The 72,089-nt window shown below is 36.9% G+C and overlaps 2 protein-coding genes across 2 annotated transcripts; one reads left to right on the top strand and one right to left on the bottom strand.

Annotated features, from left to right (window-relative positions):
- Positions 1 to 20,596: 20,596 nt before the first annotated feature.
- LOC113098285 (uncharacterized) lies at positions 20,597 to 28,011 on the bottom strand. The gene is made up of 2 exons (XM_026263301.1): positions 21,730 to 28,011; positions 20,597 to 21,582 (listed from the first exon to the last, which is right to left on the bottom strand). Exon 1 carries the CDS (start codon positions 27,781 to 27,783, stop codon positions 21,982 to 21,984), a length of 5,802 nt encoding a protein of 1,933 aa, XP_026119086.1. The 5' UTR covers positions 27,784 to 28,011; the 3' UTR covers positions 20,597 to 21,582; positions 21,730 to 21,981.
- A 2,223-nt stretch (positions 28,012 to 30,234) lies between these two features.
- LOC113098286 (cadherin-10-like) lies at positions 30,235 to 48,783 on the top strand. Its single transcript, XM_026263302.1, has 12 exons — positions 30,235 to 30,411; positions 36,456 to 36,816; positions 40,015 to 40,309; positions 42,745 to 42,864; positions 43,332 to 43,499; positions 43,927 to 44,114; positions 44,199 to 44,452; positions 46,282 to 46,418; positions 46,533 to 46,654; positions 46,810 to 46,918; positions 47,103 to 47,354; positions 48,145 to 48,783. The coding sequence occupies exons 2-12, from the start codon at positions 36,598 to 36,600 to the stop codon at positions 48,633 to 48,635; spliced, it is 2,355 nt and encodes a 784-aa protein (XP_026119087.1). The 5' UTR covers positions 30,235 to 30,411; positions 36,456 to 36,597; the 3' UTR covers positions 48,636 to 48,783.
- Positions 48,784 to 72,089: the final 23,306 nt, after the last annotated feature.

Genomic DNA, 72,089 nt, shown 5'->3' with positions numbered 1-72,089 from the left:
CATAATCCCTCTCTATGTCTTTTATATTTATATCATTAGTTAATATTTATCACACAATGAGTGTCGTTTTTTTTTCTCTCCAGATATCAGCCTGATAACAAATGTATTGTTTTAACGTTTAATAAAGTTTTTGTTGAATATATCTTTGTAAGAATCAATGGTTTCTAGAGCCCACTCTATTTACAAAAGTAGTCCTCAATTAAATAAAACAACAGAAAAAATAAAGGGATTCCACATTGGAATATGAAATGCTCTGAGCATCCAGTGAGTTTTCGCTTGATGCTCTGGAGAACCTAATCACACACTTACAGCACCAAGGTTACTTAGCAACCAGTGGAAAGAAACAATCTGCTGCTCATGGCATTTATACATGCCATTAATGTTGTCTTGGATAAATACGTGATCTGAATATTAATTTGGATGGGTCATTTAAATTGCTGTCACATCTTCAATGCTTATCAGGCAAATCTATATGTTAAGGTCAAGGCTCATGTACACAAACAATCAAATCTCGGAGGAAACTAAACAAAAGCACATTATGTCGGTAGCTTCAGCAAAGGACTGAGCAGTTGGCTCCACTGTCCTGTAAACAATGTAACTACTGTCAGTCTCAATGAACATGCATGGTATCCAGTGGCCGCAGCTGGTGGGCAGCTTTTCATCTCAGTGCGGCAATTGTGCTTCCCAATTTTCACCTGCCACTCTCTGCCAGTCATGACTCTGGATTAGAATTACAGCGGCTTTTGACAAGTTTGTCAGATGTCAGTCTAGAGCAGCGGTTCTCAACTCCAGTCATCGCACTCCCCCAGCTTTGCATACCGTATTTTGCAAGTCTCTCTTTGTTAATACACCTGATTCAGATAATTAGCTTGTTAGAAGTGAGCTCTGTGCATGAACTGTGTTCCAACTGACATGGTCCCTACACAGTGTTCATTGCTTCCTACTCCCTGAGCAGGGGAAATCTGTTTAAGTTTACCTCACTTCAGAACATTCATTTATGGATTTTGGAATTGAGAACCACTGGTCTAGAGAAACAGAAATAATTACAAAACATGCAGATTAATCAGTCAAATTAATTGTATATATATCTAATCTTTGAAGACAATTGAAAGAATCATGTTTATCACAATGTGACGCAATGCATAATCATACACATGAAGCTGAGGAAGTGACATGTACAGATCTCTCTCCACCTTCAATACCATGACTTAGGTGTCCTTGAGCAAGGCATCGAACCCCCAACTGCTCCCCGGGCGCCACAGCATAAATGGCTGCCCACTGCTCCGGGTGTGGTTCAGAGTGTGTGTGTGTGTGTACACTGCTCTGTGTGTGTGTACTTCGGATGGGTTAAATGCAGAGCACAAATTCTGAGTATGGGTCACCATACTTGGCTGAATGTCACGTAACTTTGTTTGGTATTCCAAAAGAGGACACAACTAGAAATCAGTTCAACCCAAATATTCAGATGTGTGCAATGCAATTTAGGGTTGGATGAGGACTGTTTCCTGTGAGAGTAGCCTACCTACAATGCAGTGTCTGTTTCTATAAAGTGGGCAGTTCCAAACTTTGCAAGGACAGTCTGGTGCTTCTGACCCACATCCTGTAAGTACGTTTTTATATGTAAAGGATTTGCCACTGATAATTTAAACACTTGAGCAGTGTAGAGTGGAGCTTGTTTTTTTGTTGTTTCTCCGATCACAAATGCTGACATGAATTTTATGTTTATGAAGCATGATACGCAATGTGTTAAAAATTGTTTAAGTCATTATAATCAGTAATTATGTCCCCACTGGATGCAACACATGCCTCGTTTGTAATGGGTTTTATTGTTTTTGTCTTGTCGCGCTGGGATACGACAACACAGTACGAGGGGCGTAACATTTCCTTCACATGCTTGAGGCATTCTGCCAATCACAACACACTGGATAGCTGGCCAATCAGTGCACACCTCGCTTTTCAGAACAGTGTGCTTTGTAAAAATGGATGTGTTTCTGTTGGTTGTTTAAAGTGCCCCATCATGGGTTTTTGAAAATTACATTTCATGCAGTGTGTAATGTAGCTGTAAGTGAATGTAAAGCATATCAAATTAAAGTTATTGTATATCTGAAAGAGTCAGCCCAAGCCACTGAAGCTAGTCATTTTAAATGCAAATACCATTCCATGGTACCACAGCAGTATAATCACAACTTTTTGCTTCGTTCCCATTATTTCACTGATGACTATATCTCCAGCCTCTGCAAGTTCAATGAAGGATTTGTAAACCGGTTGTCTTTAAAAGATTAGTCTGTGCTCAGTTTGTTTGGACCAGCTTTTGCTCCTCCAAATCACAACCTGTAAGTATGATTAATAACTGTTGCTTTGATGTTCTGTTGAGCATGCAGAATATATGGTTACTCAATCAGTGCAGCTATAGTTCTCCAGCTAACTCGTGTAATAGTTCTCCTAATCAGCAGTGGGCCTGCTATTGTCTAGAAATGTGTCGATTAATTTAGAATGTCAGTTGTGCAAATTGCTTTTGGTGTTTGCAAATTGCAGTGCTTTATCACTACTCTTTGTCTATATTCGGCTAACGCATATGCTGTACCATTATTGTTTGGGCCTTTGATACCAAGCCGTGGGTCCGATTCGCTAACATAAGTGTAAAACACAACTGCACCAACAAGTGGCAATATAAAACTAAATATATATATATATATATATAACTGATGGGATTGTTGTATATTATGGCATATCCACTTTACGATATGCGTTTGGGACAGAATAAGAACCTTCTTCATTTTAAAATATTAAGTCGTGATCACGAGAAAACAACTTTCGTTATGTCATGATCACAAGAAAATTAAGTCTTGATCATGAGAAAACAAGAAAGAAAAATATAAATAATACATGGCCTTTTAGGACTTCCATATTTTAGAAACACAGTGGATCAATATTATTATTATAATAGGATGCACTATTGATAAGCCACATTCCAGTACGGGTGACGGTTGTTCCTTTTCCGACATGCTCTGTACAAAATAGATCAATCACAACAACTTCAATTTTCTGTTATTTATCTAGTTATCTAAACTAGGCTGCTAGACAAACAAAAGCATTTACATAACATTTTAAAAAGACAAATAATTGTTTTAGTCTGACTTTAAGTTTTAAAATGCATTTGATCATACTGACTGAGACGTTAAAATTTATCAGATTTATAAATTATACATTTTTATTTGCAATTATTAATCAGGCTAACTTTGTACACAATACTTTCTACATGCATAAAAAAAATGATGACAGTGTGTCTGTGAAATTTTGATGAAGTTGTCATCCTGTTTTGGTTACTGTGCACTCAAATCTTTACAAAGCCTGTGATTTTGCACTTTTGCTCAGCAGAAATATCTGCATTTAATGCCAAGATGTCCCAGTTATGCTCTCCTTTGAAGAAATGAAAGTTGAATGTTGTATTTGAGAGTGATATAAAAAAAAAATTCAAGACATTAAATTCCTCTGGCAAGCTTCTTGAGCAGACCTCATTGGTCTGAAAGCACTCTATTTAGCCAAGCACTCTGCCTCTCTCTTGCTCCCTTTCCCCCTTTCTCTCCATTCCTCCCCCTGAACACGCTGCTGAAAAAAAAAATGCCAGTAAGTGCCTCTAATCAAATTGAGGATATTGTGATTTCTAATCATTTCAGACCATTGATTGGCTACCTCAATTATAGTCTCACATTAAACAGAAAATTCCTGGCCAAACCTTGTTTATAGATACATTTTTCTTTCCGTTTTACGCAAAAACAAAATCAAATGCATGTTGTTTAAATCAATCATCGGCAGTTTCACTGAGGGAAAGAAATCCAAGAGAATGAAAACAACCAATAATATGGTATCCATTATATGATCTGATGATGGTGGCCTGGAGGCTAATAATGTCAATGCCAATGCTTTTGTTGTTGTTGGGCAAGACTTTGCAAAAAAAAAAAAAAAAAAAAAAAAAAAAAGTATTTATATATATATATATATATATATATATATTATATATATATATATATATATATATATATATATATATATAATAATAATAATATATATATATATATATATATATATATATATATATATATATATATATATATATATATATATATATATATATATATATATATATTATTAATTATAAATTGATAAAACATTTAAAAATCTAAAATATAATAATAACAAGACATTTATACTTCTATTCAGCAAGGATGTGTTAAATGGTAATGCTTTAGATCACAGCCTGCAATTTACATTGCAAGTAAACCAAATTTAAAGCATACCCATTCATAATGTTGATGTGGATGGCCGATTTGCTGCTAGAGCTACTGCTGCCCTAAAAAGAAGAAACATAAAGGCAGACACCTTTATTTAACCTATTTGACCTAAATTTTTAATTACAGTCATTTAATTTTAGTTATGCAATTCATATTTGTATAACACAATTTGAGGCAAAAACTGAATTGTGAGAAGACACAGGTGAATTATTCAAATATATAATTCAATCATCAATGGGCATATACAGAAACTAAAGGCATTTAACAGCAGACAAAGAAAGCTCAGGGAAACATGGTTTAAATGGACTGAAACTAATGAGATACACCTGGGAACATTACAAGCTAATAATCAAACACAACTGTAGACATATTCACATGACGAGGACAGGAACAGGAAGAACCAAATAAGGAAAACGGGATCATACATGTGACAAGAATGGTCTGACTTTTCTTTGTAAAACTATATAAAAGCTCTGAATGAGATGCAGATTCACTCTCTGACAGTAGGAGGCACATAAGGAACAGCAGATACAGTGTTTCCTTTGTTACCGCTGTAAACAAAGCTGCACTGCACTGAAACACTGCTTTAATTTGAATTATACAGAGACGTGATAAAAATAAAATACCATCTAAACTGTTCTGAAGACAGTCAGTTCCCCTCAGAAACAGATTAATATAAACACCCAAATCAATATTTAGTATTTTATTCCAATAGTTCGTACATCATGAACAGTGAGTGATCTGCCTGCTATACAGTATTCTTTTCTGGCCTCTTTTGGAAAATGAATTCATTGATACAGCGTTTGTGCAAGTCCATAACAGAGACTAATAAAAAATAAAAATAAAAATAAAAATAAATAAAAAATAAAACTGAAAAAAAAAAAAATGTTACACAAAAGTACACCCTTGTGTACCTCACCATAACATATAACTGATCTGTATGTCTGAAAGAAGCAGATGACTTAACATAGCACCTCAAAGCTTATACAGGACACAGAAGATGAGACCTCCATCGGACACAAGCAGAAGAATCAACAATCATGCAATTGCAATGTCTTGTTGAGTCTAACCTGAGGTGAAGCAACCCTAAGGGAATCATGGATGTGGCAGCAGCTAACATCCCCATTAGTTGAGGATAGACACCTTAAGGTATCCCCCAGATGGAAACGAGTCAGTAACTGAAGAATACTGTTTCTCCGAATGTGAGACAGCATGGCAGACATCTGTGACAGAATTTATTATTATTATTATGGATGTTATGGTCTGCTCTAGAACCAAATAACTTTTGTGTTGTTCAAAGTAAGGCCCAGCTTCTGTATATGCTCCAGAATAATCTTGGTGTCATGTAAAGCACTCTTGTTGGGACACAGAGCAGCCAAATCGTCTTAATAGGGCAGAATATTTATGTCCATGAATCAAAGAGGAGAAAAGGCCGCACTCATGTACTGTACCTCGTGAAGACACAAGGAGCCATAGATAGCCCAAATGGCTGGACTTGGGCTCAGATAAATTAATTATCTTTTCTAATAGCTCAAAAAGGGCATGATAACCTCCAGCAATTAATTGTATTGATTTTTACATACCCTAAGCCTCTATAATGCCTAACCTTCAGGGTGTAGTTAAAATAATGCATAAATAAATAAAAATAAACATTTAAAAAATGATAAAGGTAAGTAACTTAAGAAAATCCTGACTGAATATCTGAACTGCATGCCGGAAAATATAAAGTAATCAGTACTCAAAAAAAAAAAAAAAAAAAAAAAAAAAAAAAAAAAAAAAATCGAGTAAGAAGACATTTGCTCCTATAGGAAAAAAACATAGTCTCCAAATAATGTTTTTAGGTGCCACAGTATAAATGTATTTTATTTATTTTATTATTATTATTAGTGTGTGTATATATATCTATGGGGTGGTGTTGGTGCAGTGCATAAGACACATGCCCTTGGTGTGAGAGACCTGGGTTTGAATCCACTGTGAGACACCAATATATCCCTGAGCAAGACACTTAACCGCTAGTTGCTCCAGAGGCGTGCGACCTGAAATATTTATATAGCAATTGTAAGTCGCTTTGGATAAAAGAATCAGCTAAATTAATTAATGTAAATGTAATGTATTATATTTTAACATTTTAATCATACTGTCATGTGTTTACATCTCATCTTTTCTTGATTTTATCAGCATTTTAATCCATCTTGTAGATGACCTGTGAACTAAGGCTCACTTAAAGGGAACTAAATGTCTGTTCCAAATTGAAATATACAGTCTCAAAGAATTGTTCATTATCTGTACCAATATCATGGACCATAAGCATCATTTGGCCACTTAGTGTAGTTTGGACTCCTCCTTAATACATCCTGTAAATGTTGTCATACACTCTTAAAAATAAAGGTACTTCACAATACCCTAGAATTATATATATATATATATATATATATATATATATATATATATATATATATATATATATATATATATATATATATATATATATTGTCTAAATTGTTTCATAAAGAACCTTCAACATCTGAAGAACCTTTACGTTTCACAAAAGGTTATTTAAAGTTCTTCAGATTATAAAAAGTTGAGAAAGGGATGGTTCTACTATAACCTTTGACTGAATGCTTCTTTATCTTTTAAAGTCTGTTTTTCCTAATTATAAAATGTAATTTTATAGGAGGAGTTGAATTATGTAATATTTCATATTTAATATGTAATATTTGATATAATTACAGGTTAAATAAAAATATTAAAATCCAATAGCGCATAAATATAGCAAAATGCTCCTCTTTATAGTTAATTTTCTAGCTGAATAATGAGCTTATAGACACCGAATGGTTTTACATTGCAATAAGTAAGTTGTATTGTAGGCTCTCTTATAAAATGGCCTACCTTTTTGATGTTAATTCATGTTCATTATGTACTAGTAAAGAGAAAAAATATAATCGGTTCACTTGCCGCTTGAATTAATGCACCTAAACTGTATTCATTGTTTGTATCTCGTTACAAATTTTGAAAAATTTTAAAGGTGATACTTTGTTAATTAAAAAGTAAGAAGGCACAAATCTTTTTGCCCAGCCTTACATCGCATGTGATCTACTCCTACAGTGTGAGTTGGTACCTTGCCGAAATCGCACGGAAATCGCACAGTGTATGCCCAGCTTAATTCGTACTAATTTGTACGACCTCACTCGTACAATTTGTCTAAACCCCTGTGTCGGTTAGGTTATGGGCTGGGTAAGGTGTAGGTCATTCGTACGAATTCGTACAAATTCGTACACAATTCGTACGAATTGTGCAACTCCTAAAATACATTTAATACGATTTGGCAAACATTTTATGAATTTGTATGAGTGCGGTCATACAAATTTGTACGAATTAGACACCTCCTAAAATATGTAAGAATTCTGCTCTTTCATCTCCATCATTTCTCTCTCTCGCACACTGCACAAATGAGCTGCGTTTAGCAGGTGTGCGTCAACGCTGCTGCGCGGCAGAGATGAGGACTTTTTGAAACTCTTTTTTTTTTCACAAAAACTTTGATGTGCATCATCTCACTTTAATTTGTGAACATAACAATCAGGAAAAAAGGCATTATAATGTTTAATGCAAATACATAGGCCTAGTCGCCAGTGTCTACCTGAGAATAGTGAATTGCTTCACTTGCAATTTCATATTTTTAGTCACAGTTTGGAGCCCTGAGAATGCTAGGAAAGAATAAGATGGAAACTAATAAAATGCAAGATTACGCAATACATAAAAATGCAATCCAAGTTAAAAACAAATAAATGATGCAGTTGTACAGCATGTTACAAACTGCAACTTGCACCATTTTTAAATAAACTTTGCCAGCCCTCTTCTACTCTATATCTATAATAAGGACTCTACTTAGTACCACTTTTGGATGTTAAAGTTCGGCTTATTACTGGCCTCATACAGTATTCAGATTTTAAATTAATACTACCACTTTAAAGCTAAAAGTAAAAAGTAAAACTGGTTGGCTATGCAAAAGGATAAAAGCTGTTTTTTTAATGCATGTAATTTGTAAATTGACAGGTGTAAATGCTCCTGAGTAGTTGACTATTTGTATGAGTTTCTAATTGATTCAACACAAGAAATTCAAGCAATTGGTCCAGAATTTTGGACTCCAGCCATTGTTTGAGGTCCAATCTGGGCTCAGTAAATTATGTTGCACTCATTATCTTATTTAATTAAGATTCATTATGAAGGAATTCCAGTAGTGTTATTTGTTGGTTCTATTACAATAATCTGTATAAATATGATAACCTTGACAGATGTGAAGGGTTTTGAGGAAGCAACCCATTTGCAAGTTTATTGTAAAGCCTTTGAGGTTTTAGTTGATTTATCATGATGTCTGACCTTTTGCCTCCATAAGGAAAGAAGACTGTACATTTCAGTAATGAGTAATTTAGAAGTGCAAGCAATTTCATTCTCAGCTGGACTGGAATGGTGTGATTATTGCTAGGGTCATTATGTGAATCTCACTATTTAATATGGCATGCATTGTGTGAAATATTGGTGCAGTTACAGGCATTAACTGGTCTGGATACAGCAGAAGAAACAAAAGCAATTGGTACAGAATCTTGGACCTCTGTTCTAGTCATTGTTTAAGGTCCAATCTGGGCTCAATTAATTATGTGGCACTCATTCTCTTATCTAATTAAATCATGACAAACCATGACATAATAGACCTTTTCCATGATAAAAATGCTATTTTTTTTCATAAATTAATGCTTGCTATATACATATTGCAATATTACATCTGGATAATATTACACAAGTGTTCAGCATGTGATTACCTATGGCCAAATCACAGCCATGCTGATATAGAGCTGAATGAACAGTATGATGGCACAGGTGTTTGAATAAGAAACAACCATGGAGCGTCTTTAAAACCCCTTTTGTGTTTAGAACTACTTTCTTCCTCCATGGATTCACATTTCAAGTTGATAGCCCAAGCCTCCATTACTAAATTGAAAATGTCACTTTAGAACTAGTAACAGAGGAACATTGAGTTGCTTCATTGAAAGTCTATTGTATCACTGTAGAGCAGGGGTCGGCAAGTAAGTTTGGCATCAGCAAAAAAAAAAAATAATTGTAAAAAAAATTGTAAAAAAAATAATAATAATTTGCCACTAGTGACATGTAACCTAGCAAGTAATTCACCAACTTGCAACACTGCCTTGCTAAAACACACATGTGGGATGTATGGTGATAAAAATAACTAAAAATATATACTTGAATAAGCCCATTAATGTTTGAGTCGTGCTCAATGAACTGTTTTATTTCCTCTTTCCATATTATGAATATAAAATGTGTATCATTTCAATTAGCATGTTACAAAATTGAGCCTAACTGTAATGATATACAAATCTCCATATTCATCGGGAAGAAGGAGGCGGGAACCGGCGCACAATCAAAACATGACTTTAATATTCAAAATAAATACAAAACGGCGCACCAGCCCCTCACGGCCGACTGGTGCGCATAAATAAAACGCAAACACATAAAATAATGTCCCAGGCCTGGTCCTCTCTCGTCCTTCACGGTCGTCGCTCCAGTTTTAAATCCTTCCATCTCCTACGTGGGACTCGATACTGGCGGTGGGGCGCAGGTGCAGCTCATCTCCAATCACTACACCTGGCCTCACTCCTCGTTCCCACGCCTCTCGGCCCCGCCCCACTCGCCACACTAACTTACTGTAATGATTATTTTACGTAGACTACGCTCTGAATTATTCCTCGACACCCTCACGTACTAAACTGAAATTTTCTTTTTTTTTCTTCTTTTTTTTTTTGTTAGAGTTGTTTGCATGATGGAGGTATGCTTTTATGTCGTGTGCAGAGTGGTGTTAAAATTTAAGCTAGCTGGTGAGAGAAAATAGCACTATAAAAGAGTTTAAAGAGAAACGTTGACAGTGAAACCAGGGCATATGAAGAAGAATAAAATAGAGCCATAGAGCTGGGTGCAGGCAGTCTGACCCTCCCGTCCTGGCCCCGTCAATCCTGGCGGTGAGCAGAAGAGCAAAAGGCCCTGGGACGGGCGACCCAGAGAGAGGTAGCTGACTCTATCCCCTGATGGTCCAGCTGATTTGGAGATGATTCGGAGCCGCTCAGGTAGACCTGTTTGCGTCCCTACCTTTCAATAACAGTTGTTCTACTCCCTGACAGAAGGAATTCTCAGCACAGTCACTGTGCAGAGTCTGGGAGGACGAGGAGCAAGTGGCGCCTTATTGGCCCACTCGGACCTGGTTCCCCGAACTAGCGCTCCTCGCCTGCCGGGTCTCCGGCTCGGCTCCTCAGCGAAAACCTGGTATGCATTGCACCTGCTGCCTTCTTATACTTATGCTGTGATCAGCGGCAGCTGGATGCAATAATTGCATGCCAATGTGCATTGGCTCGTTTAGTTTGCACTCGAAGAAGATTGGTCTATCGAATCGATATCCCATTTTGTGTCCCTCCTTCAGGGAACGGGGGTTACCATATGTAACCGAGATGTTATCAAAATAATCTGGTTGATGGCAGATGTAGATGTGGAATAAAATAAACTGTGAGCCATGTGTTAATGGAGTGTTTCATTCATGTGTTCAAAGTTATTTGAATGTAGAGTCACAAATGTTTCTGTAAAATCTATTCTTAGCACAAAAGATTATGAGTCTACAAAAAAAAAAATTTTGCACATGACTGGACTTTACGCAAGGATTTAACGATTAAGTGGATTATCCAGATGACCTGAGGAGGGCAGTAATACACTGGTGATGCATCTAGTCTGTGGCAAATTCTTTAAGAAGAAGAAAAAAATCTGGCTCGGGGGCGGCCAGATATTATTGCTGGAGGGCCAGTTCTCCAAAAACATTGAAGCTAATTTTCAAACAGGTGCTATCTTTATAAACAAGCCACACATTTAAATTCTAAACAACTACATTCTCACCTAAAAACTATGTTCTGTGACATAACAACATTAATCAAATCTATTGTGGCATCCGCCATGACACTCGCTGTGAGAAATGTTGCAAGCAGGGTGATACAAACGGTGAAACTTTACCCATGGCAATTCTGGCGAAATATCTCATGGTTGGAAAGACCTCTCAGCCAATCAGATTCAAGGATTACACTGAACTGTTGTATACTATGTACTGTTGTAACGGTTGTATAACTATATTAAATTAATTTATATAAATGTCAGGGCAATATAATTGTCCTAAAAAGATAATGAAGAAAAAAGTTTCATGAAAGGAATAACAACTTCTATTTTCCTTTATAAATTATTTATTAAACAGATAAATACAGAACATTCAGAATAAAGAAAAAAAGGATAAAACAGGAAATACTTAGAAAAAAAAATATAAAAAGTTTTAGGCTTACATATATTCAAGATTTAACAAAAATATACTACTAGGTTTTAGGTGGTTAAAACATTACTTTTTTTAAATTGAAACTTATCTTTCAAATGGTTTAAAAATAAAATCTAAACCAAATTAAATCTAAATTAACACAAAGACTAAATTTCTAAGAACTTGCCATTTGTGTTTTAAATTACTTTTTTGTCTCTCTCTCTTATTGACCCCATGTCACTTTGATCAGAAATTATGATAACAAGCACAATAACCAAGCAGACATTATCTCTCATCTAGTCTTCTGTAGCTCTCCATGATAACTATATGTAAATGAGGTTTATATATTGCTAAGGACAATTTAACATAAATTACAGTCTTGGAGAAGATAACGTGGCTTTCCATCCTGACCTCAGCTTACCCAGAGAGCATATGACGCGCCTTCAAAAAAAACATCAAAACACAGTGAACACCATATAACATTCTGAGACTGAAAAGGTCAATAACAAAAGATGTAATTCTATCTCTGAGGAATCTCTCATAATAATGGGGGTAAGAATTGCTGGCATAGCCCGTGGTTCACTCTAAGTGATGATAGGCTTTTTTATCATCCTACGCAATAACTGACAGAATAACCTTGTCTTAGAAAGCTGAGAATGCTGAGGAACAGATGACTACAATACCCTCTACAAAACCATTGGTTTGTGCATTTGGGTGTGTCTGACCTTGCTGTAATTGCACTAGAGTAGGTACATGCACCTCTTCAGAACTCCAAGATGTATCTTCCAAAGTGGACAACCTCCGCATTCTACATGAGCCACCATCAAAGCAAGCAGTAAAGGACGCTTAGGGCCAAGGCAAGCTACAGTATACTGAACAGCAGATATGCACTACAGTATATCCCTAGAGCACCTGGTGCTATGTTGTGATTGTCAAGCTGCACCACCCTGCCTCCAACTGGTATAACAGGAAAACTCCAAATGATTCCCTGAAAGACTGAAAGATTTTTCATGGTTCTGAGAACCAGCGGAGAAACCACAGAGGGCTTACCTGCCTTAGCGCCCTTAGAGCTCTCACAAATTCACACATGCAGCCTTTTCTTCACTCCTGTGTGTAACAGACCTTAACCTTAAGCTGGACACATACTTTAATCTCTGACCGTGTGACTATGACCACAATTCTCTGAGCTCTCACATCAGCCGCAGCATCAGAAATGAATGTATTCTGGATTCAAAACAAAGGCGTTTGAGATACCATGGCAAATCTCTGTTAACATAATTCCAACTCCACACAGATGAACTGATGAAAATGATTGCATTATTTGTGTGCTTTGTTGACTCAGTGTGATTTCTAATTATAATTGCAGCAACAAAATAAATAAATAAAAGAATAAAACAACAATTGCTATTAAGTTATAGATATGATTAACAAGTATGAATTTTGAAATGACAATAAATAACAGTAACTGAAAAATAAATATTTTAGGTCATTTTTACTTATTCTCATCTGTAGCATTTACTATATTTCACACATTAACTGTCATGAGCAAAGGTGTTCCATATTAGAAAAACTACTGTAATAACTACTGTTATTACTACTGTAATAACAAACCAGGCTCATTTAAACAATGTTCCTATGGCATCATTTCTGCAAAATTTTAAGTAGTTTCTTGCACTTTTTACTGCATTATCAAAGTGAGTGGCACAAAAAGCAAGTTGTTTTCTTTAAAACTGATGAAAGTGAACGTGGTGATTCATACAGTATGTACTGTAACAGTTTAAAACAAACAAATAAAATGAAACCCTACCCTAAACGTAACCAATAGTGGTGCAAAACAGAAGTTGTGCTTTCCTCCTTCCCTACTGTAACATAAATCAGAGTGAAACTACTTCTCAAATGAGAAGTAAAAAAAAAAAAAATATATATATATATATATATATATATATATATATATATATATATATATATATATATATATATATATATATATATATATATATATATATTTTGTGGGACAGGACTTCACTTTTTATATCAGAATTTATTGGATCAAAATTTATTGGATTTTTGTGATTTGTTATTCACTTAAGTCGTGAGATAATACTATCTCATCTGCAATTTATGAGCATTATTTGTTCAATTACACATTTAAGCTAAGTTTTAAAAATGCACATTGTATACTACAGTCCCCATAGTCACATAATCTCAGACACCAATATTTTAACAATTCATAAAAGATGAATCACTGTCTGGCCAAGTGGCCACCTGAAATTTCAGTAGGAATATATATTGATGAGTTTTCATCATACCATAATTGTATATTAGCATAGTTTGTTGTTTACCTGCACATCTTATCGAGCTCCTGAAAATGGTCATGCATGACGTTGGACTTTGGATATCATATGAGTTTGCTGGGGTGTAGAAGTTTTTTGTCCTGTCTTCGCGACAGTGAACACATCAGAGAAGAGATGTTGTTGCAAGGGAGAGGGTAAGTTATTTTGAATACAAATTGAGGACACATTTATAATAAAAAAATAATAATAATAATCATGTACACATTGTGGCAGGAGGAGCAAATGACAGACACAGTGGGGGTGGCGTCAGGCCTCAGAGAGTCTTTTATTAACAGAAAATAACAAAACACAGGGAAATGAAAGTGTCCAAAGGGGAAGTGTGGCCAAAATAACAGGGAATCTGGTGTACTCGTCATGCTGTGGGGTACGTGAAGGGCAGGTAGTGTTTAGGAAGGAAGGGTCCAGGTAAGGGGCAGAGTCCGGCAGCCACACTTGCTCCCTTCTTCGGTCCGAGGCGTGAGGGGCGGTGGCTTCTTCCAGCAGCTGCATCCATCTCGCTGGCCAAGGTGCTTTAATGGATTAGACAGCCCGACATCCTGGCCTGACAGCGCATGTAACGGATGTGGTTCTCACCTGGGCCGCTGTCCGCAGCTCACATCACTGCCGGCGCAGGAATCCCTCTACACACCCTTCTTGGACCCACGAGGACATCAGCGTGCATGCAAAGAGACCGGTCTCCCGAGGAGAAGTGCACTCGGCATTTAAACAGCGGCGGTGATGTGGCTCCATTTATGTCAGGTGTGCCTCATCACATGCCACCAGCCCAGCCTCTTCCAGCGCCCCTCCTCTCCCACACACCCAGTCCTGTTGGGAGCCTAGTGAAGGGTGGCGATTAAGGCACATGGTGATGATGATAATAGGGGGGACGCAGCCAACTTGTCACAACATGTGTGGATAAATCATTTATAGTAAATACTGCAATACAGCATAACAAATAAGAATTGCCCATTTTGATTTCATGGTGACAAAAGCAAACGTGTGATAAAAAATGCATTTTTTAAAGCAACCATGTCATATACTACCAAACGAATGGTATTTCCAGGGAGATGCTGACATGCACTCAAGATCCTTGTCACTCTCCAGAAGACAAGAGAAAGAATAGGGGTGGGTGGGGAGTAACACATGACAGACCCGTGCATCCTGACCACATATTTGATAGTCCGTCCGTGTTTCATTTTGTGGTTCCGACCCATTGTTGCACCTGGAAATAGAAGTGGAGTGTGAGGAACTAACACATCACCATGGAATTGGTTTCTTTGGCTCAGGCCATCTACTGTAAATTGGGCATGGTCTGTTATAAGGATAAAGCTCAGCCCCAGCAGGTAGTACTGCAACTCCAGGACTTCCAATTCCTTCCTTTTCGATGGCAGCATATTTGGTCTATGTTGGAGCGTGTTTTTAACTGATTTAGACTACCAGGTTTTACTCTCCTTCCTAGATCTGGGACAGGACTGACCCTAACTGTAACGACTGGAAGGAGGGGAGGAAGCAAGTGCGAGTTAATGAAGATATTTATTGATAAGTCAGACAAACAAATAACAAGAAGACAGGAGGCTGGGTGAGTTCTGTAGGTCTGGTAGCGATCCGGGGAGTGACAGTGTTCAATGGTGATCCAGGGGGTGATGGTGAGTAGAGGCAGGAGGAGAGTGTGACACAGGAACTGAGGTGAGCGAGCCATGAAGGTGATGCGTGAAGTACGTGGAAGGTGAGGAGTCGATGGGGTTCAGAGGATGAAGACAATCCAGAGACGAGAAGAACACAGGAAACGGGAACGAGAGATCAGGACACAACACTGGGACTGCATACAATGCTCTGACAAACACAAGACGAAAGACAGGGCAATAAGTAGGGATCGGGTAATGAGTACTAGCTGGTGATGATGAACAATGACACTTTTGATTGAAGTATCAGATTGCAGGATGAAGGGACAGCCAAAATCCAGGGCATGCTGCATTTGTGCAGATGTCCATCTCACATTCTCCAGGTGCCCCTTCTTGGCAGGTCTGTCAGGGGACTGGCTATTGAGGAGAAGTTAGGGGTAAAACATCTATAGTAGCCCGCCAACTCCAGAAAAGCAGATACCTGGGTCTTGTTGGGAGTAGTTCCGGATGGCTTCCACTTTTTTCTCTTCTTGGGACATAATTAGGCAATGCCCAATCTGGTTACCCAGGTGCTTGGCTTCTGCTATTCCTAGGTAGTATTTCTTGAGGTTGGTTGTTCAGTTCAGTTGTAGTTCAGACAGCAGCCTCTGGAGAGGGTACAGATGTTCCTCCCACTGCTCCAAGTGGATGACTACACCATGCAAGTATGAGCTGCTAGTTGCCACTGGAGGAGTTAAAGGCAGTTTTGTCCTTCAATTCTTGCATAAGGTGCACCTGCCAATCGTTTACGATGATGTCAGACACTGAAATTAACTGCACCCTACCCAGCTCATCAAAGAGCCCATCCACAAGGGGCATGGGGTAGCCATCAAAACTGGAGAACTCGTTCAGATTTCTGAAGTCATTGCCGAACCAAATGGTGCCAACACTTTGGGACCATCATGACTGGGCAAGATCAGGGGCTATGAGACAACTCAATGATAGGGACTCTGTAATCCAGGTGGACTGCAGATCTCATGATGGATCACATAGGTCTGCCCAGAGAATTCTGCAAACACATCTGCAAACTGACTGACCAGGGCTTCCATCTCTGTCTTCTGAATGCTGGAGAGCTGGGTTCCCATATCAACCACTGCATGCTCACACTGGGTAAAGTTGGCCAGCGGTTCCTGTGGAGCTGTCCACTTTATCAGAAGGTTGATATGGTAAAGTTGTTCTTCTCTTCTTCATCCAGGTTGGCGGATTCTATATGTGACCAGAGCCACCTTCTCTACTATGATGTATGGCCCCTGCCAAGAAGCAAATAATTTGGACTTTGGAGTCGGAACAAGCCCTCTGTCTCCTAGCTGGAACTTTCGTCGGTCGGGTCAGTTATATAAGTGTTGCTGAGCATGCTGGCTGGCACTGGGTCAGTTCCATCATGGTCTCTTGGGTCACCTTAGTCCTGGGTTCCAACAGTTTTCCTCCCCCCGCTGCTGCACCATGCAATTCAAGCTTTCATTCTTCTTCCTCAACCACTCGGACATGTGACCAGCATTACTGCAGGTGTTCGTCGTGTGTGACATCACTAGCGAACAGCCAATCACAAGCCTTACAACACAAAGCAAGTTTGATTTACTTCTCTCTAGAGACCCAGCAAAATCTGAAGGTTAAAGGTTTTTCTAAAGGTTAAGAGATTGAAGAATATGACAAATTTAAACGTCATGAAAAATGGAGGAAAAACAAAATAAATAATTTTGCTCTATCAGTGCAGTCACAAGTGAAACTTGTTAACTTGGTTTATACATTTGAAAATATATAGTGATAGAGACTAGAACATTTTTTTTTTTTTACATAGAGCAATCTTTTGATACTACAGTTATATAACATGATATGTATACATTAATATTCAAAAGATATTGTGTAAAAGATGAATAATAATAACCTGAATCACAATAATTATATAAATAAAAAAATGACTCCCTAATTATCATTATAGCCTGACCTCTATTTTTTTTTTTTGGCATTAGTGACCTTTAATTTGGAGCAAGATAAACTGGAGAGACATTGTGTCAGACCTTTGTCACTTCTCTCACATCTGATTGGTCCAACTTCAGTTTGATCTTTTAGCTGACATCACCAATCCTTCTCAAACCATCCGCTCCAACCGCCTGGTTCCATTCTGGTAAGTAAGACTACTTTTCATGATTCAATCAATAGCAGACAGTTCCGCTCTATATTTATTCTTTTTCTGGATGAGTATCCTGTGTCACTCAGAAATGTATCAAATTACAGGAGTAAAATGAGTCTGCCAGGCCCATTCATCTCTTGTAAACATTTTCCAGTAGTTTCAGGGAAAATACATAATATATGTCCAATGTCTACTGTGGAATACAACTGAAAAGCAACACTTTTTATTTTAGCATATTACTGATGAAGAGTAGCATTATTCCACCATATCTTCAACAACATCAATTAGATGTCTTATCAAATTACTGTACCCCTCACTGATGAAATTGTAACCACAGTCTATGTTAGAAAGCCAACGCTGGCGGCAACTGTGAATTCCTCCAATACCCTCCCAAATGGAGCATCCATGATGGCCACTCAGACTGTGTGGGGGCCAAAGCCATCTGTTGCTTAAGTGTTAGTAATTTCCTTACCAGGTCTGTCAGCTGGAACACTGCCTTGATTGGGCAATTGTGATGCTCATGGTAAAATAGCAGAATGTCACTGCACCTGGGCTCTTTCTGAAAACAGACAATTATCATTTCAATCAATGGGGTATTGGGAGCTTAGTGGGGATCCTCTATGGTGAAAGGATTGACTCAGATTCTTATATAATTAAGCATGAAATGTCAATTTAAGCGTCAAATGTAATTCAGCCCAATGCTCATCAGTCTCATTTGTGAATTTACATCTGGAATTGGCTGTTCATACTAAATAATGAAATACCTTTCAGACGGCAAGCATTATGGCATGGATATGGTAATTGGGTAGAAGTAATCTGGCAGCAGCATTTATTCAGTCTGTTCGCCTCACATAAAGACCTGCAGGAGGGACAGGGTTAGTCAAATGGAGGTCCAGATCCACCGCTAATGCTGTGTTTCTAGAGAGGAAGAGGTCCTGTCAGCAGGATGCTACAGCAGTGCTGATAAATCGTGCCGTGTGACTGAAATTCACTAATAATATCAATCAGTCAAAATCTTCGACAGCTATTGCCAGGCGCCAAACCTGCCTTTGTCTCTGCATACATAACCGAGCACCTCTTAATTTGCTAATCAATTGGCCATGTCTGCTAAGCCTTGAAATTTATTATGCAAAGCCGCCACAACTTGTTGACAAGAAAAGCTCTGTATCACATGATAGCATACATTTCCTTTATGGCTCAAATATATATATATATATATATATATATATATATATATATATATATATATATATATATATAATGTTGAGTTGTTCAAATTATTACAGTAGGGTTTAAACGGTATCATAAGGGGAATGCAAAGAGAATGAAGTGTACCTCTGGCAACACTGTTTATTTGCATGTGCTTCCTGTGTTGTTTTAACATCCAATTCAATAAAGGTTAATCAGTTAATAGTGTAAACACAACTATAAAATATGTTTTGAATGCAGTTTGCATACTGAAAGTCCAGATCTTGTACAGACTGTCAGTTTTGAGATCCTGGATGCAGCAGGCTACTATCAAGTCATGTCAAGTCACCTTTATTTGTATACCGCTTTAAACAAAATACATAGCGTCAAAGCAACTGAACAACATTCATTAGGAAAACAGTGTGTCAATAATGCAAAATGTTAGTTAAAGTCAGTTCATCATTGAATTCAGTGATGTCATCTCTGTTCAGTTAAATCGTGTCTGTGCATTTGTTTGCAATCAAGTCAACGATATCGCTGTAGATGAAGTGACCCCAACTAAGCAAGCCAGAGGCGACATCGGCAAGGAACCGAAACTCCATCGGTGACAGAATGGAGAAAAAAACCTTGGGAGAAACCAGGCTCAGTTAGGGGGCCAGTTCTCCTCTGACCAGACGAAACCAGTAGTTCAATTCCAGGCTGCAGCAAAGTCAGATTGTGCAGAAGAATCATCTGTTTTCTGTGGTCTTGTCCTGGTGGTCCTCTGAGACAAGGTCTTTACAGGGGATCTGTATCTGGGGCTTTAGTTGTCCTGGTCTCCGCTGTCTTTCAGGGCTGTAGAGGTCCTTTCTAGGTGCCGATCCACCATCTGGTCTGGATACGTACTTGATCCAGGCGACTGCAGTGACCCTCTGATCTGGATACAGACTGGATCTGGTGGCTACGGTGACCTCGAAATAAGAGAGAAACAGACAAATATTAGCGTAGATGCCATTCTTCTAATGATGTAGCAAGTACATAGGGTGTTATGGGAAGTGTTTCCGGTTCCGGTTTACCTAATTAATGCATCCTAAAAATCCTTTAAAGGTCCCGTTTTACGCGCTTTTTTGAAGCTTTGATTGTGTTTACAATGTGCAATATAACATGTGCTCATGTTTCGCGTGTAAAAAAACACATTATTTTTCACAAAATTCACCTATCTGTATACTGCTGTTTTCACTGTCACAAAAACGGGCTGATGACTTCCTTGTTCTATGAAGCCTCTTCTTCAGAAATACGTAACAGTTTCAAATTGGGCCAGCGGTAACTGTGTTGTGATTCGACAGCAGCTGAGAGCAGGCTGCCCTCCTGGTAACGTGATTGGACTAGAACGCACGTGCTGGAGATGTATTTATAGTCAGAGGAGCGTTTTTACTGACGAGATGCGCATGAAAATCGCATTTGTTTTTTTCCACAGCCCTAATATCTAGTTAACAAAGCTAAAAGGTGTTGCCCTTTGTGTAATAAGTTACAGAAACTGTTAAACGCACCAACTTAAAAAATAAAATACACTTACCAGTTGTGGTCCATAAACAATGCCTTCTCCAAACAAAGAGGGAACTGCTCCATCATTCAAGAATAATCTTTGTGCGAATCCGGCATTAAACTGATTGAGATTGAGAAAGTTGTCCTCAGCAAGCTATCCTCAGCTAAATGAGCTGCACATAGTTTTACATGTGGATTATAATTGAAATTTTGGATGGATTTTGATATCCATTGCCAGTTCATGTTATACGGCACATTCAATGAAACACTGACCGACTCAGTGATTAGTCATAAAACAGTGAATTCTGTCCAAATTCCCTTTAAAATATTTAAATGATTCCCTTTTGAGCTAAATTGATCTGTTTCCCTTACAATAATTGCATTGCAAAACTCTACAAAAGCTGAAATGAACATGACATAGAATGCTAATATGGTGAAAGTACTGTATATTTATGCTTTGCCGAAAATGCTAACAGGTCCATGGGTGTGAAAAAAAGTTGTCCATGTGCAATCATTAGTCTTGGCAGGAATACTGGCCAAGAGTAATGTAAGGAAAGGCATGCAGGAAGAAAGACTAGGAGGTGGAGGCATGGTACTCTCAGGAGGAAAAGGAGGAGGCGTTGTATAAAATAACATGCATTGTTGCAATATGCCAAATGCCAAACTAAGAAGGGAAATATAATTTGGCTTTTGTTTTATATACACATTTTGTCTTTACTTTGACTTTTAACTGTGGCATTCAATTATTTTTCCAGCTGATGTTCTCAGATTGCCATCACTTTAACGGTGCCCAGGCATGGAGTAAGGAGTTTGAATCCATTAACATTTCATTCACCATCCATCTGTTGTCAGTTCTTGAGTGTTTCTGCTGTAACAGCACTTCTAAGAGAAAATGAGCTGGTTACATCAATCCAGTGTTAAGAATTACCTGAAAGTGCTTAACTAACATTACCTTTAGAAAAATGTCCAGTAACATTACAGTAGTTCTGTACTGGCCTTATTAGACTTCTGGCATCTAACTATCCAGTAAGTTAAACAGTCACTCAAAAAACCTCGATGGAGACGTCAAGTCGTTTATGAAGTTTATGAATCAACTGTGAAACTGTAAAATACACAAAGGATACAATTACTAAGTATGAAATTATTAACAATGATTATGTAAAGATAATTAAGCTAAGAAAATATCCATCTTAATGTCAAAATAACCTTCTTAAAGAATCACACAATAACTTTAACACTATGTACTTACAGACGTTGCGTCTAACAGATGCAAAGAAGGATGATGTTTAAGGATTAGCCAAACAGCTACCACATTTTGATGAACTACTGCAGTACTACTCACATTTCCTGTTTCCTGAACTAAGAGAGTATAAGTGACTACTTTTCAAAATAAAAGTCCTCACTAAACAGACACATACAAAATAATAAACATTTCTAATAAATCAAAATCAATTCAGTCCAGCACACTCCCCGCCTGGGATTTTAAGAATCCCAAATCAGTTTATCCATCTGGAGACAGAAGAAGGATAAGTTCGGAGACAGGACGTGACAATATTTTTTGAATGCCATCCTTAGTCACTTTAATATCAGCTTTCCTCACCAGTCCATCTTTGCTTGGTGAAGTTTTCTCAACAATTGCCATTGGCCACTCATTTCTGTTAACTTGAATGTTCTTTACCAAGACAATATCACCCTCTTTCAAATTAGATTTTTTGTCTTGCCACTTTTGTCGGGATTGCAAAGTACTTAGGTATTCCTTTTTCCACCTTGTCCAGAAGATGTCTGCTAACCTTTGTACTTGTTTCCATTCTTCCCTGAGCAACTCGTTATTCCCAAAGTCTCCGGGAGGGGGAGGTGTTGCACCAGTCTTTTGTGTCAAAAGAGTAGCGGGGGTGAGAATAAAGGGAAATTCAGGGTCGGAAGAAACTGGGATTAAAGGCCGTGAATTCATCACTGCAGTAATTTCCGCCATGAATGTCGTCAAGACCTCATGTGTGAGACGGGAATTTCTCTCATCAAGTAACATGCAATCAAGGATGCGACGAGCAATCCCAATCATTCGCTCCCAGTGGCCGCCCATATGAGAGGCGTGAGGGGGATTGAATATCCAGGTGCAATGCTGTTCTTTTAAATATTTCTGCACATTCTCCGAATTGACACAAGATGTATCCATTCTGAGTTCTCGAGAAGCTCCAACGAAATTTGTGCCACGATCTGAATATAGATGCTTAACTGGCCCTCTGATTGCGAAAAATCTTCTTAAGGCATTAATGAAACTACTAGAGCTCATTGCCTCTATCACTTCGATGTGAACTGCTCTTGTACACATACATGAAAACATAACTGCCCACCTCTTGGAATTAGCTTGACCTCCTCTGGTCTTACGAGCAGTCACTTCCCATGGTCCGAAAACATCAACACCCACATAGGTAAAGGGTGGAGCTATTGTCAACCGTTCCACAGGCAGATCAGACATCTGCTGATGTCCTGTCTTCCCTCGCAGTCTTTTACAGGTTACACACTTGAAAAGCAGACTACGTATGCACCTTTTACCTCCTACTAGCCAATATCCAGCAGCTCTGACAGCACCCTCCGTGAAGTGTCTGCCCTGATGTTTCACAGCCTCATGGTAATGCCGTACAATCAGTGTTGCCACATGATGTGTACCTTGGATGATGATAGGGTTGACTTCACAAGTTCCCAGATCTGACCTCACGATACGCCCACCTACTCGAAGTAAGCCGTTGTTGTCAAGGACAGGAGATAGTTTCCTCAACACACTCTTACGAGGAAGGTTATGAGTGGCAACGATTCTCTGAATCTCTGTTGGATAACTCTCATATTGAGCACTTTTCAACACGAGAATTCTCGCTTTTTCCAGCTCTTCTTCAGTAGGACCTTTACAGCAGATATGCCATCCTCTACAACTATCATCTTTTGAGTGTTTGGAGAAAGAACTGGCAATGTGAATCAGACGTGCTATTGCTCTAATGAGAGTGTTAAAATTAGAGAATCTGCTGAATCTCTCAGAGTTCCATGTGGACTTGGGAACTTCAGTTAGGTTTGTACACACTTGTGGACGTATCTCAGAATCTAAGGCTGGATCCACAAGCTCAAATGATTCCTGTGATTCAGACTGAAACTGGGAATTATGCAAGAAGCGTGGGCCTGTGAGCCACGAAGTGGAACCTAAGAAAGCTGCAGGTACAGATCTAGATCCGTGATCTGCTGGGTTAAGTTCTGTGGGAACATATTGCCATTGTGCTGGTGAACTGGATTTTAGGATTCGTTGAACTCGGTTGTTCACGTAGACATAGAACCTCCGAGTTTGATTACAAATGTAGCCTAGTACTACTTTACTGTCAGTGTAATACCAGATATGATCGAAGGTTATGTCCATCTCTTCCACAATCAACTCTGCAATCTCCACTGCTAATACAGCAGCACACAACTCCAGTCTTGGAACAGTAATATCTGGCTGTGGTGCTAATTTGGATTTTCCAAACAAGAAGTTAACATCTGTGTGACCATGATGATCTGTCACCTTCAGGTATCCTACAGCAGCAATAGCCTTGACTGATGCGTCCGCAAAAACACAAAGTTCTTTACTCTGGACATCAGACAAAGGGATGGATGTGCAAACACGTGGTATTTGAAGCTCTTTTAAATCTTGAAGAGAATTTTTCCATTTTCTCCACTCAGCCTCCATGTCCTCTGGCAAAGGTGAATCCCAGCTCTTGCCTTGTTTGGTAAGTTCCCTCAACAGTAACCTCCCTTGTATGGTAACAGGCGCAAGGAATCCAAGAGGGTCATACAAGCCATTCACAGTAGATAGAACTCCTCTCCGAGTGAAAGGCTTGTCATCATCTGAAACATGAAACACAAAAGTGTCTGTTGCAACATTCCAGGACACACCAAGGCTACGTAGGATAGGAAGACCATTTGAGAAAAGTTGCAGATCCTTAATTCCATCAGCACGATCTTCCGAAGGAAAAGCTTCAATCACGCTTGGACAGTTGGAGATAATCTTGTGCAGTCTAAGATTAGACACTGCAAGCATCTCTTGTGTACGTTTGAGAAGATCGATCGCCTCTGCCTCTGTAGCACACGATTTCAGCATGTCATCAACATAAAACTCCTTCTCCACCAGCTTTCTGGTGTCACTGCCGAAACTCTCTTCATATTCTTTGGCTGCTCTCCGTAGGCCATAGATAGCCACTGCTGGTGATGGGCTATTCCCGAAAACATGCACACGCATTCGGTGATCCACAATCTCACTGTTAAGGTCATTGTTTCTGTACCACAGGAACCTAAGATAATCCTTATGATCCTCCCTTACCAGAAAACAATGAAACATGTGCTGTATGTCAGCAGTAATAGCCACAGGCTCTTTACGGAATCTCATCAGGACTCCTAGCAAGCTGTTATTCAAATCAGGGCCTGTGAGAAGCACACTGTTTAGTGAAACTCCCTCAAAGGGCGCACTTGAATCGAAAACAACTCGTATTTTATTAGGCTTCTTAGGATGATACACTCCAAACAGCGGCAAGTACCACACTTCATGACCATGCTTGAGAGGCGGTGCAATCTCTGCATGCTCATTTTTTAGCAAGTTGTCCATAAATTCCAGGAAATGTGCTTTCATTTGTGGTCGCTTGTTAAGAGTATGTCTCAGTGCAAGAAGACGTTTCAATGCATTGTCTTTGTTGTTAGGTAGACTTTGTCTGGGCTCTCGAAAAGGTAACGGAGCAACCCAACTATTACAGCTGTCTTGGAAGACCTCTTTGTCCATGATCTGGAGAAACCTAGTGTCTTCCACAGATGGAGCAATCTTATGATCATTCGCTGTATAGGAGAAAACTGAACAACCTATGTTTTCACCATCAGACACGAACAGAAAGGGGTCCTTGAGTGAGGCTTCTAGAGATTGTTGCCGTTGTGGATTAACATCCAACTTCTCTTTTACCTTGATTTGACTGTAGCATGGACTCAGAAAGCTGTGACGGCCACTTTCCAAGATAAAAGTCTTGAAAGTAAGAACTGAAGGTGGCCTATGAGCTCCTTTGAGACACACATCCCCGACGACAACCCAGCCAAAATCCAGTTTTTGAGCGAAGGGGGCATTATTTGGGCCATTAATTTGTTGGCGCACTTTGTGCACTTGAAGGATGTCTCTGCCCAGTAATAGAAGAATCTCTGCATCAGAGTCAAGAGGTGGTATTTCCTGTGCTATGTGTCTCAGGTGGCTGTGATGGAACGCTGCATCAGGAGTCGGAATCTCTGTACGATTGTTTGGAATCTGATTGCATTCTAAAAGAGAAGGTAGAGGTAGACTTATCTTTCCATCAATGGATTCCACAATGAAATCAGAAATTCTTCTACCTGCTGTCTCTAGAAGGCCTGCACAGGTTTTTAATGTATAGGGCAATGGACTTGTTTTGATGTTGAAGATGTCAAAGAAATCTTTTCTAACCAAAGACCGATTACTTTGCTCATCTAGGATAGCGTACATCCTCTTTGCTTTCTCTTGATGTCCAGCTGGATAAACAGAAACTAGACAAATTTTTGAACAAGACCGCGCACTCAGACCTTCTCCGCAGACTTCTGTGCATTCAGATGTAACTTCATGACTATCTGATTGGTCTCTCTCCCCGCCATGCTCTGAGGTAGGGGTAAATGCCTGCGATTTCCATGGTGCAGGACCTGGATGAAGAGCTGAAAGGTGATGGTCACTACCGCATTCTTTGCACTGAATTTCCACAGTGCAGTTTTTGGCGATATGGCCTGTAGAAGAACAGCAACGGTAACACACAGACTGCTCTTTCAGGAACTGCATCCTCTCTTGTAGAGATTTCTCTCTAAACCCTCTGCATCTTCTTAAAGGATGAGGTTTTCCATGCATTGGGCAAATCTGATTTGGACTAACTGATCTCTTTTTCTGTTCAGATTGTACTTTAGTTGAGGTACTAACTTGAGTCTTGTGAACGGATATTGGAATTTGTCTTTGTTTCTCGAATCTTTCTCCTTTCTCATATTTTGCATGAGGAAACGTACTAAAACTGGGATCTGTGCGTGCTTTTGCTTCTGAGCGGACAAAATTTGCAAACACTGAGAAAGGTGGGAAAGCAACACGATGCTCTTGTTTATATTTAGATCCAAACAACATCCATTTTTCTTGAATATTATAGGGAAGTTTCTCAACAATAGGGTTCACTCCCTTAGAAGTGTCCAAATATGCCAGACCTGGTAAGTATCCCTCAAGCTTTGCAGCTTCTAGTTCAGAGAGGATGTCTCCTAAATCTCGAAGCTTTTGTGGGTCTTTGTTTGTTACTCTTGGGAAGTTTTCCAGTTTAGCAAAAAGAGCAAGTTCAATTGCTTCTGGAGAACCGTATATTTCCTCAAGTCTCTGCCATGTCATTATCAGTGCAGCTGCCGGGCTTCTGATATTAACAGCTTTCAGTCTCCGTGCATGCTCAGAAGATTCTTTACCCAGGTATTTAATCAAGAGATCTAGTTCTTCTGCTGGTGAAAGACCCAGACCAGAAATTGCACCCTGGAAAGATGATTTCCATGCCCAGTAATTAATGGGCTTATCATCAAAATAAGTAAGCCCCGCTGACACAAGCTGTGTACGAGCTAGATACTTTGCAAGGTCATAGGTAATGGACAAGGAATCTCCTTTATCAGAAGGTCCACTCTGTATTTGGTAGCGACGAGGAGAAGCCTGCGTTTGGGTGGCATCTTGAAACATGTCTACACTAAAGTCCATGTTTTGTGAACTAATTGGTAAGTCCTTGAAATCAGTTTCACTTTTAATTGGACTAACAAATTGAGAAGATTGAAGTTTTGGTTGCGTTTCTTTCTCTCCACTAGAGGGCAGTGTACCACTACTAATCTCAGATTGTATTTTTACATAATTTGCTGTACGATTTCGGCTGTCCTCGATGGGAACAGGCACCGATACTCTACTGGCTGCACTACGTTCTGTTTCCAGAAATGCTTCTTCCAGTACCTGGGCTTCTGCCAAAGCAGCATCCTTTTCCTTCTCTTCTTGCAAAGCTTCCAGTGTTGCTTGAAGACGTGCCTGTTCAACTTTCAATTCTATTTCTTTTTTTGCGTATGCTGCTCTGGCCTGTGCGGCTTCTGCTTTTGCTCGTGCCTTGAAAACAGCTATGCTGGCACTTGAGTGACAACTGGATGCTCTTGAAGAACGTCTGGATGTTTTTGAGGAACGTGTGCTGACAGAGTGCACATCTTCAGCTGTGCCTTTAAGATCCACTAAATCTGTCTGACCTTCTGCCATACTTATATGAGACTTGATCACATGCAAAAAATCAGGTTGATGTGGTAGAATCTTTGGAATATTTAAACCTTGATTCCATGTGATTCATGAACGTCCTTCTCAGTCTGATGTATTAACGTCTTTTCACTGTACTGGCCTTATTAGACTTCTGGCATCTAACTATCCAGTAAGTTAAACAGTCACTCAAAAAACCTCGATGGAGACGTCAAGTCGTTTATGAAGTTTATGAATCAAACTGTGAAACTGTAAAATACACAAAGGATACAATTACTAAGTATGAAATTATTAACAATGATTATGTAAAGATAATTAAGCTAAGAAAATATCCATCTTAATGTCAAAATAACCTTCTTAAAGAATCACACAATAACTTTAACACTATGTACTTACAGACGTTGCGTCTAACAGATGCAAAGAAGGATGATGTTTAAGGATTAGCCAAACAGCTACCACATTTTGATGAACTACTGCAGTACTACTCACATTTCCTGTTTCCTGAACTAAGAGAGTATAAGTGACTACTTTTCAAAATAAAAGTCCTCACTAAACAGACACATACAAAATAATAAACATTTCTAATAAATCAAAATCAATTCAGTCCAGCACAAGTTCAGTTGTTTTTTTAAATAATGTAGCATTTTCAATACAGTCTTAAAAATCTGTGTTTCCATGAACCTTTAACATCCATTGCACAAATGGTTGTTTATAGTGGAAATAGGTTCTTTAGATTATTAAAATGTTCTTAATAATTTAATAATCTAAAGGAGATAATTCAGATAATATACAGAATATATCAAATAAGTATAATGCCAGTTTACTTTATAAATGTACCTTTTTGAAATTTCTATAAATAAATAAATAAATAATACCTGGCACCCATTAAGCAGATGTATATTAAAGAGACACATTGAAAGTGTGTATCACTTGGAGGGCATCACAGGTTTTATGTATCATATTTTTCCACAAACATCTGATACATTTTCCCCAAATATCAAATATTAATTTGTTCCCCCATACAACATACACAATAGCACACTCTCTCTGTAACGTTCAGAAGTACAGAACTAAAGGGGCCATTTTTTTTGTTTTCCAAGGTACATTAAGAGTCTTATGCATCACCCTCTTCACATTTGAACTGAGTAACAACACTTACTCATGGATTGCAGGCTTGCTGTTGGAACCAAAACAGTAGCTGGCAATGGTCCATCCTTTAGTACACTGTGGCAGGTCCACGATGCAATCCATGCTGAATTATGAAACACAACAAAATCTGTAGTGGGTGGACTGAAATTATCAGGGATTTTATAAAACATAAGATATGTTGAACATGATATATGAAATAAATAATTAAATAATAATAAAAAAATGTATATATATATTTTTAAATAAGATATATTTCTGTGATGTCAAAGCTAAATTATCATTGGCCATTACTTCAGTCTCAATTAACAGAAAGTTTTAAAGAACAGCATTTATTTGAATAAAAATCTTTTGCAGCATTATACACTTCTTTATTGTCACATTTGATCAGATAAACACATCCTTGCTGAAGAAAAGTTTTAATTTATTTAAAAAATAAAATAATAAGAATAATAATAAAAAGAACTATTATTATTATTATTATTATTATTATTATTATTATAACCTAAAAATCCTACTGAACTCAAACGTTTGAATAGTAGTGTATTTGAAATGTATGCAGTTTTGCTATAAAACCGAGAGTGAAACTGAATGGAAGTTTGAGAAAATACTCAAACCCAAAACTGATTTATACACACTATTAGAGTTGTGTTAGAGAAATAATAATGAACTGTACAGTTAATCTTTTGGTACCTAAACATATTTTAGTGCATAAATCAGTTTTAAATTGTATTTTTTTCTGAACATACGTCGGAAGTCTTGTATGTGAAATTTACGATTTTCATTTCCCAAAATCCATATTTTATTTTCAGATGCTGATGTATTCTTTATTTCTTTTTAATTTCCTGTTACTCTTTCTATTATTTACAGCATGAAACTCCTCCTTTTGTTGAGAAAGACTGCTGGCTCCACTGAGTGATCTGATTTATGTTTTCAGCTGAAACATCTGACAGTTATATTTGTGCTTATGTGTGCGATGAAAACCGCCCTTGCGAAAACCATTGTAAGGCTGATCAGCTTTGTTAGGCTTTTAGCATGTCACGGATATACCTCGGGTTTCTGCCCTGTACCAATATTTTTAGTCCAAGATTTAATTATTGAAAGTCATCATGACTGCTGAGTTAAACCCACTGTCCTCATTTCAGTGCCCTGGTCTGTAGCCAACAGTCCCCTCGCTCCCTCCTCCCAGTCAACTCCATCCCCAATCACAATCTTATGAATGGCAACCAATCAGAGCCTGTTCCCCTCTGCAAACTGCATCCTTGTCCAGTAGAGCAAGAAAGAAAGGATGGAGCAGGAGAGAGAGGGCTTTATGTGTGAGGGAGGGAGGGAGAGAGAGAGAGAGAGAGAGAGGCAGCTGGAGTCTCACACACAACTGTAGTCAGTCTTGGAATCTGAGCGCTGCCAAGAGGCCAGTACAGAAGCCAGCATCGTACTTCCATGAGGATGACATGCTCTCAGATGAGCACAGGAGTCTGTTTTGTTAAGGTAAGAGCCTCATGCATCTTACTCTTTAGATAACGCCAGCTTATCTAAATGGCATGGAAAGAGCTTTGCAATTTTATTACTAGTTTGAAATTGTTGCTTTGGAACTGACAAGAGGCCAAACTCAAATCTGAACTGAAATACTTTGGAATCCTTGATTGTGCATGGAATTTCATTTTTCCACGGTAACAACCTCATCATGGATTGGATTTTTAATGTTATAGACTTGAATGACTTCTGCCCTTTGTCAAAATGTCATAGACTTTCCAGCCATCAGCTCTATCGATCAATCTCTCTCTCTCTCTCTCTCTCTCTCTCTCTCTCTCTCTCTCTCTCTCTCTCTTCTCTCTCTCTCTCTCTCTCTCTCTCTCTCTCTCTCTCTCTCTCTCTCTCTATATATATATATATATACAGTATATCTATATATGAATATATATATATATATATATATATATATATATATATATATATATATATATATATATATATATATATATATATATAATATTATGATATATTTATTTAAATGTAAACAAAGTGTGATATTCTTCAAACCATTCCATATCTAGTGTAACTTTATCACCCACAGGAGTCACAGCTGAAGTTTCTAAAATCCTCCCTCTATCCCTATCATTACACCATCGCTTTTTACAAGGAGGTGTGCACACGTTTAGAGGTCTGCATGCGTGTTTGATCTTTGACATAAAACATATCACAGCCGACAAAGGGAAATTGCTTTCATACCCCACTGTCTCTGTTTGTGAGCCTTAACCCAGGGTTTCTGCTAAAGCGCTGCAGATTCTGTAGTATGTTGGCAAAGCTGTAACACAAAGCCTGCAGAAGCAGCACTCTGTGTTTGAAAATGTTCGTGTCGGATATCCATGAGCCTTTTCTAGGTTTCATGACAGTTGTTTTGTATCATTTGTGACTGTGTACGTTAAATGTAAGACTGTAAGCAAATCTCTTTGAATGCTTTCTCACCAATAAGGAATGATTCTTGACTGTGTACCTAAAACATCATTGCATATTTTCTGTTTAAAACCAATTCTTAGACTTGAGATTAGATCTGATTTTTCTAGCTGTGCTTCTGAACTCAGCCAGTGTATGCAAACTGTGATGTTTACATCTGATATGAACACATAATGGCATGACTGTTTCACACAAATTAAAGCGCACACTTCCTCTGAGCTGGTGCCACATGTATAATTGCCTTTTAACATAGAGATAAATAATGAGATAAAGCCCCACATGCTTCCATTCAAGGAAACTCACTCTCTCTCTCTCTCTCTCCATTTCTGTCTTCTGATATCATCTCTCTCTATTTCCCTCTGCCTCAAAAAGAGATATTTTGCTTCATAAATGAGGTGAAAGATCCAACCAAATGTATTTACTTTTCAGGGAGGTAGTGAAATAACATTTACATAGTGACTTGAGGAAGTGACCTATAAAAAAGCATTTTAGAAAGGTCAGGGATCTTGCATTCATCTGAATTCTAGTCATCAGTTAAACCCCTAGCACTGGTATTGAGCATTTCCAGCATCTGCAACTGTGAACCACACATCCCTCCCTTCCTCTTTGCCCTTCTCCGACAACACGCATCATTTTTTTAATCAGACAAGACCTCCGTCAGCTCCTGCTGAAATTCACTTTTGAATTCATTAGATCCTCAGAGCCACGCAAAATCAGAAAAAGTGTTCTGTCTAATAACTCGGGGTGTAAATGATTGCCTTGAGTCTGTGAACCTGGCAGAATCAAAGCCGATCCTCCAGGCAGGCAATCAACATGGTGCATGTCTGATCTGTACCAAAGTTTCAAAACAAAGAAGACAGGGCATTAATATTGCAAGGGAGAGGCCAGCTGTGAGAGCCGTCCAGCATGAGGGATGGAGTGATTGCTAGCTTTATACAGAGAAGAGAGGAGAGAAAAAGGTCTTGGGCTCCCCCAAGTGGTAACTGTTGCATCTGTGGCTTGTTGTTGGTGTCAAATGCTACAGTACATTAATGGATATAATCGTGTCTTCTGTGCCTTAAATGTAAATGTCACTCACTAGAGCTTAAATATATGCAGTTATGTAGGAGATTTAAGCTGGTGTACATACGGCAAGGTCGGTCATGGACATAGAAATCTGAATTAGATTTGCATTTGCACCTGGATAGCAAAATTCATGCAAACAGGAGAAAAAATAAAAAAGGGAGGGGGGGGGGGGGGTGCAGATATTATATGTCATTACTCAGCCCAGATTTGGTTCCATGATAGCTTAGATACAAGGACTAAGTGTACTTGACTTGGAGCTGCGGGCATTAATGCTAATTCTCTAATTAATCGGTGATATATGGCACGTCCCGAAAGTGTATCTAATGCCCATCTCTCTCTTTCCTCAGCCAAATCACTGACCACTTATACCTTACAATTCATGAGAAGTCAAAGGCTGCTTATTATGCAGTGCACATCTAGAATTAATATTCTAATAAGGTTCATGGAAAGAGTTTAAATTATAACTGCAGCATTCAATCATAATAATAATCAAAGTGGATTACATGTTACAAAACAGAAATGGTTTCTATGCCAGCCGGGGGCAAGATGGAGAATTAACAAGGAAATACACAGCACTTAATTAAACCATATTAAACAGTCATAGAGATATTTAGACAGCGATATGGCCTCTGTTTTCATGCTGAATGATGAATACAACAAGCTATTTCAAGAACTTAAAAAAAAATTGAACTGGTATTTTATTAGTGAAAATTCCATTCATATTGACAAGAAAATTGGTTAAATTTAATTTATTCTGTATAAAAACAAAGAATGTGGGAATGTGATGAATGTTCTGAAAAGTTAGAGGTCAGCAATGAAGTGGGTGCTCTTAAATACTTGATTTTGATTGAACAGCTGTGGCATTTAGTGGTCTGAAATTTTCAATTATAGTGAAATAGTTAGATTGGAAAGTAAAAATCCTATTCATTTTCAATATATATACTGATTTTTAACAATAATAACTTAGAAACCTTTAATATTGTGAGTTACAAGGTTAATCGATGTTATATGCTTTTGTTGAAGCACATCAGCACACACTATTTCAACTTATTTTTTATAATTTCAGATCCATGTTAAAAACTGCATTTGTATATTACTTAATATACAGCACTTTGGCCAACCAATGTTGATTTTGAACATGCTTTACAAATAAATCAGAACTCAAAAACATATTTTTAAATGACAGTGTTTAACCTGTATCCCTGGAAAAAAAAACTATATCACTCATAATACAGAGAAATCCCCACCAATCAGATAATTTGTGCCAAAAGAACACTTTAGTACTCGTCCATTTCCCTGAAGCACCACAAATAACGTTAAAGTCAAACAAATATGCAACATCAAATATACATACATGTGTGTGTGCGCTCGTGTTTATTTTATTTCCATATCGTTCACAAAGCTTTATGGGGTTATAGTTGGTTTCCCTTTTTAAATCAATTAAGTACACAATCTTGAACCTTAAATACATTTTTGCTTTAAACCTTCAAGTTGGCTTGGTTCGTGGATTATGAGACTTTCTATTGTATTTGTTGAACACTGATGCATTTGCTTACAGCAGTTCAGAAATAGTGGCATTAAATATCTCTCAGGATAGGCATTCAAACATTTAGCAACATTAAAAATCTGTTTGCAATTTATAAGGATGTGCTTCGGAAAAATCCATTCTAAAAGGTGAAAAGTAGGTGAGTAATGTTTCACTTAGTCCCACTTAATTGAATGTATCACACATCAGCTGTCATGCTTAAACACTCAGCCTGAAAGCTTAGGAATAAACACAGCAGCAGGCCACTCTGCCAGCAGCAATCACTATTTGAGGCAGCGAGCAAGAGCTTTTAGGTTGTGTGACCAGCATTTGAATCTAACCCTAGTCATTCTGTGACAAATAATCAAGGTCCGTTATTGATCCCATTACGCATGTTGATTTTTCTCGGCTCTGAAGTAGCTATAGCACCCGTACTATAGTACTCTCTCTGGAAATCGATTTGGATGTGAAACACATTAAGAGGACAAGGGGATAAGGAAGATGGCTTTGGAATAAAAATCAATTTGTGAATGAGGATTGCCACTTCGTTCACTTGCAGACTTTGTTTTAATCGTTGTTTGTGACTGCAGAAAAAAAAAATAATAAATAATTTACGCACAAGATGTTAACATAATTTCAATCAATACAAATTTTCAGAGGTGGTGCTGAAAATCGGTCTCTAGATATTGGTCTCTAATTTCACACTATTTTACTTGATAATCATATATGCAGATTAAACTCTGTATATTTTAACAAAACATTTGCCACAGAAGTAGCCCAGCTAGTATACATAGTTTATTATAATTTTTTTTTTTTTTTTTTTTTTTTTTTTTACCCCAAATCACTGTTTATTTTTCTATTTTATCCCAAACAAGTGTGAATCCTGGTCCAAGGCAGATAAAAAAATAAAAAAATAAAAAAAATAAAAGTAATGGTTAGGTATTTGCTATATTCAGGAAAAAAAGGACTATGCTCAACTAAGAATAAAGAAAAATATTACAAATCACCAAACTTAATGCAACAGCACAAATACATGTTCATGATACACTCTGGGAAGGAGACACAGGAAAACACTTTGATAGAGGGTTTAAGCCAGCAAACAAAAGTTTTACAAACAGGAACTCTGGGACGACATTTACAATACCAGATACTGAACTGAGAACAGGGAACACTATTTATGCACATGAGAAGACGAGGGGATGATGAGACACACCTGGGATCAACAGAAATAAACGGGACACCTGCAGTAAAATTAAGACAGTAGGAGAGGAACAGGAAGGACCAAATATGGGCATGGAAACACACAGAGAGCATAATACACAAAAACTGGGAGCAGAGTCTGACATAAATACAATAGAGCAAAGATACGAATACAAATAAAGAGTTTATTTATAATACATTAAACAAATGTAAAATTACAGTGCATATTTTGCTGTATAAATGAAAGACCAATCCCTATTGAAAGCTATCACACCAAGAGATAATTCTAATACCAAGAGTACCGCAATACTTATTGTGGGTGATGTATCACTGTTTTTACGTTTGGTGTGAATATAGTTACATCATGACAACATACGCTAAAACAAATAACCCTAACTCAAACCTAACCCTAAACTTAAGCTCAGTACAGCATTAGTAGCAGATCCTTAAAGACAGCAATACTGTCTGTAGCAACTGGATCTATTTGTTTATACAGTATGACTGTTGTCTATATTGCCCCACAGCAGATTGTAAAAATGTACAGTAATTGGTCATATCGATCACAGTGCCATTCACACAAAAAAAAAAAAAAAAAAAAAAGGAAAACAAATGATACAAATAAATAAAATCATGCATTGTGAATTATCATCACTAAATTATAGATCTTTTTAAGAACTTTTTTGTTCAAAATTATTTTTTTATAATAATTGATGTATGCTATATTATCAGTCCATCTTATGAAATGTGTTTTTTTTTGCAAAATCATTCAACGGTTCATCATCTGATGGTTAAAGTTCTATAAATGCAATAAGAACAAAGCAAAATATGTTACATGTTCTGCGAAACAATTACATGTTTATTCTATTAATGTGTAACCTAACAATGTATTCTAATATATAAACACTATTAAAAACGAATTGTATTGATTTTTTTTTTTCATTTATTCATCATCAATGTTTTTAATTTGTCATAAATAATGGAACATTTTTGGTTAACCAATGATAACAGTATGTCCTGACCATGACCCAGACCTGGTGTACTAAGCCATCTTAGCTGTGTTTACCGATGCAGGCATTTCTGTTAATTGCAAAGGCATGTTATATATGCAAGGTTTTGTGTCTGGCTACATGTTTGATCTTTTGTGAATAGAATACTGCATGAGGGCCCTGTGGGATATACTCCATGGACAACAAAGGGATTACAGTGTAAGAAACGGGTGTTGCAACTTGACAAGGGCTGCAATGACCTCCAACACACTGTAACTTTTTGCTTTGATTATTTTTTATAGGGAATCAAAGGAGGATCAAAGGCAATTCTACAATGTCAGGGTTGCTGATGTTGCCATCTACATCCCTTTCAATTCAGCACTGCCCTCCCTTCTTAGCTTATTAATAAGGAGTCACTGCCACTGTACCGATCGTTTGGCTGCAATGATAATGAATCACTTCCTCTGGCTGCTTTCCCTGGTCTTTCCGCACCTGAGCTCTCCAGTCATATTGCTCGAGAGAAGTGATGGGAATCTCTTTCACTTGAACCATCTGATGAAAGGAGATAAACTGGTGCTGCACAGATCCAAGAGGGACTGGATGTGGAGGCAGTTCTTCTTGTCGGAGGAATACATGGGAAGTAACTATCAGTACGTTGGCAAGGTGAGTGTCCACGATAACACAGGCCCAGAAAAAGCCTTCTTGTCTAGCAAAACAGGGCTTGGAGGAGATGCAAGCACTTGAGTTTTGCATTACTCTTTCATTTTCCTGAGTTTTATGTGGTTTGACACTGGATTTAAACACAGCACTGTGTGGCAGGAAATTTGAAAAACTTGATGCCATCATCAAAGAACTTTAAGTGGCACAAATATGAATTACACACTCACTGAGGCATGAATATTCACAGAGGCAGAGAGACAGAAAGTGAACAAGAGAGGGAGAGAGAGTCATTTTGAGATGGAATGCTTCGTACCAGGGTTTAGTTTTTTACCGCTCTCATTTCCAGGACAAAGTGGCTCCGCAGAGACCTGACAGGAATCAACAATTATGGGCTATTTCACTCACTCTTTTTCATTCCCCCCAATTGACTTCGAACCCATCTGCAGTGGCTGTGTGAAGGAAGGCTCTGCAATTCATCAAGCCGCGGTTCAGAGGCATGCTATATTTATGCCACATTAAACATGAAAGAGGAGTCCATACTGACATTCAGCAGCACAGTCCCTGTTATTAAAACACTGACAGTGTTGTATACATACAGAAAACATAGAATACATCAAAGAGGCTTAAAACGGTGTTCTTTTTCCCGCAATAACTCTTGTTTAGCATATAACACATACTAATAAGGGCACTTGGTCAAAATGGTCAATGAATGTTGGGCATGCTAGACTAAGTACTTTTGATGGAGTACTTGTCTACAAGTCAAATTTTAATTGCAGGTAGCAAATCAACCTTATTTTTCAATGTGAAAGTAAGGTATTTTTTTATTCATGTGAAAAACTTCTGGTTCATAACATCTATAGATAAATATAAATTTAGAGCAGTGTTTATAATTCAAACAATATATTAATGTTGTGTTTATTTTTACGAAAATACATTAAAATATTAGGATAAGAAATACCTATTTGCGATTAGCAGTTTATACAGCCACAAATACCTGGAAGCCACATACATTAAATGGCTACGTCCACTCTTACATTAAGAAAGAGTTGGAAAAATGAAACAAACGCCAAATTGAACAAGTGGACACCGAAACAGCTCTTGACAGGGAAGTCAGGAGATACATTTATCTTTTTACCGTGTAAAGGAATAAAAGATTTACAATTTGTATTCAGGTCTTGTGATTTCAGCTATATTAGGTATAATGAATATTACGATTCAGTCGGATTCTGGGATTCATGATTCGATTCTAGAAAGATTATGATACATTCATTATTGATTATTTTGCGGTTTAAATGCAAAAACGCTAGCTAACTATTTTGTCGAAACCGAGTTCTGATTTGAGATTCAATTTTAATGTAAGTTTCGCTGTCCTTTTTATTTGTAGAAAAGGCATCGCAGTCTCACTGAAATAATCCGTTGTGATGGTAGAAGTGATGCTTTACAAAACATTGAATCAATTACTTTGCAAACTGATTGTTGACTAAGGACATCTGCTCGTCCTTTCCATACAAATGCAACAAAGTGTAGCCTACAAAGTGTAATCTACTAATAGCAGAATACCATTAAAGTTGATTGAAATTATATAAAAAGTATATCATAATGAATCCTTGTTTGTTCAAATCATGACTTTGGTTTGGTATGCGTTTCGAAACAAAAGATTCAAACAGGTTTAGATTTATTACAAACAAATCACTTTTACATTAAACCCTACAGCAGACATTTACTAAATCGAGGGTTTTGAGAATGTATAGTGTATGAGAGTGTATGATAATGTAGAGAGTGTATAGTGTGCAGTGTCTAAGTCAGAGCACAGCTTTTATGTAAGGCCAGATAAATAGCTGCTTTTGGAACATTCTGCTTTGTGATGTTTTTTTCTTCGTCTTTCGTTTGCCCTCTCCATCAGTCAGAGTGGATAGCATAAAGTGTTTGTTATGAGATCCTGCTGAGTGTGTTTGAAGGGTCAGCTGGTGGACTCAGACCACTAGCTATTTCTAAAAACAGCCTTTAGAGCCCAGGATAAATGCATTAAATGGTCATGACTCTGACCAGATGCAGGACCTGCATCCGCACACATAAATGCACAAAACACATACTTTTTTGATTCACTGAAGCATGTTAGAACCCATATAGTCTCATCACACTGGTTGAAATTTAATTAAGCATCAGATGGTGACAGTTGGACAGCTTAAGGGCAAATAAACTCATTTAAGGGAAACTAAATGACCCAACCAGTGGGATGAATCAGGGTGATTCTTCAATTACAGGAACTTTTCTGTCCCCTTCTACGATTTTAAAGGGAGAAAAAATTGAATGTTTAATGTCTTCTTTTTTTACTGAGTCTTACCTAACATTTAAAGTGTTGCAGTGAAGAATTTTATATTTTAGGCTTGTTCTTACACCCAGACTTTTAAAACCTTCCTTTATAATAAATAAAAAAATAAAAAAATAAATAATAATATAAACTAGGGGAATTCTAGTTTACACTATTTTTTTTTCTCAAATAAAGTGTTATTTTAGATTATTACTATGTATATTATTATGGATATTATTATTATTATTATTATTATTATTATTATTATTATTATTATTATTATTATTATTATTATTATTATTATTAATAAAATAATAATAAAATAATAATAAAATAAAATAAAATACTTCAGTCTGTTTTGATATAATACTATATAGAGGACAGTGATGCGATCCAGTTTTATGAGTTTATTCCAAGTGGCAGGATAACAGTGAGGACAAAGTTGGCAATAAATACAATTCTGATTAGTATTATCACTATTAAAATGAAAAGTCATGTAAATCAATCATGTTCTAAAATGTCTAGGAACATTTTGTATTTTTAGAAATGCAAATGGATATGCAATGAAAATGCAGTGGTAAAAACGGACTAAAAGCTTCATTAGTATTTAATGGAATATGTTCTGAAGACTTGTACTCTTAAGACTGTGGCTTTTATGTGTTTCTTTTGTCCCTAGAGAGCTTTCCCTCCAAAAGATGATTCTTCTAAGCTGCTAGCCATATAACATGTCTAGCTGTTTAATAAAACATGACAGCATATCATATTAACATTTTGTTGAAGGAAAGGCTTTTTATTACTCTACAGTTTTTGATTTGAAAATATCCACAAATTATTGTGCATTGTGATAAAAAAAAAAGGGTGAAGTCACAGTCTGTTTTCTGTCCATGCAGCTTCGCTCAGACAAAGACAGAGGGGATGGAACTGCCCGATACATTCTCTCTGGGGAAGGAGCAGGCACAGTTTTTCGTATTGATGAGAAGTCTGGGGATTTACATGCTACACAGAGACTGGACAGAGAGGAAAAGGCCTCTTATACACTGCAGGCCCAGGCTTTCAACAAAATCACGGGGCTCCCTCTGGAGCCTGCCACTGAATTCATTGTCAAGATACATGACATTAATGACAATGAGCCCAAATTTACCAAGGCTGTCTACACTGCCAGTGTACCTGAAATGTCAGATGTCGGTGAGTGGATGAAAATTACTTTTTCTCTCTGTTGTTATTTGAAGTGCATTTATTTTTTTCCCTGGAATACTGCACCAGGGTGTGATATTCCTGTCACTGCAGTGTTTTAAGGTCAAGGATGCCTCAGTGCTATTGGTTTTAGAATTGTTTAGTTTTTTTTTCTTCATTTGACAAGTCTTTGGAGCATGTAGTGTTATGGAGTAGAGCGTGTAGTCAACAGTGAGCTACACTTTCACAATATTTTGTTTTATTAAGGTTGCTTTGTTTTGGCTCTGAATTAAATGTGCTGTATGTTAGGAGTGACACAGAGTGGTTGAACTAGGAATTGCAGTCCAAATTCAAAATACTGGAGAGGGTTTTTTTTTCACCCAGCCCCTCCTCCTGAGACTTGATGCACATGCATGCAGGTTGCCAGATTGACGACGAATAAAATGAAATGTGCTGTGTTTTCCTGCCTACTGGCAACCCGGGTGCTGAAATACAATTGAGTAAAATGGCAGTGGGCGGGTTTCACAAACCAAAACAACGACAGACATTTTCAAAGGAGATTAATTGACATTAGCACTGCTTTTCAGATAAACCGGTATGTTAACTTAGCATGTATCTTAAATATCTGCAAACATATTATGTTATTTTTAAGCTTTAGTGGAGTCAAAACTTACATGCAGCACCTTGAAGTCTTTATCTTGTTGTTAAGTCTTTCATATTATTTTTTTTTTTATTTATTTATATTTTAGGGATGTTTTGGCTTTGATTTAAGTCTTTAAACTCAAATGTTTTACTCAACATTACTAGCGGAGGATTTAGACAAAACTGAGTTAGACTTTGACAACAATTTGTTTGTTTTGTATTTTTAATGTTTTGTTTTGTCTTTGATTCAATATTTTAACATGTTGACCTATAGTTACACAACATTTTCTGCATGATTTATTTTATTTTTATTATTATTATTTTTATTATGTGTGTGTGTGTGTGTGTGTGTGTGTGTGTGTGTGTCCTGAAATTTAAAAACAATAATGAATAGAAAATAAAATAATAAACGAGTTATAGCGCCACATAAATTATTTTTAAAAACACAGGAGAATTTGATGCAGTCAAGCGGTCTAGAGACCATAAAGTACTAGGAAACATTCTAAAATGAGTTCTGGCATTTTCTATTTATTATTTGGTGTTTGTTGTCGCATAAGTAAATAAAAATATCTATAGCAAATATGATTGGTACCATGGTTCTATTAATAATAAGAAATAATCCTATTACCTAAATAAAGCAGTTTTCTAGGAATCTAGGAAACCATTTTCAGGTAGTCAAATGCAAATATATGTAAATATTAAAAACCAGTGCCCGCTAGGCACTGCCTCTCTTGAGTCCTGGTGTAGTGCCTGATGGAGGAGATTCTATTTGCTCATCTTATCACATTTTCTATTTACATCTAATTCCCATTCGCACATCATCTATCACCACTGTCTCACACAATCAGTGACTCTGTGCTAGCAGTGACACTGCATCATAAATATTCACAGCGCATGAATATTCAGGAGATTCATGCTGCTTCTCAGTAACATCATAATAACCTCTGGTTATCCCGTTTCCAATCAAGTCAGTCCTCAAGCAGTGAAGCAGTCTGTTTGGTATCGTCTCCCCAAAGAAAATCTAATGATGCTCTTCCTTCTCTGATATGGGTTCTCATGTTCAGCTGGAATCTAATACAAGGGGCTGTACATCTTATTTATGAAATTATTACCCTCAATCAGGTGCAAAGTGTCATCATATTATGAAGCACCCATTACCCTCTGACACACAACCCTGAGACAAAACCAATACCATCTGTGTTTTCCAGTTTAAGGAATGGTGGTAAATCAAGGTTAGAGGCGATGTAGCCTTTGAATCATAATGACTGCTAATAATTCAGTTCAGAAGCTAAGAAAGGACCCAACTATCTGTTTCCTTTTCATAACTGCACCCCATGATAATCAGTTTATTGAGAGCTTGGTTCTTCACATCTGAGCAATTGAATATCATATAAATGTAATTCCAAACACAATCCTTATCCGAAAAAGTTGTGTATAGATGCAAATTGGTTTAATCTTAATATTAAAGGGGCTGTATCTTCTCCACTGCTACACATAGGAACTCAATTATGTTCTGAATTATGCTTGAGTGGAATGTTGATATTTGCCTCAGATGCTCATCCTAAAATGACTATAAGGAGAAATAGATATTGGCATACAGTATGTCAATAAATGCAAAAAAAAAATGATGAGAAGCTAATGATTTCTGATGGCTGACTTTTGAATTTTGGCAAATCTGAGGACATTTTATTATATTGTTGATGTTTTTGGGTGTCTCCATAAACTAGAAGAAGGAGACGTAATCAAACATCTCCATTTTCTCCCCTTTCCATTCCTCAAAACTCGTTTGTCTCTCTTTTTTGTAGGTACTTTTGTAATAGAAGTCAATGCCACTGATGCAGATGATGCCACATACGGGAACAGTGCCAAACTAGTGTACAGCATCCTGCAAGGGCAGCCCTACTTCTCTGTGGAACCTGAGACAGGTGACTCCTCCAAACATCTTGTTGAAAACATATTCTCTGCTGACATACTATTACGATGGATGCCTGAGGCCATTTGACAAAGTGAGGCAGGGATGTGACTTTTTATGTGGAATGTCTGAAGCATAAAGATCACACTGCTGCACCTGGCTAACACATCCAGCTACAACTAGAATATTTGTTTTACACAAAATAGAATAAAAATTTGGAATAAAACAAATTACTATGCTGGGCTTGTTTTATTACCTTTTCTGGGAAGAATGGAAGTTAGGTTTGATAAATGTTCCAATATAAAAACTTACAGATGCAAAATATTAAGATGAAAGTATAAACACAATGAAAGGTAAACACTGTCCCTTTAAGAAAGTAGTGCTATAAAACAAATTATTAGATGAAATATTAAGAAAAATGTTAAGTATAAGTTTCTGTTCAGTATGCAGTAGGTTACCCGGAATTTTTTTTCTGTGTAGGAATTGTCAGAATAGCCCTTTCCAATATGGACCGAGAAGTGCGAAATGAGTATCAGGTGGTTATACAAGCCAAAGACATGGCAGGACAGATGGGTGGTCTGTCTGGAACCACCATGGTCAACGTCACCCTTACAGATGTTAACGACAGCCCGCCACGTTTTGCATACAGTAAGATATCACTCACTTAAAAATGCTTGTTAATTCAACATGCACTGCAACCCATCTATTGTTTAAATTGTTTTTCTGATATATTGTACGTCTTTATCTGTGAGTTGTATGTCTGATGCATTTCCAAGTGAGATGGAGCTAAAAAAAAAAAAAAAAAAAAATGAGTTCACTAAAATACTGCTTAAATAGCTGCTTGCTCTTGGTCAAAATTGTTGTTAAAATTTTAGCATGGCCAAAGTGACATTTATTGTGAAGAATAACGTGCACCAATGAAAATACAACTAGTATTTCCCACAAAGAATGCATTTAGTAATTAAATAAGATAGATTTTGACTTTAAAGGCCATGACGGGCTTAGAATTGAGACCAAAAAGGGCATACAATTGTTTTATATGGTTGGAATGAACATAACCTCTTTCCTTTTCAAGGTTCTTACCACCTAAGCACTTATGAGTCAGCAGAAATCGGATCAAGTGTTGGTCGGATTAAAGCCAATGATGGTGATGAGGGAGAAAATGCTGAAATGAAATACAGAATTGTAGATGGAGATGGCAAAGAATATATCGATATAATAACAGATGAGATAACTCAAGAGGGTGTTATCGTTGTCAAAAAGGTAAAAACCTGTATCAGTATATATATTTTATGATTTATAAAGCTACGACAATATTAACAAACAATCTTCTTCATCTTCATACAGAAATTGGACTATGAAAGCAAGCGTGTTTACACAGTGAAAGTGGAGGTGACTAACACACACCAGGACCCCAACTTCGCTGTTCTGGGCCCATTCTTAGACACAGCCATCGTCAAGGTCACGGCCAAAGATGTAGATGAGCCTCCTGTCTTCAGCAGACCTCAGTTTGTCTTTGAGGTCAATGAGGACACACCAAAAGGAATAGCAATTGGAACTATAACAGCCTGGGACCCTGATGCCACACATTACCCAATCAAGTGAGCATTTGAAATATTTAATTATTCAACAGTTACTGCAGGGAATTCATTAAAATGATCTGCACCCACGATAGCATACGGTAGTTTATTTCCACACACTGTCTTCCCTGCATCCGAGTCTCTAAATAAATTATGCAAATCAGAAAATTGCACACACACACACACACACACACAAAAAAAAAAAAAAAAAAAAAAAAAAAAAAAATCTGTCGAATCAACTCTTTAAAATGACAAAAAATGCAATGCAATGCAATGCAATGCAAAAAAAAATAAAAAAAAAAAAAAAATATATATATATATATATATATATATATATATATATATATATATCCAAATAGTGTGTTTGGGATATATGCCCAATTTAAACTCTTCTTCTTTATTTGATTATGATTTGATGAATTGCTGCTGTGATGCCTAGAAAATGTACACAAGCACAAATAGTTCTGACTTTTGGTATATAAGGCACAGTGGGATAATTTACAAATCTCATAAACTTATATTTCATTCACAACAGAATATAGAAAACATATCAAATGTTGAAAGTGAGACATTTTGAAATGTCATGCCAAATATTGGGTCATTTTGGATTTCATGAGAGCTACACATTCCAAAAATGTTGGGACATGTAGCAATAAGATGCCGGAAAAGTTAAATGTACATAAAAGAAACAGCTGGAGGACCATTTTGCAACTTGTTAGGTCAATTGACAACATGATTGGGTATAAAAAGAGCCTCTCAGAGTGGCAGTGTCTCTCAGAAGTCAAGGTGGGCAGAGGATCACCAGTTCCCTCAATGCTGCAGTGAAAAATAGTGGGGCAATATCAGAAAGGAGTTTCTCAGATAAAAATGACAAAGAGTTTGAAGTTATCATCATCTACAGTGCATAATATCATCCAAAGATTCAGAGAATCTGGAACAATCTATGTGCGTAAGGGTCAATGCTGGAAAACCACATATTTTTCCCTTAAAATTATAAATTTTCTCAGTTTAAACATTTGATTTGTCATCTATGTTGTATTCCGAATAAAATATTGCAATTTGAAACTTCCACATCATTGCATTCCATTTTTATTCACAATTTGTACAGTGTCCCAACTTTTTTGAAATTGTGTTTGTATATATATAGTTTACAAATTTAAAATTGTTTTGTACAGTAAAGTGTCAGAGTAATGCTCACAATTGGCTCTGAGAACAATATATATATATATATATATATATATATATATATATATATATATATATATATATATATATATATATATATATATATATATATATATATATATATATATATATATATATATATATATATATATATTGTGACTTGTGCTTAATAGGTAAAAATAATACAAAATATGAAGTAACATTTACAACAAGAAATAAATCTCATTGTGAAATACAAAGTCACATTTATGATTTGAAGTCACCATGATGAAAAATAAAAACAGATCAATTAGGCAGAACATTTTAAATAAGCCACAATTCATTTAAAGTAGGTAAATTGCAAGAAATGTCATTTTTTGAAATCTAAAAGTTGCAGGAGATATAAAGTTACAAGTATGAAAAATAAAGTGGAAATTATTATTTATTTATTTATTTTATTCATAGACTGAAATGGGCTTCCATATGATTCTGTATGGTTATAAAACAAACAGATATTTTATAATAATAATAAAAAATTTTTTTTAAATAATTCCCTGGCAGATGAACTTTGTCTAATCGAATCCAGTTTATAATAAATGTTATTGAATGCCAACCCTTCTTCAAACTTCAGGGAATATCAGTGACTGTTTCAGCTATTTTTGTTTCTTTCTTAAACCTGTCCATAGATATGCAATAGATGAACACACAGACCCAGAGAGACTCTACCACATCGACCCCAAGAATGGATCCATCACAATTATTAAATCTCTTGACAGGGAAGTGTCAAAGTGGCACAACATCTCAGTCCTGGCCAGTGAAATGAGTAAGTAAATACATGCATAAAGAAATAGGCGATGACACATCATATATATATTTATATATACTGTCTGCTTTATATTGCTTTAATCTATATTATTCCTTAACTATATTCCTCTAGATAACCCTCATCAAAGAAGCCGTGTTCCTGTATTGATAAAGGTTTTGGATGTGAATGACAATGCGCCAGAATTTGCCATGATTTATGAGACATTTGTGTGTGAGAATGTCAGAGCAGGGCAGGTATTTATACTTTATATTTGCTTTTGACTGTTTAGCCATAAAAGTGAAGAAAAAAAAAACAATAAAAAAAAATTATACTAATAAAAATATGATTGTTTTTTATATACAATGCAGTCAAGTGCAATGCAAGTTCAAAATCATGTCTACCATTCCAGCACATACAGACTATCAGTGCCATCGACACAGACGATCCTCTTGTGGGTCATAAATTTGCATTCAGCTTGAGTTCAATGAATCCAAACTTCACCGTCTTTGATAATGAAGGTGAATAAATCTTTCCTTTGACATTTCAATCTTGAATCTTATGGAAAATGCATGTGTTTAATCTTCTTTTCTGTTTTGGCACCAACAAAAACAGCTTTATTTTTGCTGTTGTTTGACTCAGCATGAGATAATATCTCCAGCTCTGACTGTTTGAATGTTCTCTTAACCCCCACCTCTCCCACAGATAACACAGCCAGAATCCTGACCAGAAGAAGTGGATTTAACAGGCGTGAAATGAGTGTCTACTATCTGCCGGTAGTTATCTCCGACAGCGACTACCCCATCCAGAGCAGTACCAGCACGTTGACCATTCGTGTGTGCAGTTGTGACGCCACCGGCAACATGCGCTCCTGCAGTGTCGAAGCGTTGCTGCTCTCTGCTGGCCTCAGCACTGGGGCGCTAGTGGCGATACTTCTTTGCATCCTCATTCTGCTTAGTGAGTTTATGCAGACAGCAGGGTTTTATCATTTGCATCATAGCCCAAGGCATCATTATTATAGGTTTATTTATTTATTGTATTTATTTTTTTATCTAGGTGCTATATATATATATATATATATATATATATATATATATATATATATAATATATATATATATATATATATGTGTGTATATGTATGTATATGTACATGTATATACAGTACGCATGTTTAAAAGTGTAAGTGTAGTGCAAAGTCTAGTGGTATTTTCTCATTTAATGCAAGTGAATGTTTCAAGTTTGAAGTATAACATATCTATACTTTAATAGTGATTCATGCTGAAAATTCAGAAAAAAAAAAAAAAAACTTTTTGTTTATAATATATTTGTTTGTTATTTATTTATTTAAAAAAAATATATATTTCCTACTTTTTAACTATTAACCGTATGGAGAAAATACTTTATTTCTAAAATTAGTTTGGTGGGTTCTGTTTTAAGTCATGAAAATGCATTTAAGTTTAGTTAGTTTAGTAAAATCTGAATGTGAGCTTGTGGCTTTAAGATTACTAAATGTCCTGCATACATCACCAGAAAAGTATGATCTTTAACCAGAAGATCCATTTTGATTTAAAATTACAAGTAAAAAAAATAAAAATAAAAAATAAATAAAATGCATGCATGAACAAATCATTCTCAATAGGATCAATAAATTCCATTAGAAAAAATTAAGATTTTTTAATTTTCATTTCATGGAGACTTTAACAATGATAACACTAACACATGTCTATCTCTTCACACTTTTCTAGTGATTGTGGTGCTGTTCTCAGCTCTAAGGAAGCAGAGGAGGAAGGAACCGCTGATCATCTCCAAAGAGGACGTCAGGGATAATGTAGTCAGTTACAATGATGAAGGTGGCGGCGAGGAAGACACGCAGGCCTTTGACATTGGCACGCTGCGCCACCCAGAGGTGATCGAAAGCAACAAGCTGCGTCGCGACATCATCCCAGAGATGCTGTTTCCCTATCACAGACCTTCACCCATGAAGGAGTGCGCAGATGTCAGAGACTTCATTATTAGCAGACTGCAAGAAAACGACACAGACCCTTCCGCGCCTCCCTATGACTCTCTCGCCACTTATGCTTATGAGGGCAATGGATCAATTGCTGAGTCACTGAGCTCTCTGGAGTCTTCTGTGACTGAGGGAGACCATGAATATGATTACCTCTCTAACTGGGGCCCGCAGTTTAAAAAGCTTGCTGAAATGTACATCGGGAAGGATACGGGAGTTGCCAACTAGGCTGCCGTTCAGTGACATTCATATTCTCTGTATGTACGCTCGGATCTCATGCTGTGCTCTGAGGCATAACTTGAAAGAAAGAAAGAAAGACAAGGATACTTCACAAGTCCTCTTTCTTTTGTTTTCTACCAACATAAGTTGAATTCACTTTTATGATGGGAATTTTTTTTTTTTTTTTTTTTTGTGGACGGTGTTGTGGTAAGGTGATTTTGTGTTAAAAGGAGAAGTCATTGTGATTTAGATTTTTGTCCATAAAAAAAAAAAAAAAACCTTAACTGAGGAGCAAAATGAATGGATGATTTTGTGACTTTCAATACATGGACAGTGAAAAGACTGCCTTCGTCTTATAACAGATTGGAAAGGACTCTTCCCTGTTCCTCTTCCTTTGATGATGGTGGAGTATCATTCATCACAAATCACGTTTTTGGTTTCTTGACGTCATTACAAAAATAATTAATGAAAAAAAATATTAGGTTTCTTAAAATTCTACAAATGCATTTTTTAGTTGCTAACTAAAAATATATAAATAATTTATTAAATAAATAAATTAATGAATAAATAAATAAATAAGAATGTTTTAAAATAATTTCTCCAAATTACTTTCTTTGTTGAAACACACACAAAAAGTAATTTTGATTCTCTTTTTTATTCAGTTACAATGAATGGGAACTGAAGCCTTTAAGCTTCAAAAAATATGCAAAAACGTTATAAAATATATCATAAAAGGTGCTCCATAAAACTTTTGAACTATATTTCATGTCTTTTTAAATAGTTTGATGCTTTGTGTGAGTGTAAATGTGAGTTAAGTCTTTAAGAATTTGTGTCATATTTTCAGTGAACTGACTGATTCACTTCACAAAAATGGTTTAAATGAATCATTCAAAAATTAGACTGATCTGGTTCCCAAAAATACACGCTGGCTCAATATAGGAAATATTATTTGTGAATAATGTTAAAATGTTGGTGTATATCTCACCAAAAAAAAAAAAAAAAAAAAAAAACTTTAATAAATAAATAAATAAATAAATATATATATATATATATATATATATATATATATATATATATATATATATATATATATATATATATATATATATATATATATATATATTGTTTTACTTCAGAAGTCTTAGAATTTTGCACACTAGTTATGTATGGATTTTCTTTATATGTTGCTTTTGCTACCTTTTTAAATCTTGAGAGCTTCAGATCTCATTCATTCGTGACTGTATGCAACAGAACAATTAAGAAAGTTTGAGAAAAACTTAGAAAGGTTTGGAACAATGTGATTGTGAGTAAAAAAATAATAAAAATAGGACGTTATTTATTTTTTTTATTTCTTTGCTGAACTGTCTCTTTAACAGGACTTTACATAGAGGAATTTCAGTTATATTGTCATCATTTAAATGTTTCATCACAGACTCTGCCTCTCTACACAGCTTGTGAAGTGTTCTCTTGTTGAAACATATTGTCAGCATTATCCTGACAGCACTGAAAGCATAGAAAGGAACAGAGGAGCATTTCCACATCTGTTTGAGATGTAGTTCAAAATCAACTTTATTTGCTTGTGTGGAGTTTGCTTAATTTGCAAAACTGCAGATTACACTGAAATCAAACAAGAATGCTGCAGTACACTGAGCTTGTGTGAATGAATGTTGTCAAAGTGTTTTATATTAACATTTTTTAAGTATATATTTTAATAAAAAAAAATATGAATGACCCTACAGCCCCCTAATTTTTCTGTTAGTCTGCATTTTTAAGGTTACATCTTTATACAAGATACATCTTTATCACTCACAAAGGCAAACAAATACAGTCTTTCTTTCCAAGAAAACTGAGCTTGAAACCACAATAGGCTCATATACTGAAACAAATTAAATTTCAAGAGGTTTATCGAAGTTTGGTTGATTAGGAGAATATATCAAATGAATTAAAATAATCAAAACAGTAAATCATTCCTACAAAGAATTTTCAAACAAAAGAAAAAAAAACAAATACAGAATTTAGGTAAACTGGTAAATAAATAAATAAATAAATAAATAAATAAATAAAAAACATAAGAAAAATATTTAAGGTTTCATTTATCTGTCCCAAAGGCCAATAAATAAGGTCTCTGCTTTTTCAAATGTCTCCAGTATCTAAGGATCGTGGTACTCTGTTCTTTCACAGTGTCTTTACTCAATAATAAACAAGAGGTCATGGTGATGGGAAAACACAGCAACTCAGTTCATGTCCCTTTTCTGCGATTTGTATGTAGGTCCTCAGGTTACCATCCCTGGGGCCTGAAGAAGTGTTCACATTGACATCAGTCTGGAGTGACAAAGCGGCCAGAACTGATTTCCAGCAGCACAGGCATCAGTGACAGGACTTGGCTTTATCCAACAATACAACAAAGTAGATATTAGATTAACTTTATGTGCAGTTACTCAATGCAATGAATACTAACAGGAATGTAGACAGCGTTGCAGTGATCCATCTCTTGTGAGACACCAGTGAAGTGTCAGCAAGATGGAGAAGATAATGTTGCTGTGAGTGATTTTACTGTCCATGATTTATACCCACATCAACAATATAATAACACCATAGAAAACTGAATCTGACATTGTTGGCATTCTAAACAAGTTTGATTCATCCAGTCTTGTTCATGATTTGATGTACTACTATGCAGCACGGCAATTTTTGTGCCTTCTTCTGCAAAATGTAAAAATAATTGAGGCAACAAAACTGATTCACTGTCAAAATGGAATGAAATTTTATAATTGTTTTTCCCTGTTCATACAATTCATTTGAAGTCAGATTTGGGTGGTAATGAAACCTACCAATAATATCGGAGCATCCAGCACGGTCACCTTGTGACCTCCAGCAATCAGTGTGAACGAGACATCATGTATCAGTGATACAGAAGAAGTGACTGATTCACTGAAGTGAACCCACAAGCAATAATGTCCTTGTTTTTTCATGGTCTGAGCAGTACAGGAGGTGGAAAGCTAAATCGATCAACAGCTCCACACAGAGTCTGTGCCCACTGCACTCATTGGAGAACTCAGCAGATTTATGAAAACAACCAACACAAATGTCTACATATTATCCACCATTGCATGTTCATCCCACAGATTCTGCACAAAAATAGCACTTCTGTGAAATGTGGAGATGAGGTCCATAGATTGAGCCTGGGCCTGCTGATCATTCTTTTATGAGCAACTTCATCAGTGATCACATGAACTCAGCACAGAAGATAATGTCCCTATCCATCTTTACTCCATCTTAATGAACAATTAACATGCTGTCAACTAACTTGTTAGCAAAATCACTTTTAGAAATACAGCAGTCATGACAGTTATTAGCTACAGTTTACCCTATGAGGCATATAAATAATGTGGCACATTTCATAATTCAATATTTAAGTATAACAATTTTATAGATGACTGTTGCTGTAGATATGTGCTCTATTTTTTTCTTTATTTATTTTTTCATTTTTTACAATATGTCTTTTTAATTTACAGAGAAATTATGCTTTAATGGAAAATATTCAAATTATAAATTTGTATTCAAATTATAAATTTGAATGTCATGTTGTGTTATATGTCATTACATGGTTTGCAGATCTTGTAAAAAAAAAGTGCAGCATGTGTAAAAAAAAAAAAAAAAAAAAAACTACAATACTGTTTTATTATAATTACCACTTTTTGTCTCAAAATTCAGACATTTTTCTTACTTTTCTGAAAAAAGGAAATTCAGTTTTGCAATTTATAAACTCAGAACTATAAGTAAGTATAAATTTGAGATTGCAAGATATAAACTAGAAATTCTGAGAGAAATTCTAAAGATAGATAAGACGGATAAAGGGATAAAGGGTTGCAATTACCTGTTTTTATTTTATTATTCATTGGAGGAAATAGGCTTCCATAAGAAGTCTACTGTACAATGAGGGAACATGTTGCGTAATATCCATTAATGGATTACTAAAACATACTGTACCACTATGTCTGAATATATGGAGCACCGTATTGTAGATTGCTCTTGAAATCCAAATGACCACTCAGTTCAAAGCAATGCAACATTTGATGAAACCTTTTAGAGTAGGATCATTTATAATGTCTGTGGATGAAAGTTGTGCTGAACAGCATGCACTGTATGCAGGGTATTTCAGAAACGCACAGTAATTGAGGTGCTGTAGGAGGGACGGACCTCACTCTCTTTCAAACAATGCTCCATAAATAAAACACTTCAGCTCGCTGTATGAAGTGTCATTCACAAACTTTCAGCACAAGCTGCGCCTCCCAGCACAATGCTATAATCATATACAGTACGGGCACTTGAAGCATTCATTTCCAGAATGATGAGGGCTAAAACAACTTTTACAGTGAGTGGAAGACTTTAAGTAATGAAGTTTGATGTGGGAAAAAAGTGCATAAATGTAATTTCCCTGCAACTTATATATAAGTGTTAGTTGTTTGTGGTTATTCATTTTCCTGGACTGTGAATGAGCGATACAACATACACAAAAAGCAGTTTTGAGGAGGATGAAAAATTAGAAAGATTTCACCCAAAAAATATTCTGACTGCTCTTTCTATGTCATTCAAATGAATGAAGACTGGGCCTTCCGAGTCAAGAAACAAAACAGAAGTATATGTATATGAGCTATAAGGTTGAAGTCCTCATCAAATTTCAATGTTCTTGTGGAAAGTGAATGATGGCAGAATTGTCATTTTTGTTTTTTGGGTGAACTATGTCTTCAAAATTCTGCTTGCAAAAAGAAAATGTAATTTAAATTTTAAAAGAGAAAGAAATGAAACTGAAATACAGGAAGTCTCATTCACAAGGCTGCTTCTCAAATAGAAGCATCAAACCATGTTTAATGGTATAAAATGCTGTCATATAATCCAGATCTCTGTGTGTATGATATTTCACAAGAGGAAACCCCTGCAGTTCTTTGAGAAATGAAAGAGGAGGAAGTTTCCTTGCACAGTATCTAGATCTTCCCATGACAGCTCATTGTTGTTGATGAGTGGTGATCTGGGAATCCATGAAGTACAGTACCTGTCATCTGTGAATTTGTTTAACAGTGTTGTACAGTATATAGGTATACAGAAATGTACCTCTAGCTCCATCTGTCATTATATTTTAAGTAACTCACTTTTTATTCATGCTGTTTACCAGAGTTTGTCCACTATATGAAAAAAAAATGTATATATCAGCCTCCTATATTTAGGTTCGGTTATTTCACTTGCATAGAAAAGGACCTATACATTGCCATTAAAAATTACAGGAGAAGGTTAACACACTTGCTAGCACACACTTGGTTAGCACACTTGCTTTAGTAGCACACACAATTAAACCCTAAAATCTATAAAATCAACAAACGCCATACTGTTATTTTCTTAAAAAAAACTATACAAATAAAATACAATAATCCTGTATATAAAAAGCATTCATTGTTTCATATAAAGTGCATATCATTTTACATAAGAATGTAATGCACAGATGAACTCTGGGTGGCAGTAATACCTCAAAATTATCATATTACTTTTTTGGGTGAACTATCCCTTTAATATTTAAAGACTTTGAAAAAGATCGAAAAGGTCAGTTTTGTTTGTATACTATTAAAATAAAGTTATTGTTGCAGTGTGCTGTAATTATTTATTTATTTATTCATTTATATTTGGGGTTTGGGCAGAGTGACAATTCACCCTACAACTCTAAACATTGAGTCTTAACTGAGTTTGAGGGTTGAGCCTAGTCAGTACCTACACAAAAGAGTGTTCAAGGGTCCAGAAGGTGGTGCTCACTCTCCAGACTGCATGGATTCCCCTCACGGTCCAGTACTGAATGGAACAGTGTATACAATATGTGTATAAAAAACCACTGTCCTTCAGAAGAGATGTTAAACAGAAGTCCTGCCAGTGGTCATTAAAATCCCTAGATGCTGTCTGAGTGAAAACCTCCAGTCAGATTACTCCTATTAGTGACTATCCATCATGGTTTCCTCATAAGCCACACATAACAGTCTTCACTCCACCAATACCTGGTCTGTGCTCAGCAGTCTAGTATATCATGGATGCTGTTCAGTCCATGGTTATGCAAGGAATTATAATTCGAACATGTTTTTTTGATTTGTTAGAGTGGCAGTAAAACTAGTGTTTTAAAAGAAAGGTTTCCTCCAAATGCATGCATTGATTCTTTCTAATTGGAAGGGTTTTTTTTTTCTTTTCTTTTTTTCTTTTTGAATAAACACTATGCATTGATTATAGTGGGAGATTATAGTCGATATGAAGATGAGACATTAATGTGAGGCTTTCACTTGAGGACAGGAGCAGCCCAGCTAAATATTCACTGCTAATTAGAGCTGGTTTCCGCCTCATGGTGACATATTGGATGGGATGGGAATCTCTGGAATAAGTATGCTGTGAAAAAATGTGTTTCCTGAAGTGAGAACATATTGATTCAGGGTATGCACAAATGAAGTAGTCCTGCAGGATATAAACACTATAGTTTAATTGAAACAATCATGGATTTGTGCAAACAGTCTCCGTTTTAGAAAGTCAAGTTATTGGCAGATAATCTATACTGCAGTGAGAAGATCAAGGTTGCAGTTAACTTCGTGGCAGATGTTCAAAGAATCCCCTTTTTAAAGCAGTGACAGCTTTGGTTCTCTAGGAAATATAGGTGCTAAACTGCAAATGTGATTGAAGGCTGTCAGAATTTTAATAGAGCATAACGTTCAAAGGTGGACAGAGATAAGGGAGATCATAGTGCTAGAAAGTTAATGTACTATGTCACTGATCTAAAAAGTTTTAGCATATTATTTATTTCCTTTGCTCTGTAACGTGTGCTGTCTTAATCCTGTTTTCACAAGCAGATTTTATGTCAGTTAAATTAATAATAATGTACGCTAAATCACTGCACAATAATCAGAAAAGCACAGATAGAATGATAGATGACAGAAGGATATAATTGTAAAAAAAAAAAAAAAGGCATGTTTACAGAATTTACAGAACAATTTGATTTATATTAAAGGAATGGTTCACATAAAAAACAATGGAAATTTGTTTAAAAGTAACTCACCCTCCAAGCTATGTAAGCATTTTGCATTACATCTCTCGCTCACCAGTGGATCCTCTGCAGTAAATGGGTGCCATCAGAATGAGAGTCCAAAGAGCTGATATAAATATGAAAATAACTCAACTAATCCTCAAGACTCCAGTCCATTAATTATTATCTTAGGTGTGAAAAAAAAGGAACACTTATTTTAACTTCAATCAATTGCTTCCATCTAAAATAACGAGTCCTCTACCCATAATATTGTTTTTTGCCAGTGAAAAGTCACCATGTCTAAAATCAGGAGAGAAAAACATATAGATCAAGAATTATTTACAAGTGAAAACAGTTCCAAAGAGTTGTAAAGAAATATGTTGGTGGATTTTGATGTGAAAGGACAACAGGGGATGGACCTTTGCACTGGAGGAAACATTATTATGTGTTTTTGGCTCTGTTTTTTTTTTTTTTTTTGTTTTTTTTTGCCAGAATATCTGTTTGAAAAAGCCTCACATATAGTGACAAATACAAATAAAGCAAAAGCATATGTAAATATAAAATATGCAACCATTTTGTTTAACTAGGAACCCTTCTGTCTTTAAATAGGTGCTCGTTCATTTTTGCTAATTAAAAGAGTTCCCCTGAATAAATGATTAGTCATATTGAGACGTTTAATTAAAATGATACAGAGTGACACTTCTCAGCATGTATGAAATTCACAGACCAAACAGAATTAAATGCCTTAATATGCGGTCCCAACACAGCAATAGGAAAAAAGTAACTATGACACAGAAAGGCTTCCGTGACTGTACAAGATGCAGCTTGACGCTGTCTGGTGACACCGCAATGCAGTAGCCAGCTGCATACCAGCATGAACAACCAACATTACTCAATCAAAAAATGTCCATTTTATGGATGTATATAGCATAAGATGGAGTAAAACAGGCAAAAATGTGCTAAACAAAAATGTCCCATTGCACAAAAACATTTAATAATCATTTTGTATAAGTACATTTTAAACATAATATTGCTCGTTTTTGCTAAATTTTGCCAACGAAAGTAGTTACAAACAAAAATCACATCTGTTTTGCCTCTCTGAGCAATGGATGGTGTTTACGTATTGAATGAATCAGCTTTTTGAACTAATCGATTGAATAAATGATTCAGTGATTCACTCATTAACATTCATTTTCTGTCGCCTACTGGCAGTTTTAATTTCACATTTCGACTGTTTTTTTTTTTTTTCTCCATGTTTTAAATTATTTCAAATATCAGTAAGTATACAATGTTTTATGTAAAAAAAAAATCATTAAGCCTATTTATGCATCCGTAAATGCAGTTTTAATAAATCCATGTCCTAAATGCTATTTCAACAAATGTTTTCTTATGTTGGAATGAAAGACACTAAGTACCGGATGAAGTGCTTTTTATTCTTACAAAATGGAAGAAATGGTAAGGACTGAACACAATCTCGCTACTCAAGCTGTGTATGAACATATATATGTATATATTAGTTGTGGGGGGAATGAGAACACAGACTTGGTACTGCTGGCAAGTGCCCCGGAGGGTGATTTATTAACACACACACAACTGATCACATGTGCTCAGGTGACAGGTGCAGGCTTCCAGTCTGTCCTAGTGGGGTGCGGTACTGTGGTGAATATCGTTCTCCTGGGGTGCCGAGTCTGTAAGTGAGCAAAAGAGGTATGTTAGTGCGTTCCGGAGCATCGGTGCAACTCGTCTTGAAAGCCTCTCTTTCTGGCTTTTGTAGGCGGCGGGGATGCACTCCAGGTGCACCACTCATCACGCACAGGTGTTGTGACTGTGTGATCAGTGTATGAGCAGCGTTTCCAGGGCGACGCTGATTTAGAACCAGAATACTCGACATCCACCCCCCCACCCCCCACCCTCAGGCTTTGTCCTGGTTCTGTAGGGAAACACACATCTTGTTGTGGGGGCCCCGGCAGAGTCCATCCGCATTCCCGTGGTCAGCCTTGGCCCGATGTTGCACCTGGAAACAGAAGTCTTGGAGTGCTATGAACCACTGGGTCACCCGGGCATTTGTGTCTTTCACCTGGGACATTCACTGGAGAGGGGTGTGGTCCATAATGAGGGTGAACCGGTGGCCCCAGAATTTTTACTTTAACTCCAGGATTGCTTCGGTTTCTGGGGTCCAGACTATCTCCTCTGGCTGCCCTTTCCTTGTTAGGTCTGACAGGAGGAAGCCTATGGAGGAGAAGTTAGGAATGAAACACCGGTAGTAGCCCGCCATCCCCAAGAAAGCTCGTACCTGGGTCTTGTTTTATGAAATGTGGTAACTTCTTTACCACCTTGTAGCGTATCAGACCCCAACCAGACAAATTAAAGAGTTGATCAGGACTGCAGGCAACAGGAGGTCATAAATCATTCCTAGTGCCACAATTCCAAAGCAAGATAACAAACCAACCAACTCTGTCACAGAACAGCTTTCAACATTAACACCACTAGAACAATTATTGACAATTTCAATTCAGAGAAGAGATTGTCAAATCTGGGGCAAGTAATCAAGATGCAACGCCGGCCAGCACATGTAAACTCATGAGAGTAATAAACAAGATCCTTGTATTGACTTCCCCCACCTAGCAGAACCAGACTGAAATTCCTAATTGGGCCTTTTAACCTCTGGTCTCCACAGAAATATTTATGTCAGAGAATGGCACAGTCTTTTCTAGATATAAATGGACCAAAATGAACTCAAAATGACTTATAAATGAATATCAGTCCATCGCTTAACTCCATATTCATTGTAACCCACACATTTGACTATCATGTTATAATCACTTATTATGTATGTATTTTAATAACTATTGGATAGCTTAAGGATACATATTCATGTTTAGTATGTACGTCTTTTGATCTGTTAACTTGAAACAGTTCTGAATATCAGTTATTTGTCAAATGTATCATATTCTTGTTAAGGGATTCATGTCCAAAATTATACCCTGCAAGAGCGGGAAAATTCGGACCACGTGCTTGATAAGATAACATATGATTTACGATACCCTGAGCAATATCTGATTTGTCAAGACAACATTTGAGGTGTGGCCAAAAGGCCAGTTTAAATACTGAGGACACCATCAGATTCTTGCATTTAGCTTCTGGCTTAGCTTCTTAGCTTCTGCTATTAGTCATGCTTGCTTTTAGTTTACTTTTTAGCCTGCTTTTATCGTTTGCTTTTTAGTCATGCTTTTAGTCATCATTAGTGTTCTTTGAGCGTGGTTCCAGCATGCTTCATCCTGCATGCCTGCTGCTACTTAGCCACGGTGAGAAGAAACACCACCTAGTCTCGTCAAACTTTACTATTGTTTTTTTTTACTCTAGTTTCTTTTTCTTTTCCGTTTGAGGGTTTTGTGTTCTGAGCTAAGTTTTGTAACGCCGTGTCTGTGAGTCCGACCTCAAGTGCCAATTCAATTTCAACCAACCCAAAACTCTGCTTGTGATCTATACTGGTGTATCTAATATAATTTTATTATATATCGTTCCACTATGGTGATGGGCCCCTGCCAGGTTGCCAGGAACCTGCAGACCGCTGTCGCGACCAGAACTACCACCCCCGCCCCGGTAGGAATTTGTGGGCTTGGGACGGGCAGTCATATAGCCGTTCCTGGGCGCGCTGGGCCATCATGAGTTGTTCCTTCACTAGAGGCATGACTCAGTTGATTTTTTCCCTCATTTCCCACAGATGCTCGACCAGGCTGTGCAGTGGGGCTGGCTGGTTCTCCCACACTTCCTGTACGACAACGAGAAGGCCTCTGAAGGCCTGGGGTACCTTTTGGACTCCAAAAAGCACATACAGGATCAGGAGGTCTCAGTCGCGCCCATTTTCCGCCACCACTCATCTTAGCATCCACTTTAGGGTTTGATTAAACTGCTCCACAAGCCCATCCGTTTGCGGTTGATAGACTGACGTCCTCAGTCGTTCAATCTTAAGGAGGCAGCAGAGGTCCACCATGACCCGAGACATGAAGGGGGTTCCCTGGTAGGTCAGTATCTCCTTCGGGATCCCAACCCAGCTTGCCAGCAGAAACAGCTCTTGGGCAATGTTCTTGACATTGGCGGTGCAAAGGGGGATGGCCTCCGGGTACGGGATGGCATAATTTCCGATGACGAGGATATGTTCATGTCCCCGAGCAGACTTCGGCAGACTTCGCCACCAGATCCATCCCAATCCGCTTGAATGGCACATCCATGATGGGGAGTGGAATGAGTGGGATGGGGGGAGTTTTATGGAGCGCCATCTTCTGACAGGTAGGGCGGCTTCGGCAGAACCATTTTACTTCAGCATTCAGCAATCGTACTTAAGTACAACACTTTTTCAAAGTTCCGGAACTTTCAGGGGCGGGACTTGGGCACTAAACATGCTGATTGGTTGAGTTCACACAGCATTGTGATTTCAACCACCATTTATTCGGATCATTTTCAAAATATTACTGTTATTGTGTCATGAAATGTAATTTTAAAAGTATTTCAGGTGAGAATGTAGTTGTTTAAAACTCAAAACTCATCACCAGACTATTTGCCTAATCTTCCCGGTACTTTACACCGCAGTGGACATGCAGAAAGCAAGAGGTCTAGGGGGGAAAAGTTCCTGGAAAAAAAGTTCCTGGTAGAAATGGATGAATTATTGATGATTTGGTCAGTTGCAGGGTTTTAAATAGGCCTCTAACTTCTTTATTAAACAATTGAATTAAGTTTAATTTAAACATTATTTAAAGTATTACAATTTTGATCCTAAGAAGTCCTAAATAATCCCGATTTGTAAAACTAACATCACACTAACAAAAACTTTCTCTCAGTCTTTCATTATGTGTGCGCGCACATTTTATTTTAAAATCTTCTCTTTCTTCTTTAGCTCTTCAGTTGTAGTGTCTGTATGATATGAAAGTGAGGACACTCACTCAACTTTAATAATGCTAGAGGTGAATCAGTCAGACAGTCTGTCTTTCTGAATAATACTTGTGTCATTGATGATGCTAAAGGTTATTACCATGCTTGACCGCAAGTTTAAATTGCCTGCCTCCCTGTCTGAGACTAGTCTGAAAAGAGCAAGGGTGTTGTAAGTCACACTATTTCCTGGTGACATTTGGCCCCCTACTGACTTGACAGACCATCACCTTCTAGACAGTGCTGTCATTGCTCAGTATCATTTACAAATGGGGAATTGCAATTTTGAGAGAAGCCCCTTTCACACTGCACGTCAGACCCGGCAAATTGCCGGAACATTGCCGGGTCGCCTTCTGTGTGAAAGCAAACACGTCCCAGGATTGATTCAGTCATTGAACCCGGGTTGGGACCTAGTAACGTTGCCGGGTTCAACCCGGGACGAGCACTGTGTGAACAAAAGCCGGATCTAATTCCGTGTCGAAGTGATGACGCACGTTATTGCGCGACTCTTTTATCGGCTGTTTTGAAGGAAGATCAACGTTCGCGACGAAGAAATATGTGAAAACTGTAATGAAACAGAGATCAGTTTGTTCCTCACTTTCCGTGCTGACGCAGAGTAAAACGTGCTTAACGTTTTCGACTCGTACATTGCACATCATATATATATATATATATTATATATATAAAAATCATTTTGAAATATGTATGTAATGCAAGCTGGTAGAATGGCATGATGATTTAATGCATGATATCTAATATTTAAGTTGACAGTTTCAGTCTCATAATTTTAAGTATCCACACCGAATCCAGTGTGTAAAATGTGTCCAACATCGTCTCAATGCCTGGTAGGAAACCAAAACATGTCGGTGGACTGTTAAGCATCATACTTGTGCACTCTGATATGAGTTACACGTAATCTGTCTTGAAGTCTAAAACTTCCCACAGGGAGGCTGAAATTACCAACATGAAATATGCATTAGATACTTTAATATGTTCTGGCTTGTTTTCAAAGTTAGGTAAAAAATATCCACTCAAGTCAGGTGGGAGTCAATATTTCAGGAGAGTAGCCCAGAATGACCTGGCATTTCTGGTATGTTGTACAACAAGCACCTGGTGGGTTGAATTCAAAAGAAAAAAAAAGAGAGAAATGGAAATACAACCTCTGCTACGTTCTAAACCCCTGTTATGGCGCTTTTCTCTTTTCATTCTGGAAAATGGCTTAGTTGGATGTGAGCACTGGGGCAGTTTCCAGGATGAAACATACATGCCATTAATTTTGGGTTGTTTGGAAATGAATGTTTGTGGCTTACCATCCTTGTGAAGGGTGTCAATGATTGTCTTCTGGACAACTGTCAGATAAGCAGTCTTCCCCAATGACTGTGTAGCCTAGTGAACCAAACTGAGAGACCATTTTGAAGGCTCAGGAAACATTTGGAGGTATTTGGAGTTGATCAGGAGATTGGCATGTCACCAAATTCTAATTTTTAGAGATAGTGAATTGGTGGGTTTGTGTAAAATGTGAGCCAAAATTATCACAATTAAAAGAACCCGAGAGTTAAACTACTTCAGTCTGTGTGCATTGAATTTATTTAATACACGAGTTTCACATTTTAAGTTGAATTACTGAAATAAATGAAATGTTAGATGACATTCTAATTTATTGAGATGCACCTGTATATTGTGAGATGGATGTGTGTTACCGCATCCCATTTGACTCAAAATATTAAACAACGAAGTTAACAAAACAATGAACGCTTATCTGCTCTCTTCATGTGCTATAGGAAACTTCCTGTTTCCAACTAATAAAGTCATGATTAACGAGCTCGTAGCACTTTATTTCTGTTAAAAATAACAGTGGACAGTGGTTTGTGAATGCTGATGCTTAGCCTAAATAATTTGATTGGGAGCATCCCCTTCTCTGACCCATTATTTTTCTGTGTATTCAGAGCCAGTGACCAACGGACTTTCATAAAATTGTAGGAGCTAAATCTAATACTTTAAGCTACTGAGTTGTTTGATCCAGGAGTAACACGCTTTCTTACTTTGATGTACATTGTTTACTTCCTTCATTAGAAATGAGAAGACCATTATTCTGCTTGCATCACCATACAGTACACAATTTATTGGTTCCACAAATCACCAGCGTGCATAATGTCCTATTTAGTATTCAATACATACACTAAAAGAAAGCCTTACAAACGTCCACATCTTTCGCGCTGTTGCAGTCAAAAACCTTTTGACCTTCTGGGTCAAACACCTACCTACAACAGTAGGAAGGCAACCTATATGCACTGAAATCTCTGAAAGGTCTCTTTTACACATATTTTGGCTCCTACAATAATAAAAAACTGTGTTAAGGCACGAAAAAATTATTGTTTGCATTAATCAATTAATACGTTAATAACCCTAATATATACACACATATATTATATATAATTGTATTTATTATAATGTATAATTACCTTTTATTTTTACATTTTCATTTTATAGTTTTCATTTTTATTTAATTTTTAGTAATGTTGTGCATTTTTCATTTTTATTCATTTTTATATTTGTTTTTAGTCTTATTTAGTTTTTATTTAAATTCAGTTTTAGTAATCTTAGTACTTAAACTTATTTTATTAAAGTTTTTAGCCAAGACAACCTTTCTATTTTCATTTAATTTTATTTTTAAGATAATATTTTTTGTTTCAGTTTCAGAGAGTTTCAGAGAGAGAGAGAGAGAGAGAGAGAGAGAGAGAGAGAGAAGGAGGGATAAATAAATTAATTTGAAATGAGTTAAAATAATTTGGAGTCAAAAATAACAATACAGCAGTATGAGCTTCCTACTGTGAAATGTTGCCATGGGAACACTGACTCATCAAAGGTCATATCTATTTGTACACGGTCATCTTTTCATCATGAAAAACTACTGGGAATTAATAAATGATACAATAAAGGTCATATTGTTTCACACAACAAAAGAATGGTCAAAATGAATTGTTAAAATATACAATAAAATGTTTCAGTTTGAAATGAACTGCGGGGCTTGTATTTCAATAATGTATTTCAACTACAAAGCTTCGCTTTTTTACCTTCATTGGCCAATGCCATAAATAACTATCAGCAGCAATTAATTAATTTAAATTAAAATTCTCACAGACTTAACATGAATTTGTAAATGTCAAAACACTCTAAACAGGAACACCCACATGCAAACATGCTAACAAAATTTATTTCTAATATGTTTCATTAATTTATATAGTCATTTTGGGGGAAAAAGACAGCAACTTTCAATATCCAGTTATACATGGCCTGGGGTGTTTGACCAGGATGTCAGCAAGATATATCCCCAATACATATTATATACATATAAAACCTCTGACAGAGAAAATTACTTATTTTAAATTATAGATTACTTATTACTGTAATTTAAAAGTAATTCCTTACATTATAATATTACTGTTTCAGAATTGTAATGCATTACATGACTCCTGTATTACTTTTGAGTTACTTTCACCAAAATAACTACAGAAGTAGAACATTCTGAAATGACAAAATGTACTGCAAAGCATTTTACATCAAGTAGAGGCTATGCAGTATCCAGTAAGTGTTGCATAATGACTGTGGGCTTTCCAAGCTACTAACAATATAGCTTATAATTGGCTAAGTGAAGGCTCAAGACAATGGAAGAAAGGATGATAGCCAGAATCACAAACGATCCAAGTCTGTTAAAACTATGGTATAGGTAAAGTGATTATCTGGCAATAGCTGTGAATTGCTTGGGTCTATTCATATTAGAAACAACAGGACTATATGTAAACTCTAATGCCATATGCAAATGTAAAATGACAAGATGTGTATATGTCCATCTCGCGAATGTACAGTCTTCTGCCATCTACACCCGTTAGCCACTTTTCCACTGATCATTGTGAGCTGGGGCTAACAGCAAGCCAGGCAGAGCTAATAGCCTCGGACCTCGAGCACAGAGGCCGAAATCATGCCGCGTCATGCCAGTATCCTCGTAGCACTCTTGCCTACTACTACTACTAAAGACACCTTTACTGGACCACGTCACACAATACAAAGTTCCACCAGCGAGAGAAAAAAAAATGTGCTAAACAAATATATCAAGGTGGACACCACACGCAGCTATTGACTGACCACGAACAGGAAATGTAACTTATTTGCTGCATCTTTGATTCATTAATGTCTTGCGGTTTTTTTTTTTTTTTTTTTTTTTGAACAATTGAATTTTGGGCTAAAAGTGTGTTGTAGCACAAGTGTTACTGAACCAGTATCAAGTAAAATATTACTGAAATTTGATGAATAGTGCCTTACACTACTGAGTTACAGCAAAAAGTAATATGTTACTGTAATGCATTACTTTTGAAATGCGTTACTCCCAACACTGGTCATGATAGCTGAGGACTTACACCTGTGTTGGAGCTGATGCCGGCAGATTTAATAAAGGTCCCATGCAATGGATTATTTTTTTTTTAATGCTTATATTACTTATATTCTTAGTATGATTTTTACATCTAAAATTTAGAAAGAAAAGGCATTTTATCCCGATTTTATCCCTCTGGCTTGAATGCTCTTTTTGAAGGGGCGTTTCTGCTGTGAGACTCGTGAGAAATTCTCATTAAATCGGTAACCCTTCTCAAAAACCTTTTTACTACAGCTGTCGAGATTAACGAATCGTGGAAGTGTTGATTATAGCATTATTTTTTAGATCTTTTCCCATCACATGAAAGGCTGCAGTGATGAGCACTGAGTAGACATCTCAAAAATGCTTTCACCACAACTAACAGCAAACACAATATCGACTTGAATACAGTAAGAGCTTCGCTTTGCAGCATAGCAGCGTCATTCATTATAACGGCAGTTTGGGCAAGTGTGCAAAATATACTCACGATGTGTGATGGACAGATCCGAACAATATAAAGGGAGCATTCTTCGATCACGCTCTCTAGTTAAATCACAATTTAAATAACAGATTTGTTTCATGCTACTAAGAGAAACTACGTGAAGTTGATCGTTTAGTCACTGGCTTGATTCACTGATGCGTAAACCGTATTAAACGATTTAGAAAGAAAGTCTGTGTGAACTTGAATAATTAGCCTCACATCAGAAATCACTGATCTCAGATCAGGCATTAATGAACACTATTACTCTGTGTTTGTGGCAGTGCTGTCATATCCATATAGTAAAAGTCTGTTTGTAATGCCCGTGGTGACATTGCGACTGAGTTAAATGTAAATGTTTTTATTTTTTGGTGGGCAAAGCAGAGAAAGGGGAGGTAACCTTTCTCCTTATGTGAGCCAGTCTGAGCTCTCGTTTTCTCAAAGGAAGAGCAGGATACCCAGAGCTTGGTTTACACATATTGAAATTTCTAGCCACTGGGGGACCATAAACAGGCTAAGGAAACTCATATTAATGTTAAAAAAAACTCATAAAGTGAAATTTTCATGTCATGGGACCTTTAAGCAGTTCTCTTCGCTTTCCTTCCTTGTGCTGTTTTTGTCCCATTGTTTTCTCATTTTTAGAACTCAGAGGGAGTGTCAGCTTAAGTCATTTGTGGATTAATGCTTATTGGAGCCGCAAACCATTTCAAACGATTCAGTTCGATTTGGTGAACTGGTTCAAGAAGATCCGGTTACATCGAGTGATTCGTTCGCGAACCGGATATCACTAAACTGCAGTGTTTTAAACTCGCTCACAACAGACCCAGAAGAGAAGACAATGCTGAATAAAGTCAAAGTTTTTGCTATTTTTGGACCAAAATGTATTTTCGATGCCTAAAAAAATTCTAACTGACCCTCTGATATCACATGGACTAATTTGAAGATGTTTTTATTACCTTTCTGGACATGGACAGTATACCGTACACACACTTTCAATGGAGGGACAGAAAGCTCTCGGACTAAATCTAAAATATCTTAAACTGTGTTCCGAAGATGAACGGAGGTCTCACGGGTTTGGAACGACACGAGGAGCAGCAGGAGATGATTATGGAGATTTAATGCAGCACAATTGGATTTGGTTGGAGAGTGGTCGCTCGTCGAAAATGTGGGGCTAAAATAAGAGGAGTTCCTGACCCAGGTGGATGTGCTTTGTGTCCATCGGTATTCCATTATGTTTGTGCTCCTATTGTCATGGTGATTGGAGCACATCAATCACATTTAAAATTCTAACAGTCTTGCCCACCCCTGTGAGAACAAATGAAATGTCAGAAGACTCTCATCACGATCATCTTGGGAACATTGAGGTCAGTGGGTTCAGGGTATATATATATATATATATATATATATATATATATATATATATATATATATATATATATATATATATACACACACAGTTAGGCTTTATGAGTTCCCTTGCTCATTCTGATTTCAGCCCTTTTGTTTAGCATGTACGGGGAAACATCTGCAATACTGCTGCGACAGTCGATGTGTTTGTGTTTCTGGGGGTTTTCGTCAGCTCGCTATTCCTACACATCGACTGATGATGGCCAGCCATAGGTAAATCAAATGTGCAAACAGCCCAGCTTCTGGGCAACAGGGTGAATGACAGTTGGATATGTCTTTAAAAGATGGACTACGACTCATACATGGCAGGTAAGCTCATGCTTAGCAGCACACATTTCCCAGTGCTGAATAGCTCACAGATCTGCCTAAGGCTGCTTGAATAGAAAGGGCATTTGCATCCTCTCCTTTCCACACAGCTATATTGCACAATATATGTTTTATTATGACTTAATACAGAACTAGCTGGCCACGAAAGAGGAACCTACTGAACTGTAGCTTGCCAAAGTTGTCAGAATTGTCTGAATACTATTTTGAAAAATATAACGGAATACCATTTCAGGCAAACATATTATTTAAAAAATCTATAAATCGGACTATACAATTATATAAAAAGAAAAAAGAAAAAGAAAAAGAAAACTGCACAAGTACAATGGATTTTGTGGCAAAAAAATGACAAACAGGTCACACTTTATTTTAGGGTCCAATTCTCACTATTAACTAACCATTAACTATCTTTTGCCTTAATTAACTCCTTATTTGCTGCTTATTAATAGTCTATAAGGTAGTTGCTAAATTTAGGGTATTGGGTAGAATTATGGATGTCATGCATTATATGTACTTTATAAGCACTAATAAACAGCCAATATGTTAATAATAGACATGCTAAAAAGCAAATAGCTAATAGTGTGAATTGGACCCTTTACTAAAGTGGTTCACGAAAATATTATGAGAGTGGCCAAAAGTGCCCATGATCAAAAAAAGATTAAAAAAAAAAAAAAAAAAAAACCTTCCATAATTTTACATCAAATATAGTTAATTTAATATTTTCACTTCATTTCAGAGTTTTTGAGTCCCTTAATATCTTCAGCTGACATTCTGATTGATCTCCCCTTCTTCATTACTAATTGAATTTCTAACAGCAGAGAATCAGCCAAGTCTAAATCTACAGCTTATAATTGGGCCTCAACAATAGCTAGCCAGGTGTGATATTACCCCACTGAATGAACTGCTTCTAATGTATTGCTGCTTTTCTGAGACATGCTCTTTGATGACACCATTGAAACAACCATCACGCACAGATGCCAATGACAAACTGGTTTCAGAGTAGTTTTATTTTCCATGGCAATAAGGTTCATTTTGCTGTGAAATGATGCTTTAATGATAGAACTGAACAAAACTAGGTCTCTGTTCTATATTTGCCCATCTATTGGTCGTTTATTGCAGTCAGCAACCAGGACTGTGTCCACAAACCAAATCCCATTCCTGTATACAGTGTAAGGTACACAATGTAAGCCCAGTAAACAATGTAAGGTGATTTAACGTGTGAAGCACTGTAGCGAAAGGGTGACAAGATGGCTGATTTAATTGTGTAGTCACTGCGAGGTCCCCTGGTCTGACATGTCCTTATTTTGTAGCCAGCGAGAGGCAATTATCTAAGCTTAGCCTCACAATTTAACCCTCTTGGCATGTACATGTCCACTGTTTTCTTTCATTGTTCTCTAACTGTTGCAGAGAACGTGTCATGCAAATACAATGGCACAACATGTCGATGATATTGTAAGTTGTTATGCCGTCTCATCTCTTGTGGGGCTGATTGTGATGCATGATGCATCAGCTAAATGCATCAACTGATAGGGCGGTTTTTCTGCACTGTTTCTCTGGTCAGCCCTGATTGCTGTGCTTGAGAGTAAGAAGCATTGTACCATCACCAGCCACCTCACCCCTGCAGCACATGCAGCCTGATCTGCCCCATTGCTACCAAATATTAATACACATTTAGCCATATCAGCAGTTGCTTAAACCTATAAATTATACTTAAAATATGGTGCTGAGTAAAAATTATGACAAACAGGAGGGAATAAAGGTTGTCCTCGCAGGCTGCATGCAATAACAAAGTGAAATCTAGTTTACAACGAGTGAAGCCCAATTTGCAAAAAAAAAAAAAAAAAAAAAAAAAAAAAAATATATATATATATATACTGTTTGAGTACATTAATTACTCCGGGATATTGGTTTGTTTGAACCCAGAGGAAGTGTCAGCCACATTAAAAAAGTGAACAGCTTAAGTCATTTGTGGATTAATGCGTATTAGAGATGCGAACCGTTTAAAACGATTCAGTTCGATTTGGTGAACTGAATGATTCGTTCGCGAACCGGATATCCAGACTGCTTTGATTTGAACTCTCTCTCACACCAGACACGGAAGAGAAGACAATGCTGAATAAAGTCGTCGTTTTTGCCATTTTTGGACCAAAATTTATTTTCGATGCTTACATGTCTTACATGTTTGGAACAGCATAAGGTTGAGTTATTAATGACATGATTTTCATTTTTGGGTGAACTAACCCTTTAACTCTAGGTAATCCTCTGCTTTATTGTTGTGACTGCTGCTGGGGCTTCCTAAGCTTTTGCCTCAAAGTAATTTGCTTTCTATTCTTGCTGTAAATCAAGTCACATCCCAGCAGACTGAATCACCAGGTCATGTCAGTTTGTCACCTACTATACTAGAATATTGTGCAATCCATTAGGGAACCATTTGAAGTTGCTTTTGGTGTCCTTTCTACATCTTTTAAAAGTGCAATTTAAGTTTCAACTCAAAAAGGAAAGTCAAGCCATATACCATACATCGAATGGCCCACATCAAACCCATTAATATTCTCACATACGATCTATAAAAATAACTTGTTTTTACAATCAATGTCTGCACTTCCCCTGCAGTTGCCCTTACATTTCCTCCTTGATTTAATACATTTTCTTTCAAGTATCACAGTGTTTCCTCTCAGGTGAGCATCATGTAAAATAATAGTGGATGGATCTCAGGGGGTTTCATCCAGCCGATCTAATTCCATAAGCCAAGTGTCAGGTGGAATCTCTTCCTCAAGAAAAAATAATTTACTGTGTATGAGTGGAGCGAACGCACCAAGACTCATTGAGATCTAACAAATCGAGTTTGTGAGACTTAGCAGGACCTTCACTTCACTCAAAAAGACAATCAAGCAGACACGGTCAAGTGATGTGGTCGTGCATGAGACTGAATGGATGTAGGCTGACTGTGTGTGAAGTGACAAGGCCGAAACAAATTAAAGAGCTATCCATATAAAGATAGTGAAGGGAAATAGACTGGCAGAGAAAATAGACTTCTTTCATGCATTCCAGTGACGGCATCTCAGTGGTCAAATTATCACACTAGATGCAGGCTGCTCGGCAAGCACAGCAGGTTTGATGGGGTCTGAAGGTGGTCTCCTTCACTCCTCCTGTGCCTCTCAGATACTGTGATTGGGCTCTGAGCCCTTTCTTCTCTCAGATGAACTGAATAACAGCAAGTTCCATATGGATCTCCGCTCAACAGAGGAATGAACCATCGCAGTCAGATGCCATCTGATGGAAGGAGCACAGGGGAAATCTGAAAATTACTGTGTTTCCCCTCTCCTGTCTTATGAATTATATGTGGTTTTTCCATCAGCAATGCAACGTATTGTCTTTCAAATACCCTTATTGAGATGATATCCCTACCCATCTGTCACAACTTAATTCTGAATTTCCCACTGCGGGTATGGTGAAACATTTTTGACATTGAAATCTTTGCTGCACAATAAAGCATTTAATAATGTTCATTAATAAGCAAATGGAAGAGGATAACTGCCAAATAACACATTATTGTGGCAGAGCTAAGAGCCGTACACTACTCCCTAAGCAAAACAATCGCACATTTGTTTTCCTATAATGGTAGACCTTTTCAATTATTATTATTATTTTTTATTTTTTTTTACACTGAGATAATTATATTTTCCATCTCATGTCCCTATCCAGAAAGGGATTCAGTATAATTAAATATTTAGTATAATTAATTCAATATAATTAAGTATAATTATAAACATACAGTATATCTTTCGAAAAACATATATCTTTCGAGTATTTTACATAATTACAACACCTCTCTTCCCATTCTGGCATGAACGGCTCTAACTGTTCAAGTATCCAGATGATTGTACTCTAAGCTCGTCTGACTTGGGAAAGCTAGCGTGTCTCCAGCACAATGATAACACTTGTTGCCTTCGCTAGTGCAGCTCAACCAGGTCTCGTCCCATTTGTCGATCTTTGTGATATCACAAATCACGGAAAATATGCATTGTAGTCAAATTGAGTCGTTTGTTGTAGTTAAAATAATAAAATACAAAATTGTGATAAAATATCTCCTTTTGAATTGGACTTTGAGCTTTGTAACTTTCTAGATCTTTTTTTTTATGCTCAAATAGCAACATTGCAGACTAACTAAAAATAATAACACTTTAATAATTTAAAAAACACGTGCAAGAGGGGCACAAATTTGCCTCTTTCGATACTCTATGTGTGTGAGTAGTTAAAAGATCAAAGACCCTAACCAAAAGAAGCTCGACTCGCACCTGGAGGTCTGGATGATCTCAACTCCTCGATGGTTTGGCCTCCACTGAAGCTTGCAGGACTTTAGAGATTTTCCACCCCTGCACTTGGACCCCCACTCAATAAATTAATAAATAAAAAAGACGCTTTCCATGCCATCTGCTCTGAGGATGATCAGACTCGGGGATTCATGCCAATGCCTGACCGGCAGTTAATTAAAGTAAAGTCTTTGTGATGAGGAAACCCAGAAACAACACTCTGTGTTGCCATTAGTGTGTTCAGCGGTTTTGCATATGTAGGTTGTAAGTAAATGGAAAGCCAGATTAGAGTGTCAGTTAATGGTCCAACTGCAGAAGATAATGGTGCCTTATTTAACTGCTTACTAGGCTGTAGGTAGAGATATTTATTGGTTGTGCATGCTGTTTAATTGTGTTGCATCTTGATCTAAACTGCCCAGAGTCAGCATATTTTTACTCCATTAAGCACAGATGGCTTTAAACCCTGTTTTTCTGTTTACATACTTAACATTAATCTGTGTTCACCTCAAGCACTTCTTTTTATGTTTGCTTGCTCCAGCTAAATTTATCTGTGGTTCATTCT

Source organism: Carassius auratus, unplaced genomic scaffold, assembly GCF_003368295.1.
Source record: "Carassius auratus strain Wakin unplaced genomic scaffold, ASM336829v1 scaf_tig00216499, whole genome shotgun sequence".
NCBI lineage: Eukaryota > Metazoa > Chordata > Actinopteri > Cypriniformes > Cyprinidae > Carassius > Carassius auratus.
The sequence above is the reverse complement of the archived record's forward strand: the minus strand, read 5'-3'. Positions and strand labels throughout refer to the sequence as shown.

Coding starts and splice junctions, on each gene's coding strand:
- LOC113098285 (XM_026263301.1), bottom strand. CDS start 27,783: ATGGCAGAAGGTCAGACAGATTTAGTGGATCTTAAAGGCACAGCTGAA.
- LOC113098286 (XM_026263302.1), top strand. CDS start 36,598: ATGATAATGAATCACTTCCTCTGGCTGCTTTCCCTGGTCTTTCCGCAC. Junction 44,115..44,198: donor GTGTTATCGTTGTCAAAAAG/GTAAAAACCTGT, acceptor ATCTTCATACAG/AAATTGGACTATGAAAGCAA. Junction 46,655..46,809: donor AGAATGTCAGAGCAGGGCAG/GTATTTATACTT, acceptor CTACCATTCCAG/CACATACAGACTATCAGTGC.